At 32.3% G+C, this 68,002-nt stretch overlaps 9 protein-coding genes across 11 annotated transcripts; 8 read left to right on the top strand and 1 right to left on the bottom strand.

The window, feature by feature from the left end:
- The first annotated feature begins 2,597 nt into the window (after positions 1–2,597).
- Positions 2,598–7,208, top strand: LOC123692315. The gene is made up of 7 exons (XM_045637050.1): positions 2,598–2,671; positions 2,734–2,780; positions 2,862–2,943; positions 3,449–3,553; positions 3,644–3,733; positions 6,666–6,778; positions 6,861–7,208. Exons 1-7 carry the CDS (start codon positions 2,636–2,638, stop codon positions 7,084–7,086), a joined length of 699 nt encoding a protein of 232 aa, XP_045493006.1. The 5' UTR covers positions 2,598–2,635; the 3' UTR covers positions 7,087–7,208.
- Positions 7,209–11,347: 4,139 nt separating this feature from the next.
- On the top strand, positions 11,348–15,422 carry LOC123692309 (endocuticle structural glycoprotein ABD-5-like). Of its 3 annotated transcripts, none has more exons than XM_045637042.1 (3): positions 11,348–11,389; positions 11,471–11,586; positions 12,418–12,708. In XM_045637042.1, exons 1-3 carry the CDS (start codon positions 11,381–11,383, stop codon positions 12,647–12,649), a joined length of 357 nt encoding a protein of 118 aa, XP_045492998.1. In that variant the 5' UTR covers positions 11,348–11,380; the 3' UTR covers positions 12,650–12,708. The 3 variants fall into 3 exon arrangements, with proteins under 3 accessions (XP_045492998.1, XP_045493000.1, XP_045492999.1); XM_045637044.1 differs by lacking the exons at positions 11,471–11,586; positions 12,418–12,708 and adding exons at positions 14,710–14,825; positions 15,093–15,422 and having other exon boundaries at positions 11,371–11,389; XM_045637043.1 differs by lacking the exons at positions 11,348–11,389; positions 11,471–11,586; positions 12,418–12,708 and adding exons at positions 14,498–14,630; positions 14,710–14,825; positions 15,093–15,422.
- A 7,171-nt stretch (positions 15,423–22,593) lies between these two features.
- Positions 22,594–23,768, top strand: LOC123692308 (endocuticle structural glycoprotein SgAbd-5-like). Its single transcript, XM_045637041.1, has 3 exons — positions 22,594–22,728; positions 22,812–22,948; positions 23,491–23,768. The coding sequence occupies exons 1-3, from the start codon at positions 22,720–22,722 to the stop codon at positions 23,714–23,716; spliced, it is 372 nt and encodes a 123-aa protein (XP_045492997.1). The 5' UTR covers positions 22,594–22,719; the 3' UTR covers positions 23,717–23,768.
- A 2,893-nt stretch (positions 23,769–26,661) lies between these two features.
- LOC123692298 lies at positions 26,662–28,425 on the top strand. Its single transcript, XM_045637029.1, has 4 exons — positions 26,662–26,804; positions 26,870–27,021; positions 27,274–27,526; positions 27,784–28,425. Exons 1-4 carry the CDS (start codon positions 26,790–26,792, stop codon positions 27,856–27,858), a joined length of 495 nt encoding a protein of 164 aa, XP_045492985.1. The 5' UTR covers positions 26,662–26,789; the 3' UTR covers positions 27,859–28,425.
- A 3,487-nt stretch (positions 28,426–31,912) lies between these two features.
- LOC123692664 lies at positions 31,913–35,494 on the top strand. The gene has a single exon (XM_045637435.1). It carries the CDS (start codon positions 31,913–31,915, stop codon positions 35,492–35,494), a length of 3,582 nt encoding a protein of 1,193 aa, XP_045493391.1.
- Positions 35,495–39,725: 4,231 nt separating this feature from the next.
- Positions 39,726–51,538, top strand: LOC123692313. The gene is made up of 3 exons (XM_045637048.1): positions 39,726–39,906; positions 40,528–40,649; positions 51,205–51,538. Exons 1-3 carry the CDS (start codon positions 39,889–39,891, stop codon positions 51,386–51,388), a joined length of 324 nt encoding a protein of 107 aa, XP_045493004.1. The 5' UTR covers positions 39,726–39,888; the 3' UTR covers positions 51,389–51,538.
- A 376-nt stretch (positions 51,539–51,914) lies between these two features.
- LOC123692662 (endocuticle structural glycoprotein SgAbd-5-like) lies at positions 51,915–53,552 on the top strand. The gene is made up of 3 exons (XM_045637431.1): positions 51,915–51,923; positions 51,998–52,122; positions 53,345–53,552. Exons 1-3 carry the CDS (start codon positions 51,915–51,917, stop codon positions 53,535–53,537), a joined length of 327 nt encoding a protein of 108 aa, XP_045493387.1. The 3' UTR covers positions 53,538–53,552.
- Positions 53,553–57,780: 4,228 nt separating this feature from the next.
- On the bottom strand, positions 57,781–59,322 carry LOC123692312 (endocuticle structural protein SgAbd-6-like). Its single transcript, XM_045637046.1, has 3 exons — positions 59,211–59,322; positions 58,563–58,687; positions 57,781–58,103 (listed from the first exon to the last, which is right to left on the bottom strand). The coding sequence occupies exons 1-3, from the start codon at positions 59,220–59,222 to the stop codon at positions 57,896–57,898; spliced, it is 345 nt and encodes a 114-aa protein (XP_045493002.1). The 5' UTR covers positions 59,223–59,322; the 3' UTR covers positions 57,781–57,895.
- Positions 59,323–63,272: 3,950 nt separating this feature from the next.
- On the top strand, positions 63,273–67,473 carry LOC123692314 (endocuticle structural glycoprotein ABD-5-like). Its single transcript, XM_045637049.1, has 3 exons — positions 63,273–63,394; positions 64,034–64,146; positions 67,138–67,473. Exons 1-3 carry the CDS (start codon positions 63,383–63,385, stop codon positions 67,322–67,324), a joined length of 312 nt encoding a protein of 103 aa, XP_045493005.1. The 5' UTR covers positions 63,273–63,382; the 3' UTR covers positions 67,325–67,473.
- The last annotated feature ends 529 nt before the right edge of the window (positions 67,474–68,002 follow it).

Here is a 68,002-nt window from a genome sequence, read left to right as displayed (position 1 = left end):
CAGCAGTGTCATCTGCAAAGGATACTATCTTAGCGTTAGGTATATAGGCATTACAAAGATCGTTAATGAAGACAAGAAATAAGGTGGGTCCAAGTATACTCCCTTGAGGTACACCAAAGTGAATAGGAAGCTCCTTACTTGTGTAAGCTCCTATTTTAACCATTTGCGTTCGAGTCGCAAGGTAGCTCCTAAAGTAGTCCAGTTGCGAGCCTCGGATACCTATTATTTCGAGTTTATTTAGAAGCGTGGAAGTTCGAATGGTATCGAAGGCTTTGGCGAGGTCGAGGAATATTGTAAGAACCTTGTTTTGTGAGTTCAACTTATTGACAATAAAAGTTGTTAGTTCCTGAACTGCATCGGTGGTGCTTTTATTTCTCCTAAAACCAAATTGTTGACATGAGATAAGTTTGAAATTTTCTAAGTAGTTTATTAGTCTATTATTTACCAAGCGCTCAAAAACCTTCGACAACGCAGTGAGGACTGCTATGGGGCGATAGTTACCAGGAGAAGCTTTTTCTCCTCCTTTATATATCGGGTGTACGATAGCTTTTTGAAAAGAGCTGGGAAAAGTAGAAGTTTGGAAGCTCAGGTTGAAAATATAGGTTAGGACAGGGGCCAAAGTTTTCGAATATCGTTTAAGAACGGAAGGGGGAATACCATCCCATCCGGATGCTGCATCTGTTCTAAGAGAATGTATAATAGTCGTAATTTCGTTGGGATCGGTTTCAAGTAGAACAAAAGAGGCTACCGGACTCTTACACTGCGGCAGAGTTCGCCCCGTTGAAGAGTGGCTGTTGATTAAATTTTTAGCAAGGCTCTCACCTATTCCTACAAAGAAACTATTAAGGTCGTTACAAGACTGAGACGGTGAGTTTGACAGAGACAGTAAATCACTTGTTCGGTGTTCTGGTTTTGTAGTGTAAGTAATTCTTTTTATAGTATCCCAAAGAATTTTTAAATTATTTCCAGCTTTGTTAAGTTCCTTAGTATCGAATTGTCTTTTTACTCTTTTTAATATATTATTACAAAAATTTCTGTATCGTTTGTAGCTGATCATTAGGGTTTCGTTGTTGGGTGATTTTTTAAATTTTTTGTGAAGTGCATCCCTGTGTTTTATACACCTAAGTAGTCCTGGAGTGATCCAGGGTTTTAGGATTTTTTTCTTAGCAGATAATTTTTTGACAATCGTGCTTTCAGTAATAGCGTTTTGGATGAGTGACACGAGAGCATCAGTAGCAATATTAACATTCGAGATAGAGTATATAGGTGCTAGATCTATTTGTTCAATTATTTTGTCTAATTTATTAAAATCAATTTTAGATGTAGTCGAGGTTTCATTGTTTTTTATTTTTTTACGATAGACGCAAAGCAGGATAGAGTAGTGATCAGTGACTGTCGTGTTTAAGAGAAGCGAAAGTGATGGAGATTTAGTTCTTAAAATTATGTGATCTAGGCAGTTGGGGCCTCTTGTAGGTAATGTGTGAGCGGGAAGAAAGCCATGACATGCCAGGGTATTAAGATAGTCGTGACAACGAGGATCCGTTGTTTGTGGTTTAATGTCTAAGTTGATATCGCCAGTTAAAATAACAGATTTAAATCTGGAGAAGGTAGGTAGTATTTCGTTCAGAGTAGAGACGAATAAATCAGTGTTTACAATAGATGGTGATCTATATATACATAATATGGCAATGTCACAACCAATTTCAACCACTAAGCCTGTGGCAGAGTTTTTAAAATCTAATTCTTTATATTTTGTATTTAATTCGCTTCTAATATACACCACAACACCATCGCTCTGATTTAGATGTTTTGTAGTAGAGTACATGTAGTAATTATCTAAACAGGGGATATTACTATTACTTAGACACGAGAGCCAACACTCTGTTAGAACAATAATATCGCAGTTAAAAGCAATTCTGTCCAAAGTTGTTTGGAAAGAAGGAAAATTGGTAGCAATGGATCTTATGTTTTGTGAGAGGATTTTAATATAGTTTTGAGGTTGCTTAATATAATTTTTAGCTTCCTCAGCGCTACAAGAATATGATTCCGATACAGATAATTGATCTAGGTTATCTATATTTATTTCAGCGTTAACGAGCATTTTATTAATATACGTTTTAGGGTGACTTTATTTCTATAATGCTGGAAACATATTTTATGCAAATACTCTTTGGGAATGATGAATGCGAATGGTGTGAAGGTGAGTTGCATTATTACGTCAAAATTTACCTTAATAATAAAAATCAATCGCCAAATGTGCTGCCAATCGTAAAACTCAAAACAACTCGGCTATTTTTTAAAGTTTGCTAAGGCATAGGGAAGGTCCTTATGGAAACACGAAAATAAATCATGAACTGCCCTGCTACTGCCCCTGTTTGACATTAAAACGTCTGTGGGAAGCTAGTTTAGAAGATACGAATTATGAATGCTTACTTTAAAAAGTGTTCTATCAAAACAAAACGAAATATAGTATAATACTTATAATATTTCTATTACCGGGTCACGTCGTAAACAAGCATTTTATGGCATTTATATTAAAGCAACGTGTACAGCTATTACGTATAAGTATTTCGAAATAGGTACAAGTTGAACGCGTGACAACAGGTTGGAGTTAAACTAAAAGCCAATCCATATAATGTTGAGATATAGGTTTTACTTATTAGGTTACATTGTAAGTACAAATGACGTTGCTTTTATCGTTAATAACCACAATAAAGTTCTATTCGTCCCTAGATCCTTCAAGTGCTAATAAAACGAAGTAATGGCGTAATTTATACTTAGTGAGTAATTTTGACAGTAATGAATAGTCTGTTCTAAGCGTTAAGATGATTATCTAAGAGGATTATCTAATATTATTTCAGTGAAGACGTCGAGTTAAGGAGGATATTCCCGAGTGAGTTTCCGCAAGATACAATAAGAAAAAGTGGAGCTTCTCATCCAGAAGTATGTAATTATATATTTTATATTCCCAAAATGAAAAATCTGTAATGTCTTATAAACATTGTTAATGTTCATTATTAATTCTTAGCTTATGCAAAATTATTATAGAAATACATTTTAATAAGAACGAAGCTGTAAAAATGATCATCATTATTCAGAATAAATATAATAGATATATAATAAGATAGAGCTGCATTTTACTCTATCTAAAACCATTTAAAAATAGGCCAATTTAGTATCTACAAATACCTAATTATTGTATTAGTACATTTTGAAATAATAACAACAATAACAATTGGAATATCATTGGCCCTTTTCTTTTCCTAACAATCTTTTTTCCTTCGTTGTTCATCTTATCCTCTCTTTTTTGTATTTAATTACAACTGAATGACAGATAATTGAATTTGTCTGCCTTCTATAGATAGTAACTAATAAATAGGAAATGAACACAATGTAGGTATGACATTTAACATTTACATAACTATTCCGTCTGATTGATTATTTTTAGCATTTGGGACGATATTCAGAGCTAAAAAATTATTTCAAATATCCAAAATCAAACTTGAACGCCCACTTCGAAGAACTCGTATGTTTTGACGAGAATGGTAAAAAGGTAATAGAGTCTATAATATTATAAAATATGTACACTTTGTGCATAATATAATGCATCTATTAATATTTCGAATCGCATAATTTTATACAGGTATGCAAAGTAGACTTGGATAGATATTCTCCTGAAGAAGATCAATATTTGATGTCTACTGGAACGGAAAGTCATTTGGATAGACGCCGGGTTTATTGCATCATGCTACTGTGCTTTACTGAAGATGAATTAGATAGAGTTGTTGCTTCGTTTGATATTATTTAAATATAAGTAAAGACATTTAAACTATTTTTATCAAAGATTTAATTATAAGAATACAAGGTGGTAAATTTTATTATATCGTGACTTTATTTTGTACACACTACAAACTTTCACGAAGTAGCTTTCAACGTATTAGTAGATACGCTAAAGTATTAAACGTTATGGAAGATAAATGAAAAAGATGACTTTTATGAACAATAGTAACATAATATTGTTATTTATACGTAGTATTATAACATATTAGAATATATTAAACAACCATAAATTCTTAACGTAGGTCTTCTCTTGTCGGTCGCGACATGGTTTAGCTGACAATTACCAAGCAAAACTGCTTATGTTAAATTCCATTTTAAAGGAATAATTATAATATTGTAACATTGGTAAAAAAGTGTTAATTAACCTATAAGCGAAAGTCACACGAACTTTGGTCACGCCTATTTAAAAATTATCGGACACAGACATTCCAGTGTATATGAAAGCACATGTATATTATACATGTTGATAATAATTATCAAATCTTCTTTTTGTATAGGATAGGATAGAAGAATTCCTCTCCCCCAGTCGTCATAAGAAGGCTCGTGCTTAACGTTACATGGACCCTCAAATTTTACTATGAAGCAATCACTTCTCAATCTCAAAAGGCATATTCCGTATGCTTGATTAGCCAGTAATGTTTCGTTTTCATAAATTCAAACGATACCGATGATTACGGTCTTTCGTCAGGTTCAAAAATACAAATTACATTAATGTTTAATGTTTATAGTCGAAAATAGAACACTTAGTTAAGAAACTTATGTCACTTTTAAAATGTTTGCAATTCTACATTGCCTCCAGTTGTTTTATTCACAATTAAAGCTGTGATAAAAGTACCTACTTAAAAACAATTAAACGTAATTAATTAGGAATATACAAAGTTTTTTTTTTTAATTTATCAATATATTTTATTATGTATTGCAGAACAAGGCTTGTAAACAAATTTTATTTGGTATATCAAATATATACATTACGCTTCTTATATAACAATATGTCACTGTGATTCTAGGGTTATGTCACGTAACCTTGTGAAGTACCGGATTAGGTTGAAATATCTTTAAAGAATATCGTAATAGTTGAAAGATTGACCCAAAAATAGCAAGGAAGGCAATATGGATGTCGGAGGTCAGGCGCGCGTATCATCGGTTCAACAGACTGTGACGTAACGCGACCGGTCGAAACCTAAGTATACCAAAGACAATTTATACTTCAATTACAATCATACAACTATCGTTGTGAAATGTAGCTGATATTGTTTTACATCTCCGTTAATTTCTTCACAATCATTTCTATGCTATCAGAAGATAAAAATAACAAAACAAAGATGTTGTGTACAGAATCTTTCACGACTAATATTATTACCTAGTCATAAAAAATATGAATCTTAGTAATAAATTATCCTGAATCTTAGTAATAAATTATAATAATTATTTAATTGAAATGAGCAGATACACCATAGGAAAATTTCCATAAACATGATCTTTATAAAACCTATCAAGAATCAATGGTAAATTATAATCTACCAGCGCAGAACACCTTGGCCTTTCTAGTATACCTATTATTACGCGTAAAGATGAGATTTGTCCGTTTATTAACAAACAACACGTTGAAAAGTTGGTCAACTTTATTTATATGTAGATAGGACCTATTTTATATTAAATTTCAAATTGATCATCTTCATTCTCAAAGGCCGTGCATATACTGATTGTTGTTCCCACAACCTTTCAAGAAGTTATTCTATCTGCATAATGAGTGTTCTAATAGCCATGTACTTACTTTAATTTGGTAAAGTTTATATTCGTTTAGTTCTATTATAATTGCCAAAATCTTGACCTCCTTGTATATTGAATTCTTGACTCAAACTTGACTTTGATTTGATTTAATTAGGTACCTACCTAACCAAGGATGAATTACAATTATTTATTATAATATTATATTAATATTATGCTTATATTTATATATTTTATGGTTTACACTTTAATGCATTACCGAATTTTAGTATATGAATTTCCTATTGTATTTAAGCCCTATTTACTATTGAATTACGTTTTTGGTAATAAATTTTATTCATTTTATATTATACTTTTAGACTGTTACAAAGTATCGTAATAATTTTGAAGTTCTTACCTTATTGTGTTTGAATTTACTTTAATTAGGTTCTCATGAAGATAGCAATAAGTACTTGTTAATTAATAAGGTGCTTTGTACCAAAAACATAAAAATATTGCCTTCCGTATTTTGCTGGGTCAAGTTAAAACAGTAGCATTTACTCATCACAAATATAACGAATTTAACTAGATGTGAAAGTATTGGCCTTTTAAAAGTATTAAGCAATTACGTTATGGTGTTTAAAACAAATTGTTGTCCAGTTAATGTTTAATAACACCGTATTGTCTGTGTTGAGGCTAATAAATTATCTTTTGCAATGGTTATTAACATTGACATTTGTAATCCTATTATTCCATAAGAGAAAGACATAGGTCATATTTGTTGTTTACCAACACATACCAAGAAGAGGCGCTTACAAACACTGACAACAATAAGCTCGTCCCGACATGAGATGATAGACTCGACAGTTTTGCTTAGCACATAAGAAGCTCCGCGACGCGATGGCAGATATGCAGTGTTGCAATCTAGTAATAGAAGAAATACATATATAAGAGGTCCGTTTGAAGACGTAACTATCCCACACACAAACTATTCTTTGAAGTAGACGGTCAACGAAACAAAGTAAAACAAAATGAAACTGGTCAGTGTATTGGACGAAATGGATACAGTGATTTGAGTGTTATTAATTGGAACTAACATTACCCCGTTCCCTTTTCAGTTGGTAGTTTTCGCCCTTGTAGCAGCTGTTTCCTGCGCTCCCCAAAACCCACAGGATGTTCAAATCCTGCGATATGACGTGAACAATGCTGGACTTGATTCATACAATTTCGCGTGAGAGTTACTTAAAATAAAAAAGAAATCTATATACCCATATACCTTAATACCTAGGTACTTAATGAAATACTTATTTCAGATGGGAGCTGTCAGATGGCACTAAGCATGAAGAACAAGGACAGTTGAAGAACATCGGCACTGAAAACGAGAGCTCTGTTGTTCAAGGTCAATACGCCTGGATTGGTCCTGATGGTGTCCAGTACACCGTTACTTACATAGCGGATGAGAACGGTTTCCAACCTCAAATTCAACAGGGACCAGGCGGAGCGGTCCCGTCAGCTGTCGTAGCATCACTATTAGGATAAATTAGGCGAAATAATATCGAAAATTGTAAATAGTTAAATTCCTGAAGCTGTATATAATATTTATATGCGGATTCATTTATTCCTTACCAATTGTATTATAATAAAACATAATTTTATTCGTATGGTTGTCTTATATACTATCCTTGACTTATCGCCTGTAAATTAATAACTACAATAACAAGATCCATTAATATAATAATTTTAAGTATTATTTTACGTAGCGGCAACAGGCTTTTATACATATTATTTTTCTATATTCTAAACATGGTAAAATGATTTATGTTCCCCAATAACACCAGTTTATAGTTATGATAATTGAGTTCACATTTTCTAGTTACGAATTCACTCTCTATCTAAACAACCTATTTGCTAAAGCTATTTGAGACTTTCTGGATTAGCTTTCTGGGGACAAATCAACTAACGGCACCTATATGCAGTATGAGTAATAAGTACTAATTCATGAATTTCATAAGTCATAATACTCGTAAGTGCAACGCCAATTCAATGCACGTAAAGAAGTGATTAAATTAGAAATTAACAAATTTTTACAGCCACACTATTTACTTGTAATGTTTAAGTGCGGCTGCTCTACAATTTATAGGAACAGTTTAACACGTTCAAGTGAACGATCTATTTCGTAGGTACTCTTTACAATTAAAAACCTAAGACGTCGTCCTTCATATACTTAATGAAACAACTTATGTGTATGACTATTTGTAAGTAATACCAAACAAATTATCATTACGTCGACGTCTAATGGTTCTATGCAGCAAGCACATATTAGAATATATCTAATTAGTCCATTGAAAAGTTACAAAAGGGTTGCGTTTTTAGAGGATGCAATTTTATTTTTTTGATGTGAAGCTAAAACCAAGTTTGTGGGGTCGCCATGATATTTGCGTGAAAGAGTAACAAACATCCTCACAAACTTTCACAATTGTAATATTAGTGAGTAGGATATCTATAAAATATGTGTTCAAAATCCCCGAGTCATTTTTGTATGAGAATTCTCAATAATAAAAATTCGATGAAAATGTCAAGCGGTAAACCTTCACCGTCTAGCAAATCTATGTGTGTTGTATAGATTTGCTAGATGCCGTGGCCATATCGCAGATTTGCTCATTTCATGAAATGATCGATCATTTCATGCAATGGTCGCATTCCATGAAATGGTTGAATGTCTATTGGCCACATCATGATGTTGGTTTGAGCAGATCAATGATAAGAAATAGTTTTAAATTTATTTGATATATTTTACGATGTGATCAAAATTATTTGATCATATCGTAAAATAGTTACATTTATTATTGGTAGAGGCGCTGCAAGTGCTGTGTTTTTGTAAGATGGCGGCCGCTGCAGCTGGCGAAAATTTTAATATTCGCAGTTAAAAACTCCTTAATTCGTTTAATTACAATACGAAGAAAATCACTGCAAAGAATTTAAGAAGAAGAGGTTCGTGTTCTATGGAAACTGCGGATATCTTATAATGAAGAAAAAATGCGTTTAAAATCCTATAACTCCTATATATTTTATATTATATCCTACTTATTATAAATATTTATTTTCTAAAAATCGATTCACTTGTAGCACTCGCTGGCCGCTGCCGCGGCACTAATTGGAATAACGATAAAAAAATTCTTTAAAATTCTGATTTTTTTTTAATATTTTATTCGATCTGGCCAAATGTGGATGACAAAATCGTAAAACGTTCACGATTTAAGGATATTCAAACTATGTTGGCCACATCATGAAATGCGACCATTTAACGAAATGATCAATCACTTCATGTAATGAGCAAATCTACGATATGGCCACGACATATACATATGTATAGCAGGCAGGTATTTTTGCGCATAATAATTCTAATCTAGTCTAATAATAAGTCGTCTGTTTTGATATAAACATTGCGACTCAGCACGTAGCGACGTTACATTATCTAAAATAGTCAACGTACAGAGATCATAATAATGAAACTGGTTTTTTATAAATTCAATAAAGGTTTTAAATTTTGTATAAGTATAGTGTAAAGTCAGTATGTGTTTGTGTATTACAGCTTATTGTTTTGTGCATTGCGGTTGCAGCCATGTCTGGGTCCGTGCTGCCATCAGGCAACGTGCAAGTTCTGCGATATGACAATCACAACATCGGCCTTGGAATATCGTTAGTAAGTTCATTCCTTGTTCATTCAGTCATTGATTTAATGAAACGTTTTATTTGATTAACAACCAATAACTGTTCGTAGAACAATAATTATGATTTAATATCTTTAAACCTTATTACTATCGGAACTATCGCATTGAGAAATGTATAAAAAAATGTTTTTCTGGGAATAGAATTAAAAAACCCGTTATTGAACTGAGAATCTTGAATTGATCATCGAGATTCAATAAGATTATTTTTAAGGAACGCCATCATCAGCGATATAATATTATGTTCCCAATTCAAAAACACTGACGCTGGCCAAGTGCGAGTTAGCAATTTCATCGAACTCTTGATTCTTGGTAGGTAATTCCAGTTTCCGTTACGAAAAATTGTGACTTATCCATATGCGCTGATTTTGGCAATTACATTCATCTTCTCTACATAAAAATAAGTCGGGTTTTCCTTCCTGACGCTATCTATAGCTATAGAATGCACGAACCGATTTCCACGGTTTTACATTCTTAGGAAAGGTCTCGGGCTCCGTGAGGTTTATAGCAAAGAAAAGGTGTCTCTGGTGGCGAAACGGAATTCGCCCGGTTTGCTAGTTTCTTAGTAATTGTATACAATGACAGATTAAAAATAGGTTAACATATCTATTGGTTTTTTTAAAGAATCTACTGAGTACAATAATTTTCAATGCTCATTGATCTAATGTATTCATATTGCTTATAGATACGAGCTAAGCGACGAAACACAACGAGAACAGCAAGGTGAAACCATCAACGAAGGTCGCGAAGACGAGTCACTAGTTGTCAGGGGTTCTTTCTCTTGAACAGGGCCCGATGGTGTCACATACAAAGTGACCTACGTCGCTGACTCTAACGGTTACCAACCTACAATTTAAAAAGAAGAAGAAGGCCCTGGAAGCGTGTACACCCCAGCGCTTATTCAAAGCGCTCTTATCGAATGAGCTTTCTCCGCCTAATCCACTTATATGAATAAAGTTTTTTTGATGTTTTGCCTGTTTCAATCAGTGTCATATTTAAATACCTACTGTTATTTTTAACAAATTTATTAATATTCCTGTGGTAAATTCATTTTCAAGCTCATAATATAAATAAAGCACAACTATCACAATAATAAAACAAGATGTACCTATTTTAAAATATTGTCAATACTTATGTTATATACAAAAGGGTAATTTTAAAATAATTCTATTGTACGGAACCGTACAGCAGTACAAATAAACACGTAGGTAATAAATTAAATCTAGTATAACGTAAGCATTCATACTAATGCTCTTTCGTCGTTATTCCGGCCTATTCATTAGTTTAAATACCAAATCAAAAGAATGAGGAAACGCATTCAATCAATAAAATAACAAAATTGTTTTGCGATTTTTGAGCCAAGAATATGTAGAAGTTTTTTTTTTTTAATTAGTGATATATATCTTTTGGATAAGAAGGAAATAGCTCCAGAAAGCCGTACAAAAAACTGCGGCTGGGTTTTGCTCTATTTCGCGCCGTACTATGTAAAAAAATATTTTGGCTGACCTGCGTAACAAAACGGCGAAATTGCATGAATTAGGTATGTACTCGCAATTAATAAGTATGCTATTTGTTAATAGGCTATCAATTAATTCCTCTCGCTTTTATCATCGATGTATATCATTACGATAAGACCAATAAGAGCGCGCGGAGCAATGAGAGTAAAACCGCTGGGCACAGCTAGTGATGTATTATATAATGGTGTTACACGCATAAGATAGTGAGAAGAGACCTCTCTACCCCTGGATTAACTGATCAAAGCAATAATATGTAATAATATCACAAAATACAAGCAATTAATTAATTTGATCGTTCTACTCTTTACATCAATATCTATAAAATAATAATACCTATGTTAAAAAGTCCTTTACAATTGTCTTAATATGAGAATACCCAATAATAAAACATCGATTAAAACAACAAGCGGTGAACCTTCTCCGCCTTATAATTATAATATGTATACTGTAGAGTAGACAGGTATTTTGGTCACAATAGGTAAGTCTAATCTAGATTAATAATAAGTCTGTCTGTTTCGGTATAAAAGTTGCGACTCAACCCAATACCTTACATTAGATAAAAAACTTAACGTAGAAAGAACATCTATAATGAAACTGGTTCGTATTAAATTCTATAAATATATTATTTTTGTTAATGGCCTAGTGAATTAGTGATAGAGTGTTTATTTGTGTTTGCAGCTTATTGTTTTGTGCATCGCGGTTGCAGCCGTGTCTGGGTCCGTGCTGCCATCAGACAATGTGCAGGTTCTGCGATATGACAATGACAACGTTGGTCTTGGAAACTATCGTTATGCGTAAGTATTTTCGGGAGCAACATTTTCTGTCAATAATTTAATGAAGCGTAAAGTTTTATTAAATTTACTAATAAATATTCACATAGCAATAGTAATATATTACGTACTCACTTGTATATGTATGTACGAAATGTTATATTTATATAATAGATATTGCACAAAACCTCCTAGGAATTATATACAGGGTGTGGTGTATCTATAATGAATTAATTAACTGATAACTGGAGATAGAGAATGTTGTGGCGGTTCAGAAAAATACAAGTTTATTAAAATTCCCTTGTTCTAAACATTCTTATATAATTTTTAAAATTCTATATAATTATACCCTTAGCCACTCTGTCTGGTGCTGTGACTCCAAATAAAGATATTTTTTCAATTTGTTTTTTGCATAGCTGGATAAATGCCCTGCCTATCGATTTTTATACCATAATTTAAATGGTAATGGTAATTTAAATTGCGCATTCTCTATCTTCAGTTACCAGATTATCCATCGATTACGGCACGTGCTGTATAAGTGCAATATAGTATTAATAGGAAATGCATTGAAAAAATATTTTCTGTGATTATAAATTGAACATGTTATTGGACTGATAATTCAAATCATCATCAATATTCAGAAAGATAAATTTTATGGACCATCATCAACAACATTTTTTTTTCTTTTAATTTTTAATTTCAATTTCATTGAAATGGTCTACAATGACGGATTATTACATACATTTCTGTTGACATATTATAAGTTTAGCCAATTTTTTAAGTCATAGATTCTTCGAAAATGTACCGAATAATTTTTCCAACTGAATCAATAACATAAATTCATATTGCTTATAGATTCGAGCTAAGCGACGGCACACAACAAGAACAGCAAGGCGAGATTATCAACGAAGGTCGTGAAGACGAGTCACTCGTTGTGAAGGGTTCTTTCTCATGGGTCGGACCTGATGGTGTCACATACAAAGTGACCTACGTCGCTGACTCTAATGGTTACCAACCTACAATTGAAAAAGAAGAAGAAGGCCCTGGAGCAGTCCCCCCAGGAGTAGTCGCCTCCCTTCTTGGTTAAATATTTGAATGGACTTCCCCCGCAATGCCACGTATTTTATAAAGTTTATTTTGTACGTTTATGATTGTTTTAATCAGTGCTCCAAAGAAACAAAAATGACGGCTTAGCCAACTTATTATTAATTATATAAATTTGAATTTATAAAGTTAATTAAATACACAAAACATTAACTCAATCAGTATGAGATTAACAAAAGGCTATACTTTAATAACATGAAACCAATGCAATAGCACGCAATATTATCTATTGCTTGCTAATATTGTTTAGTAGATACAGTGAAACTCTGCCGTAACGATAGATTTCGAATTAAACAAAATAATAAATAAATCTTAAACGTTATTTTTCATTAATATTGAGAGGTTATTATAGCAGGCTGTCGTCCTAAATTGCTTTTATAAAATTACTAATCTGTCTAAAAATCATACAATAAAATGAGGGGGCTGCAGTCGTGCATACATATAGCAATCCTGAATAGTGAAACTTAAACAATTTTGATATTCTAGCATAATTTATTTTAAAATAAAAGTAAACTAATTGACTTCACAAAAACATATTTATTTGTTCGTGAATGCTTTTTTTAAATCGATAGAATAGTTAAAGACTTCAAATAGCTGTAATAACTCAGGCACCGGAATCACAGACACAATAGAAAATCTATCGTTAGTCGTGGACCGATCGGGCCGCTTGGGGAACAATGGGTTAAAATAAAATCTAGTATTTTACTAAATGTGCATATTTTTGTAATTTATAAAAAAAAAAAAATGCTGGACTGAGAAAGCGACTTTGTTTTATACTAAGTGTATTATTATGTTTCTCTTATACGTTTACCAATTAGATGGAACTCGGTAGTGCCACGTTGTATCAAAGGAAAATCCCCCTGATTGCGCCTCCAGAGGAGTATCTGCAACAGAGTTTATACACAACGACCTTTGGAAACAAGGTTGCAGACATTATTGCTATAACGTCTAATTTTACCTAATATTATTATATACACGAAATGGAACCAATATTAATTATTTAAGCATTTTAAGTCCTGTGTTTTATCAATGTATAACTTCTGTCAGATAGAACATAAACAGTACCTATGTAATACACGTAATAACTATTTAATAATAAGTATTATATTATAATTATATTATATTATAATTACATTGTTACATTCCTATTGGCTTGGTTACTGTTTTAGCCTAAACATCATTCAAGTTGTATAAAGTTTGTCCAGCGTTAAAATATTGTTGGAAAAACTTTCGTAATAACCTCTTCAGCTTTACTACGATTTGTTTGAGATACTGACATAAAACACGTTTTTTTGAAGTTGTATCTTCATAGACTTCAGTTTTATATAAATAACACAAACAAATCGTAAAAACCTGAGGTGACGGCTGTTAATTAAATTTAGAGAGAAGTTTTAATAATTACTTGTTTAATTGCATATACTTTTGAAAAGTGTGCTTTATTTTTTACAGTCAATGGTTTGTCTTATTCATGCTAAATGCAGATTTCTCTTAAACATATCATACCGAGAAGAAATATACCAACTCGAAGTTCCTCTTTTATTATAATAATTAATGTATTTCCACAGGAACTATTCAAACAAATAAAATATAATCATTGATCATTCAATTACTTGCACGCTCAGAATAAAAACATTGCAAACATCGCCTCTAAATAGATTATCAACATAGAAACATCAATACATATTGACGATGTACGTTAATTACAATTTCTAATAATGTCTTCATATTGCCCGTGCTATAGTCGTATGAGAATATCTAAATCGTCAAAATTTTACGAAAATGCCAAGCGGTTAACCTTCACCGTCAAGCACTACTACATAATATTATGTGTTATACATATAGTGGGCAGGTATTTTTGGTCATAATAAATAAGTCATCTGCTTCGATATAAAGGTTGCGACTCAACCAAATACGTTACATTCTCTAAAATAGTCAAGGTAGAAAGATCATCTATAATGAAACTGGTTCGTAATAAATTCGATATATATATTTTTTTTGTATAATGGCTAAAGTGATAGAGTGAGTGTGTATTTGTGTTTGCAGCTTATTGTTTTGTGCATCGCGGTTGCAGCAGTGTCTGGGGCCGTGCTGCCATCAGACAATGTGCAGATTCTGCGATATGACAATGACAACATCGGCCTTGGAAACTATCGTTATGCGTAAGTATTTTATAGAAACAAACGACCTTTTTTATTTTGAGTGAAGTGTAATTAAATTAAAAAGAATAAAGTTTTATTTAACTTTATTGAATTAATCCATATAACAAATAAACACACACAACTTATTCATACAGCATATTAAGTTTTTTTTAGTTTGTTTGTGTGTGCTACGCAAAGAGTTTATGTCACACATGAGAGTATGTAGAGTGTACAATAATTTTCACAACTTAATCCATTAAGAGAATCATAAATTCAATTTTCTTATAGATACGAGCAAAACGATGGAACAAAACAAGAACAGCAAGGAGAGATCATCAACGAAGGTCGCGAAGACGAGTCACTCGTTGTCAGGGGTTCTTTCTCATGGGTCGGACCTGATGGTGTCACATACAAAGTGACCTACGTCGCTGACTCTAACGGCTACCAACCTGAAATTGAAGAAGGCCCTGGAGGAGCAGTCCCCCCAGGAGTAGTCGCCTCCCTTCTCGGTTAAATATTTGAATTAGCTTCCCCCGCCAAAAACACTTAATTTTTACGTTTTTCAATTGTTGTAATCAGTGTCCCAAAGAAAGCAATTATATAGAATTGTTAAAATAATAATATTATTTTTATTGATTCATTCATTATTATTCTACAATGACAGTTTACCTAGCGTATTATTCAATTTAAAATTCAATCATAATTTATTTGAGTTTTAATAAGTGTTATAGATATCATAGATGACAGTGAACAAAAACCAGTTATGCCAATAATTTTCTTATTGCTTCTTTTTGAAGGTCGCTTATATTTTTTATATGGTTCTTTCATAAACATATTCTATGTATAATATAATAAAACAGTAACCAGATCAGACCATTTCTGTAAATTAAATATTTTTTAATACCTAATTTTTGCAACGTAATAAGAATATTTTGTTAACCCCAAAACAATTAGGTATTTTTTTCTGTACGGGTGTTTGAATGTGCATCAATCATGTTAAAATCCTTGGGCAGACTTTCGAAAATTTTATTTGGCGTAAGACCAACATATTATGAAGTTCAGCTGAATTTTATTTGACAAAAATTGAGGTGGTTACACGTCTCTTTATTTCAGGGCCCCATGGCCCATACATGCAAGCGTGAGATTTCAAATCAATGAGCGAATGTGTTATTCAATGAGATGTCTTTGCATATGTCTTTATTTATTTATGTTTCAATGAAATAGAGGTTTGTCATACTGCTTCTTCTTCAAATTTTGGTTAACCACACACATCAAGCGGAAAGCTAGTAAGTATACAATAATGAATAAGTTATATGATATCCCATCTTAGTACCCCATCGGCTATCATATAAGTTCAGGCGTAGATTTGTATACCTTTTCACTCTGCATATAATAATAACATTTCACAATCTGCACACTATTTTTAGCGTTCTAAACCTCAAAAAAAGCACAGAACCCTTATTAGATCACTTTGTTGTCCGTCAGTCTGACCAACGGGCCCTTGATGCTGTGAAAAAATATCAAATGATACAGCCACTTATGCTACAAATTTCTATATTCGCAAGGTACCTAATCAAAACCTACAGGGAATGAATGGCTTCTAGCGGAGATAAAGGAAAAATTGCATATATCATACATTTAAAGTTACAACCAAATAAAAAATGGCCAATTGGTTTGTTTCGAACCCTCCTTGGGCGGGCTCGCCCACTTACACTTGACCGGTTTTTTTTTATTTTTTATTCCGTACGATTCGGTTTTAATGATTCAAATACATTTAATGTTTACGAAAATTTCTCGTAGTTCCGAATCTGATTTCCTTATCAAGAAGCTCTATCAGGGTACCCGAGAAAGAGAAAGAGAACACAGCCATGTTGTTACAATAGCATTTTTCGAGTATGTGGATATCGGTGACATCTCTAAATACCTAAACGCGTGTCACAGAATTGGACTTACAATTATTAATAATAAATTCAGTCCTCTTCTCATAAAGTTCAAGGTTTGTAAGGACAGGATTTTTTTTTATTTACAAATAATAAAATCATTTTCATAACCAGTCAAGCACGGCGCTCTAAAATTTCTTATGAATTGAAACTCGACTCTATCCCGGGTCCTGCAACTGATACTTCTGTAACATGTACCTGCTCATATTATCAAATATAAGAAGCAATACGCATTATTTATCTGGATAATTTACAATTTTCTTAATATAATAAAATTGATAGTAATTAGTTTTTGGGATGTTAAACTAAAATTTTATTTTTTGGCTTCATAAAAAGAAATGAAAAATGTTTTTGTATTATTTTTATATAATTTTAAAGCCTGCCTTGTAGAAAACTTAACAATAACTTAACAAAATATGATATAGGTACCTACTAAAACCTTTTTCAAGAACAGCTACTCTATCTATTTATAAAAATAGAAATAACTTATAAAACCGACTTCAAATACGGAAAAGTAAAAAAAAAAAAGATTTGATATTATTCTATTATATTGTCATCGGTCCTCAATAAATCTACAAAGTTTGAACGAATTCTGGCCGTTTAAAGTGGGTCAAAAACGCGCCCAAAGAAGTCGGTTACAAACATACAGGTGAAGCTAATAAAAAGCGTGTAATAATAAAAACTGTACATCAAACAACCTACCTAATTATAATATAATATCGCTGTGTAAATACGTTGGACTAAACGTATTGCAATAAAATGTAACTATACTGGTTTTAACGTTACTCAGTAAATACATTTGGAAAACGTACATTCTTTAATTACTAAACACTCAAACTTGAGTAGGTACTATCTACTGATCGTTTTGCGAATGATTATAACGGACCATAGTTTTTGGGCGATAGAGAGATATTATGGCGCCTGGCGTGGTGCTGCGATGCAAAGATTTTCCTTTTAATCGAAATAATAAAAATTACTGCTTTCTCATTCTAATTGGACATAGTTGAACGCCACAAGCACCTCACTCGATAATATTGTTCTATATTGAGTTTTATTGCTTATATTGATTGAGTTATTACGTATACTTAGCCCAGTGAAATTAGGTGAAAAAAGGGGTCAACCTCGGAATGAAAGATAATAAGCTGGAAATTGGTAAAAACCTTTGTTTTGTTACCCTAAATATTATTGTCTCAAAAGTCACAAATGCTATCGTGTCCGCGTCTTAAGATATTGAAGGTCAAAGGTCACAAAAAACTATTTTTCGCGAATATCTCGGTTCCTATTGCTTAAATTATATTTTTACCTATTACGAAAGTTGTAGAGTATAACATTCTCTACAACTTTTGTCTAAACTTTTTTTTATACGATCAACCGTTTTTGAGGTAGAGCGCGAAGAGTGCGCAGCGTACAGTCATATTATATGAGCTAATGCAGGGTCAAGCGTGAGTTACGGTTATCAGTACGTTGTATAAAGTCAATTATTGACAAAAAAATTATAATTATTAAGCAATGCCCATTATTTCTGTACTTATTCTTAATTATTTATATTTAATTATTCAACTATGGTATATTATTAATTCTGGATTATCTATTTTAGTTATATTTTAAAATAAAAAGACAGTAAGGAAATATATTTTAGATAATCCTTTATTTATCATTAAATATGGCATGTTATACATTTATTAAAATGTGAGTTTAAATACTAAAATAATTTGTGAATCGAATGAAATTGCGAATGGAAGCTAGTTATCTTCTTCTTCGTCGTCTTCTTCTTGTTGTCGGTCTAAAATATTCAATTCATTGTCATCATCCTCATTATCGGTCATATTCATTTCCAAACCTTCTAGAATATCAGGATCGTATGTGCTTTCTTCATCGGGATTACTTGTATGTGGAGCGTTAAGGCAAGCTTGTCCATTGCACTGGCCACAAGCTAAAGAACATAGTAGCCCTGATTTTCTGCATCCACAGAGGGAACCACAACCATTTTTGCAATTGCAAAATATTGTGTTTAGTAGTTCGGCTGGTGCTGGAGGTAATAACGTTGTTATGGGCTCCAGAATTTCATTTTCAAGCTTCCAGCCCCATTCTTGAGGTTCTAAGTTCTTCCCTAGCCACGTTTGAATCTGGTAGTAGAGTGTAGACACGATTGATATGTTGACGGATTGATGCGTTGACCCATATTATCTTTCATTCCGAGGTGAAACCCCTAATATGACTGGGCTATACTGTACAGTAATAATTGCGCTGGTTTCAAAATACAATTGACATAATCCTGCAAGGTTTTACATAGCAATTTCGGTGAAGATTAAATTTGCTCATACAAGCCTTTTTCAATCGATTTTTTTCTTTCGCAAATTCGCACATCACAGTCATGAGACACCGTTCCACTTTAATTGTATTCGATGTTTATACTATATAGACAATAGACAATAGACAAACATTTATTCACAAAAATAACACATTATTACAACAGCTGACAATCACAATAATTAAACATAGAAAAAATACAAATAAAAAACACGAAACACATAATTTATGACAATTTTATACATAATAAATAAATAAGTAAATAGGTTGCTAATAAGTGTTATGGCTGTGAAAGGGTCCTGGCTCAGCATATGTCATGAGTCGACTGACTCACGACGCTGTTGATTCTGCCAGAACCCAGAAGGCAGATGGAACCAAAAACGGAAAAAAAAAGAAAAAACTAACCAGAAGTAAATAAAAAAATAATTGAATAGGCAATATAAATAGATATAATATAATATTATAAATTAATATAGTATTATTTACAAAGATAAAATGCAGGGATGAAAGAAAGTTGGTATATACATACACACACATACATACGTGTGAAGAACAGGTCACAAGAAAAACACAAGAAGATCAGGACAGAAGAGTAAATAAAATAATAATGTTTATACAAGTACAATATGGAATGAATAATAAGAGGGATACAAAGAAAGATACAGTGTGGCTTACGGGGGAAGAAGCTGAAGCGACATGAGATACTTTTTGTATGCACGTCGGAAGCTAAATTTAGTCTGCAGACATTTAATAGGAGGTGGTATATTGTTCCAGCATTTGGTAGCAGCGTATCTGAAGCTCCCACGAAATGCTGCAGTTTTGTGTGACGGCACTGACAACTCCTTGGTTACACCCCTGACCTCATTTCTGCTTGTTTGGCTTCGCCACAACAATTTAGCATAAAGGTATTCGGGCGTTTTATTTTTTACAATGTCAAACATCATACAAGCCAAGAAAAGATTTTGACGGTTCTTAATTCTCAGGTGGTTAAGAGAATTGATGAAAGGAGTTACGTGGCTACGATGAGGTATATTTAAGCAGAAACGAGTGCAGGCATTCTGCAACCTTTGAATGAGTCGCTGAGATCGTTCCAAGAGGCAAGGACCATATACGGCGACACAATAATTCAGCTTCGATAAAATGACAGCCTCACAGAGCCGAACACGCAGATCGACACTGAGGAACTCGCGAATTTTGTAAATCGTCTTAAGCCGGTAAAAACAATTACTCACTATTTCTGTGACATGTCTCTCGAAGTTAAGGCCTCCATCGAAAACGACTCCCAAATTACGTGCAACAGCGACCTGCTCAAGTGGACACGAGTCGATTGAGAGGGAAGGACTGTACATAGATACGTAAGAGATCTGTTTTTTAGTACCAGTTATTAGAAATTTTGATTTGCATGGATTAAGGCACAGAGAATTCCGCGTAGACCATTCCGAGATACGTTGAAGGTCATCATTAATATTCTGTAGGCAGTCATGAACACAAGAACGGTTTATAGGGAGATATAATTGCAAGTCATCGGCATATAGGTGGTAATTACACTTCTTTAAACAGTTTGCTATGTCCGCTGAGTACAAGATGAATAGCAAAGGCCCTAAAATAGATCCCTGTGGAACTCCTCTTGTGACAGGATACAACGCTGATGAAACATGAGATCCATCGGACTTAGTGATAACTACTTGTTGGTAGCGGTCATAAATGTAAGAATTGAACCAGGATACACAGTTCTCATCAAATCCATAAAAAACAAGCTTAGATAGAAGAAGAGAAAAGTTGATAGAGTCGAATGCTCTGGAAAAATCGAGCAGGGCAATAATTGAGGCATGGCCAGAATCACGAGCATTTAAAAGATTGTCCACGACATCTAGAAGAGCGGTGCTGGTACTACGGCGCTTTCGAAAGCCAGATTGATAGGTAGGAAAGATGTTATAAGATTCACAGTACTTACTCACTTGAGCGTGGACAACCTTTTCAAGAATTTTGGACATAAATGGGAGGATGCTGATTGGACGAAGATCTTTTACCGTCGATGGATTATTCGTTTTAGGAATAGGACGAATTAGAGCTGTTTTCCACTGAGAGGGGAAAACTGAAGAGGTAAGCGATCTATTTATTATAGCTGTTATGGCACTAAGTGAATGTGGTAGCGTAAGGATTAACATATCTCTAGATATCCCATCTATTCCCTGAGCGTTAGATTAAATATCCAGGATGACTTTACCAACGTAATAATCGCTGACGGGGACAAAACTAAACTTATTTTCGCCAAAGCGATTACTGGTAAAGAACCTAAGGTCTCTCTCCTCTACTTGATTAGATCCCGGAACATTTAGAAAATGCTACATGTACCTATCAATATCCAATTCACGAAGTAACTGTATTAAACACACACTAAATAAATATACTACCTATAGTAAATGCTCTTGAAATTCTAAAAGCAATTGGGCAAGATCGAGGATCTAAAGTTTTCGTTCAAAACCTGCAAAAATTAATCTGGCAAAACTGACCACGTCCACGGGAACGTTGTTAGACGGGGTCACATAATCACTTGGAATTTGAAGTCTTCATTTAAAAAAAATGTTTATGTGTAGGTACGGAACCCTTAGTGTCACGAGTCCGACTCGTAGTTAGTTGATTTTTTTTTTGATGATGATAAAATATGATAGTGATATTTTTTTAATTCTTTTAGTTGGAATTTTGGTGCCAATTCGAGTCAAATAAACAAAATCATTAAAAAAAATATTACGACTTAGGTAGGTATAAAGAAAATATTTTTTTTCTGATATTATGATACTTTGTTGTTTACTCCAGAATTATAGCTCAAAACGTATAATATAGTGCCACTTATCATTCAAACTAACAGTAAAAGAACTAGACGGTTACTGGCAACAGGCATGAGATATGGCAGATAGAAATTAATACAACCCAAATTTTATAATAATTATAATCCTAATTAATAAGTAGGAAGATAAACCTTTAACTTCATATGTTTAAATAATATATATAATGTTTTACTATTTACTTAATGTATCTCTCATTGAAATCAAACATAACCTTTTTGTAGTTACTTAGATTTAATAATTACTAGCGGTCCGCCCCGGCTTCGCCCGTGGTACATATTAACGTTTTCTCTACATAAGAACCATCCTCGTACTTCAAGGAATATAATAAAAAAAGAATTATCGAAATCGGTTCAGCCGTTCTCGAGTTATGGAATTACAACGAAAAGTGGCATTGATTTTTATATATTAGATTTACATTCTTCCGTGTAAATAATATAAACAGACGCAATAAATTATGCTCATACATGTATATTAAAACAATGTATGAAGCTATGTCGTAATTGCAAAGGTTCCCTGTTCAATTACAGCCAATCAAGCAAATCCATACTCATCTTTACTAAAACTTAAACTATGTAAATTAAACGTATTGCAAAATATTCCCATCATACGTGTCCTCAAACTATCCACGGTTTACCTTCGCCGTGTAGGAGCGGTCACCTATACAAAACATTTTAACGAGTCAAATGTACGCCTAATAATAATATGTATGTTGTAATACAATATACAGAAAAGTATATAATAAGCGTTAAGCTTAATCGAGTAAACACATTGCAAGTGAAGACGATACGGTCACAAAGCTGCTAAGCGAATCTAATCATGAAATTTGTCAGTATTACGGCTTTATACATAGTGTGATTGTGAATGTGAAAAGTGTTTGTGAATTAATTGTGGTTTTTGTGGGATTTCAGTTGGTGGTACTTGGTTTCTTGGCATTAGTTTCGGCTGCTCCGGCACCGCAACGTCAGCCAGGAGCCCCGAATCCACAAGAAGTTCAAATTCTTCGCCTTGAAACTGAAAACGACGGTCTTGGCTCGTACAGATATGCGTATGTTTTAGATTATTTACAATTTATATTGATTGAATGTTTATATTAAAAGGAACCCCTATTTCCCTTGGTCACGAAATCGCGCGCGAAAATCTAGACCGATTTCCATAGGTCTTTTGCAGTCGCATTTGTTATTGTCAGGTGAAGTATCTTATGAAAAAATTAAATAAGTACAATACAAAATTGAAGGGTCATTTAAACTTCTGTCGGGTTACCTAGTTTACTTCGAATATTCTACTGCTTGACGATTGATGTACATTATGCCTTTTATATTATCCTTATTGATTTTAAAAGAAAAAGACTGTATGGTGTAGGTATGTAAATTATTTTTACATACCAAACCAAACAGTCAAATTCCTACATCAAAATTTGTTTGAATGACTCAGAAACATTGATATACTTATCAAATCAAAAGGTTTATAAAAACGAGCCACTTACCTATACATAAAAAAATTGCTGCTTGAGTCTTGAAAATTAGAAAGATAGGATTTTGTATTCCATAACGACGTAACCGTTGTATAATCCCCTAATTTTCGTTTTAGTTTGGAACAAAGCGATGGCACGAAGAAGGAAGAGCAAGGAGAACTCAAGAATGTTGGTAAAGATGACGAGGCGATCTCAGTCAGGGGCTCTTACGCGTGGGTGGGACCGGACGGTGTGACGTACGTTGTTACTTATCTCGCTGATGAGAACGGCTTCCAACCTTCAATAGAACAAGGCCCTGGTGGTGCTGTGCCGTCTGCTGTTATCGCGTCCCTCGTCGGCTGATCAACAAAACACCCTAAACCTAGTCGCCAAATAAATTACCATATTTTGTTTATATCCTTGTTTCATTTGATAATTTATCAAAATCAATCGCCAAGTTTAAGTTCTAAGTTTTAATTTCATAACACTTAATAAAAAATATTATTTTCATGAAAGTGTTGAAATATAGATTCGATTAAAGGATATGTTACATTAATTATATCACACTAACTTTCCGCCCGCGACTTTGCCCGCGTTTTCAAAGAAAAACCCGCATAGTTCCTGTTCCCGTGGGATTTCCGGTATGAAACCTAACCTATGTGTTAATCCAAGTTATCCTATATGTGAAAAAATTTCACTATAATCGGTTCAGTAGTATTTTCGTGAAAGAATAACAAACACACACATACACATCCTCACAAACTTTCGCATTTATAATATTAGTGGGAAGAATATATACCTAATAATTAATATTATTAACCATTTTATGATCTGTGATAATTTTGTGGAAAAGTATACAATAGCACAGAATAATAACTAATAGCTAGCAGGAAGGTTCTTTACGAAGGTTCGTCTTTAAAATATATTTAATAAATATCATAAAAATATACGATCTATCCACTATCCAGCCCATCAACTAATCCAGATTAGCAAAGGTTGTTCTGCTAGTCCATACTAAACATCCAGCTGAATTATCCATCCAATAAACATATTTTTTAAATAAATGGTCAAGCTTTTAACATTAATTTTAATTTTGTAGTAGTTTAATAAAAATTACCCTCATAGGAGGCCCGTGTCCCAGCAGTGGGAACGTATATAGGCTGATGATGATGATGATGATGATGATTGGTGGCATAAAGTATAAATAAGTATACAGGCGAAAAGCACTCTTTCGTTGTTCTAAGTGCGTTCGAAAAGATTCTACGCAATGCTCTTTTACTGAACCACACTGAATGCGAGTTTTCGTTTACACTAAAAGATTACGAAGCTTAAAGCGCCTTATATTGATTTTCATATAAAGAACCTATACTTTTTGATTTAACCATTTTATAGTTACTAATAAATACTATTAATATTAGGTACTCATTATTATTAAAGCAACAACACCTTAAGTCTACGATTAAATTGTTAAGGAAAACTGGCCATTATTCAACATTGGTCTTAGATATAACTTACGTAGGTACATATCTATAAACACAATGTACGATACATACCAAAAAATTAAATGGTTGCACGATAATAGGTACAGGCAATTTTTTTAATATTCAATTAGCTACTGAATATCAGCGCTTCACATCAAGTGCATCACATGCTGTGTAGCGACTCTTTTTAGCACCACACTGATCAGGAATAAGTACCTACTATTTTTTGTTTATTTTCTCTTTTTTCAAAATTAAGGCCTTAACTTTTACTAAACTTTATAAGACACCAACGATATAATATATACGTATATATATAGATATACAACAACTTGTTGAATAGTTATACGAATAAATGACAATATGAGCAAGGAAATACATCATTAAACGATTTGTTTATGTAGAATGTAGATAAAAAACCAGTACCTACTATTGTTGATACCACAATTCCGCAATTATGTTATAAATTACTTAAAAAAACACCTCAAATGGTCAAGTACGACTGAAATCTATGTGATCGGTGTATTAAATTAAATATAAGGGTGTTATGTTTTCTGAATTTTGTACGATTTACAGCATTAGAATTGCAACCTTATTTAAACAGTACAAAATCACTAGTAATTCACAATGGTAGACTTTAATCACAGTGAAAAATGTATGGAAGTAAAATTTTAAAGACAATAATTATAATATTAGCTTGTATATTATGATCTTTTCTAATACATACCTAATATTATTAAAAACTAGCTTCCGCCCGCGACTCCGTCCGCGCGGATGTCGGTCTTTGCGTGGATGGTTTATTTCTCCATTTTGAGTAACTCGGACAATGACATCTTATAAATATCTATTGGACCCAAATACGGCTAGGTCTATAAATAATACGCAACGTGTGTTCGCGGTACCTACTACAGAACAACGTCTATGGATAACTGAAAAATTGAGATTAATTTTTTTTCTACATATTTTTCCAGGATAAAAAGTATCCTATTTTACGCCCAGGATAATAAGGTATAATTATACCAAGTTTCATCGAAATCGAACCGGTAGTTTTCACGTGATGTCTTCACATACAGACAGACAGACAGACAGACAGACAGACAGACAAAAATTTTTTTAATCACATATTTGGGTTTGGTATCGATCCAGTAACACCCCCTGCTAGTTATTTTTTCAATATTTTCAATGTACAGAATCGACCCTTCTACAGATTTATTATATGTATAGATGGTACCTAATGAGTGAAAAAGGTTTTTCTATGAATGTTAATTTCTTTCCTTGCTTGTTTCATTACCTCGTTAGTCGTTGGATGGTTGACGAAACGGAAATATAATACACTAAAACAACATCTGTAGACAGCCGCCATAATATTTTTTTAAGATATAAATTATAAATATAATTTAAAGAAAAATAAAGTTTGCACATTTTCTTTTCTTTTTAAACGTCTACAACGACTTTTTTATTCATTTAACGTAGGTACAATACTGGTTATTGAGGTCATAAAACATCTTATTTTACATGTAATTTTCTAATACCTAATAGTAACACATTTCAACAAAATATTTAAACTGATAGCCTAAAGTCGGGTACTTATTATAAAACTAATAAAAATAATAAGAAAACGATATTTCGGATAGGATGTCATAGAATCAAAAAATCAGTCAGAATCGGAACTATTTTAAGATATCATAGTTTTTGTATGTAAGTAATAATAATAAATAATGGTTTATTTTTCTCAATGCGGAATACCAAAACATAAGGCCAACATATAATTAATTCTTAGAATCGTAGAGATCCACAGAGATCTACAGTTAAAGCTCACTCACGATTCACAAAGTATACAGGAAACAACACAATAATAATATTCTCTACCTAAATTAAGAACGGAAAAGTAATCTATTATTAATAATCTAGTAATATTTTGATGGTAATATTAATGTTTTGAATAGGATTAATATAACATGGCAACGATAAAGGTAAGTGCCAAATGAATTTATATGGTTTCTTTGTACTATTAACTAACAATGTATCTTATTTTTAGGTTGTTATTGGATTAATTGCCATCCTTGCTATTGTGACATGCCGTTCACATTTTCTGCCTATGAAATTTAAACTATCTGGAGACGCTCATTTGTCCATTCCAGTCATTAAATACCAAATAGGAAATGTGCCAAACTTTCCCAAACAATTTCTGTAAGTACAATTTTGTATCATACAATGAAGCTTTCTTAAATTAAAGTTTGTTTTGTTGCATTAGACATTGTCTGCACAAATACCCTTGTAAAACATAATTGCATTTAGATTTTGGTGTAGATATCTGGTATCTACTACATAATAATATTAATTGAAAATTAAAAATTAAAAATAACCAATAAAATCTGGAAACTAAAAGAAAAGAAAGAAGAGGTATTTAACTTTAAACAACGTTTAAAATTACTATTACAGTGCTCCATCAATCCTTGGTTTTGGAAGGAAACCATACAAAGAACACTCGGTCGTTCCGGTACAAGAACCATTCCAAACAAAGGGTTCAGAAACAACGAATATAAATAATTATTATCATCACACTACGGCTGATACTCCTCAGCTTACGGAAAATACCCTCAATGATGACACATCTTCATCAACGGATATTAGAATAGAAACTACCACACAAACAGATACTACTACAGATACAGATACCTCTACTGATATTTGGGTATGTATTTTGTTATGAAATCTATATTTATTTTTTTACATTCACGTGGTTAAGAATTTCTCAATATTTTTTATAATAATTATTAACAATTATTCTACATCAACTAAAAAATAATCAAATAAAAAAAATGTAAGTACTATTCGTTCGTTTGTTTATTAAATGCTTTATTGAGTATGTTTAATAAAATTATAACAGTTTTTGGCTTTATATACACATCTTATAAGAAAATTATTATTTAATTAATTTTTGTTTTACAGACAACAACCGAAGACTTTGATGATACTATCTCAAATAGGATTTCACCACAAGTGGTTGCTTCATTGCTGGGTTAAAAAACAAAAATAGTTTATTTAAAAACGAAAGACTTTAAAGCAGATTCTCAACGCGAATTATTATTATTCATCCCGTTTTTTTCAAAGGCTTTACAGCGAACGTGATCATAGACTGACGCGTCTAAATCCATTAAAAGGTCTTCAATTTCGATAATTTATTTTTTTTGTAATATATCAATAACTAATGCTCGTGCAAGATCAAACGCAAAGCAAAAAACAAATAGTTTATTTTTCCATATTTTTACATGTTACATGACAAATTTGTGTATCAAGGAAAACTCTGAAGAATTCCGCAACGTCTTGAAGGTTGTACATGTAATATGAGTTTAATAATTTCCCATCATCATCGTAATCCTGGTACAATAAACTTGAAGTTTTTTTAGGGTACCGAGTTCTTAGTGCAGCGTCACTATTTATAATTAAAACTGTCTTGCGTTTCACCTTCTGTACGGGGTTTGATGTATTTTTGAATTCAATTACCGAGGTTTTGCTATAGTGAAACCGTATCAATGTAAATAGAAAATATTTTATATTAATATTAAAATAAATATTATAATTAACTTTTAATATATAATGGTAATTTATTCTGAAATTATGGTCATTCTGATTAGTTAGATATGAAATCATATAAAATAATATTACAGATAATATTATAGCCTCAAATAACACGGAAGCGGATTAAAAAATTGTGTAGGTGTATTTTGACCATAGAACATATTATAATTTGTAGATTTATGAAATGAATCTGTTTATTTACATATGCCATTAAGTGCTATAACTATAGATCATATACCTACAAGTAGTGATACTGAATATTGTAAGTAAAACATATTTGTTTGTATTAATAATTGTAATCTTATTTTTATTTTATTTGAGTGTACTTCATTAGGCATTAAATTTATTAAAAATTATTTGCCTTCCTCTGATCCCTTCCTCTACGTTGTTTTATTTTAACATTTTGAGCTACATTTCCGCCCAAACATATTATGTTATTGGGAAAACATTTAGTCCCCTACTTAATAATAGTACCTATACTTAATTAGGTTACAGTCATGTTTACACAGTATTTAATAATTGTAAACATGTAACAACATATTGAATTGATTCATATTTCGCCTTTCATTTCTTGGAACTTTTAAATGTGTTTATGTATTTAATTACGAAGAAATAATAATATTTTTATTTACCCTATATCAGCTTTAGTATTAGCTACTATACGTTCAGATGTTGTTGTGAAATTGTCGGTTGCACAACTGAAACCAGCAGATGTTAAAAAGATCTGTAAATTAAATTTTAATTGAGATATAAGTGACAGATTTTCTAAGAAAGGCTACTCACGTACCTGAAGCAGGGGCACTATTGGAATTGGACCCTTATTTGGCTCTTAATTGTGATGACGTGTATAGGCAAGCAGGGGCAATTTAGAGAAGAACTGACATTGCTCCGACCGCTGACAAATCTAGATTGTACCAATATCGCCCCTGCGACGAGTACGTGAGTAGCAGGCATTACATGGCGCTAGTATGCTAGGTACATATTAAATTTGATAGCATATTTCACCGTCAAGTAAGGCTGGTTGCAGAGCTTGACCGACCATCAGTGCGTACGTCAGTTGCGCTTGTCATATGTATGGAAATTCATAAAACCGTTCATAGCTAGACCGACCATACGCACGCGTATTGACATGCGCATTAGTGTCATGGTCATACAATTGTTGATGCGTATCGTCAGGATCGACGGTACGCACTGACGGTCGGTCAAGCTCTGCAACCAGCCTAAGTAATTACCTATGAATTTCATAATTTTAAGCTGTGGTGGACGGATAGAAATACACAATCTACAGAATAATAAAAACTTCCTATATTAGCCACTATAGATTTTATGTAACCCATTTTGATAATTTATCACTGAAAGATGCTCTTAAAATATTCTTCTAATTGAAAACTTCTCTCCTTTTGTAAAACGCGGTGAAAAATCTAAACACTATTTATTAATTAACAATACTGAAGAGCAATATTTGATTTTACATTGTGAGTATTATCATATAATTATATTATGTAACTTACAAAAGCAGCCCAAATTAACATAATAAACTTTTAAATATCTTAGGAGACTTGAATATATTTCTACCAGCTGTAAGTTAATCCAAATATGCGATAACAATAATAATTATTAATTATCGTAACTAACGAAGCAAATTATTACCATGGTATAAAACAATCATTTAGTACTAAGTTAATAGGTACTAATGTTTATTTCTTACCTATTATTCAAGGAACAATACAATTTACTACAAGTAAATTTTTGAAGAGCAATATTTGCTTTTATTTAATATAGCATCATTTATTTTGAAGGCGTTCTCGGACATTCAGATTTTGCCCGAATAAGTTCGGTAAGTACTTAAGTAGTCAATGACATTATTTTTTATTTTTGTTACAATTAGCTTTAATTGAAATATTCTCCTTTTCCATTCCAATTAATATTTAAAATGCGAAACTCTATATGTGCCTGAACCGATTTTAATGAAATTTGGTACAAATATAGTTTCTGACATGAAAGGATATGAAATAAGATGCCGGAAATCGTACGGTTACAGGAAGTTTGCGGGTTTTTCGAGCGAAGCCGCGGACGGAAAGCTAGTTGAAAAGAAAATAAATTATATAAAATATTTATAATTCAATAATTACCCACTCGATTAAACATTACATTAATCATAATTATTGTTTAACTAAAAACTAAACTGCCTTTCAATGCTTTGAATTGGATAAATAAGAAAAGAATCATCATAATCAGTTTACCAAAACGGGAGCTCCGTGGTACAAACTACAAAGCCTAAATAATTAATACAATTGAATTGGGCACTTCCTCCTTTTTTGATATTACAAATAACCTGTTTACTTCATTTCCATCCCGGTATCTACCGGGATTATTTTTTAAGATTTTATTTCATTTCCTCATACAAATCTGAAAAAATATAACGGACACATAAAATATATAATTATTCGATTTGGTGAAGTCGTCTATTTATTTATTTATTATTTATTTTACTCTTTAATACAACTAAACAGACTTACATACTAGAACATACAAAAATAAAAGCAAGGAGCAGTTTAGTGTATTTGGCGGCCTTATCACTTAGTAGTGATCTCTTCCAGGCAACCAGGGCAGAAGGTAATCAGCTCAATTAAGTTGTAAAGGTAGGTCGAGAGAAAAAGAAAAAAATAATAATAATAACCCCCCGACGTATCTCTACGTTGCCGTCGTGGAGGGGCTTGTGTGCCTCAATGAGCACTAGAGCTATGCCAGCAGAGCTACTCATGCTGGACAGGTCTAGGGGGAGAGGTCAGACTAAAAGAGGTACAACCAATGTTTTTAGCCCAGTCACATGCTAAAAATACGGTCTTTTCTCACTTCTTCTTTCCCTTCCTTCTTCCTGTTATTTCACTACTCTTCCCATACTCTTTTCTTTCACTTTATTTCTTTACTCTCTCTCTTTACTTGTTCCTTCTAATGTCATAATTCACTATTCTACTCTTACCCATACCACATTAATTATCTCGTTAGATAATATGCGATGCGCCTTAGAAATAGAGTATTACCCCAGGCGGGTACCAAAGCTAACCGCGATGGAGAATCCCACCCCGAGCCGATGAGCTCGGGCTGCCCCTCGTATTCTGGGGGGGGCACCGTATCGCCAATTGTCTCTTGTCCAACCGCGACAACCCAACCTGTAGAATCAATATCATGTTCTTCACCTTCGTCATTGTTTTCATCAATACCATCATCACCACTCTCATTGCTCCATTATCAAGAATCAAGCTCATCCAATGTATCACCTTCATCTTCATTACAATCCATTGGGGATGTTGTGCAGGAGGCTACCTCAGCTAAAGTTACTGCACCCGCCCCAGATGGAAGGCGCACACGTAAAACGTGGACCAAAGAAATGAACATTTTCATCATGCGCCACTATTTCATCCTCACAAACTTAGAATCAAACACAAGAACGTACCTGACACCATTACATGCACGTTTTACTGCGGAATATCCTGAAATGAACGTAGGAAAACAAAGAATAGGAGATCAACGTCGTGCTATTGTTCAACGCAACTTTCTTACAAAACAAGAAATTAATAATATCAAGGAAGAAATTAGAATTCTATTACAAAACCCTACGTCCGCAGAAGTGAACGCGGCTACAGAGCACACCCAACAGGGCAGGATCAGATGGTCAGATAATCTTAACGAAACCATAATGAGAAGTTACTACCGACTCACAAACCTTGAAACCGATTTAACTACTTACAGACCTTTACTGCATCAGGATATAATTACTAAATGCCCTTCAATAGCACACCTTTCAGTACAAAGAATAGCTGACCAACGCAGGTCTATTGTCAATAATCACCTCTTGTCCAATGATAGATTAAATAGAATTAGAAAAGAAGTAAGAAACGAATTAAATACCTCAGCTTTACAATCACAACATATAGATGAAAATATTTCAGTTTCTACAATTCACCCATCACAAATACACAACGAACACCAAACTTTGCAATCAACACAAACCACCACAAACGATGATATCACAAATCCAATGCAAATAACAGACGACCCGCCATGTTTAACTCTGGAACTCGCACAACAATTAGAGGACATGTATGCAGAAACTTATAATAAATTTAAAGATTCGAACCCAACAACCCGGCCTTATATACCCAAACTGAAATCCTCTAAAAAGCTATCATCTATAATTAACCATCTGAATAACGTAACTCTCCCAAACATATTTACACCTGACACTAGCTTCAATATAATACAAACCTCTATTTATTGTGCGGCATATACTTCAGCTAAATTTTATGGGGCCCGAATTAGAGACACCAGCCTAAATACCATAAAACCACAAGCACCTTGGTGGCAAAGACGATTAGAAGATAGGATAAGCGATCTTAGAGCAAATATTGGGAGGCTTACTGAATATGCTAGGGGTATTAGGTCACCAGCTTTAGAAAAGCATCTGTCTAAGATAAAACAAAAATACAAAATACACACTCAACATGAAACTCAAAACACTGACATAGCACACTTTCTTGACACACTGAAACAAAAATTAAACGCCTTAGCAAACCGATTAAAAAGATATAAACTAACAACTCTCAGAAAAACACAAAATAAACAATTCTGCAATAGTGAAAAACTCTTTTACAGGAAACTCACACAACATCAAAGTCAACAAGAAAATAGCGCAACTTTGCCTACCCCTGAATCCCTAAAAGCATTTTGGTCAAATATCTGGTCTAATCAAATTGAACACCAACACAATCACTGGATAGAAGAAGATAAGGAAAGATTAAAGGATACACCAGAAATGAAATTTGAACAAATTCATTTAGACCTTTTTAAAAATGTAATAGCAAAAACTCATAACTGGAAAGCTACTGGAACCGACAATATACACAATTTTTGGTATAAAAAACTTACATCCACACATGAATTACTACTCAAACACATTAATACATTCATTAGCTCACCCGATACCATGCCACAATATATCACACAAGGTATTACATACATGTTACCAAAAGATCCATCAGACACATCAAACCCTGCAAAATATCGCCCGATCACCTGTTTACAAAATATATATAAGATCATCACATCAGCTTTAAGTGAAACAATACATAGACATATACAAGAACATAACATTTTATCAGAGGAACAAAAAGGATGCCGAAAGAACAGCCAGGGATGCAAAGAACAACTTACTATTGACGCTGTAGTATCAAAGCTAGCACTCAAACAAAAACGTAGCATTTACACTATGTATATAGACTATAAAAAGGCTTTTGATTCAATTCCACACTCCTGGCTACTATACATATTAAAACACTACAAAATTAATCCGATAATCATCCATTTTCTAAAAAACACTATGCTTAACTGGTATACAAAATTAAAAATATGCAATTTTGATAAAACTACTGAAACCGATTTCATCCCCATAAGAAGAGGTATTTTCCAAGGAGATGCCTTAAGCCCCTTGTGGTTTTGCCTTGCCCTTAACCCACTATCCCACATGCTTAATAAAAATAACATAGGATTTAAAATAACACACAATACAGAAAACATAACTCTTTCACATCTCATGTATATGGATGATATAAAACTTTTTGCAGGCACGCTAAACGAAATTCATACCCTTGTCGATATTACGCAGATATTTTCAAAAGATGTATGCATGGAATTCGGAATCGATAAATGCAAAATCCAATCAATCAATAGAGGGGTGATAGAACATAATGTGTACCAATTAGCGAATCATGATACCATAGAAACGGTGGACCCTGCTGAAGGGTACAAATATTTGGGCTACTACCAGTCACAAGAAATTCACCACAAAGACACTAAAAAACTACTTCAAGATAATTTCAGACAACGACTACATAAAATATTACACACCCACCTCAATGCTAAAAATACTATTGAAGCCATCAACACTTTTGCTATCCCCGTTTTAACATACTCGTTTGGGATCATACGCTGGACAAAATCGGAACTTGCTACGCTACAAAGAATAATAAATACTACAATGACAAAACACAGAAAACATCACCCTAGAGCCTGTATTCAAAGATTGACCCTACCTAAAATTGAGGGTGGTAGAGGAATCATAGATATAACAAACCTCCACAATAAACAGATCACACTACTTAGGGCCTTTTTTCATAATCGCTCACACCAATCACGTTTACACCAAGTTATATGTCAGGCAGATACATACACTCCACTTACACTCTCCGACTTTAACAAACAAATAAACATAATCACCAAACAAGAAAAGATAGACTTATGGACCCAAAAATCTCTCCATGGCCGACATCGTCTGGACTTGACCAATCCAATAGTGGACAAGGTAGCGTCAAACGCTTGGTTAAAGAGGGGTGAACTGTTTCCCGAAACAGAAGGCTTTATGTTAGCAATTCAGGATCAGATTATAGACACTAAAAATTACAGGAAGTACATTATTCGCGATAGCAGCTCCAGAAGTGACCACTGTCGACACTGCCACAAGCAACCGGAAACGATTCAACACATAACTGGCGCATGTTCATCCATCACACAAACAGACTATAAACACAGGCACGACCAGGTAGCAGCTATCATTCACCAAACACTCGCCTACAAATATCAACTAATAACGGAAAAAGTACCCTACTACAAATATACACCACAAATAATTTTAGACACCGCAGACTTCAAAATTTACTGGGACAGAACAATACTTACTGACAAAACCATACACCACAATCGACCAGATATCACACTTCATGACAAGAAAAATAAAACCGTATATTTAATAGATGTAGCAATCCCCAACACGCACAATCTTAACACCACTCATACTAGCAAACTGACAAAATATACAGACCTGACTATTGAACTTAAATCTCAATGGCAGGTAAACACAGTGAAGACAATCCCAATTATAATTTCTAGCACAGGCGTCATACCGAAAACACTCCACGCTAGTCTTAAAATCTTAAATTTACACCCACTCACTTTTATACTTCTACAAAAAGCTGTGATATTAAACACCTGTAGGATTGTTAGGAAGTTTTTGTCAATAGACTAATTATAAGGTAACCATAGTTGTTTGGCCAAAAGCCCGCAACCTTGGTTTAATTCCCCAGTAATGGGCGAGGTATTTTTAACCTAAAAAATAATAATAATAATAATGTTGTATAAACAAAAGAAAAATATATGAAAATTAAAACACATAACAATTTATAAATTATATACTGTACATAAACATATACAACACTACAGTACACACAAAAATATACTTATATAATATATATAATACATAAGTCTACTTATATTATACAAATATACCATAAATATATATACAATAAACATATAATATATAATTATATACAATATTAATATAACAATTTAAAACAATAAAAGTTACTAGGCCGAGTTGAAAGCGGATGACAGAAAGTGACGACGAAGGAGGTTTTTAAAAGATGATAAATTCTTAGCTTGTCTGATTGGTAGAGGCAATGTATTCCAAAGATTAACAGCAGTTACCGTAAAAGATTTCCCAAAAAAGTTGGTACGTCGCACAGGGACACATAAGGTAAGTCTGTCAACCGAACGAAGGGTATAGTTTTCATTGCGCATGAAGGAAAATTGGTTTCTAAGGTACATAGGAGCGGAAGGGTCAAAAAGGATACGGAACGGTCTATGTGTCTGTTTGTCCATGAAGGACCTACAAGGGAGTGAATCCTGCGAAAATTGTAATGGCAATTTTATATTCATGCCGTGAAGGGGGTGCAAACAGTATATCGCGGGACAAAATACCGACTCTGGTCGGGGAATATGTACGAACGAGCGCATGTTCACGTAGCTTCACGGCACTAATGTGGAGCCGCCATTATGGACAAATAAAATAATTGTTAACTCACACACAAACTCATACATTTATTTAAACAATTAGACTTCTTTTAGAAGCACTTTTGAATCGTCATTACATATTTTTAACATTTACCTTATTATAGCATATTAATATGTTGCATGCATTCCTGCAAGTTTTATCAAATTTCCAGGGATGTGAAATCGCTTTTACTGGAGAGTATTTTATAACATCATACAAGCTGTACCATGTATTATAACTATTTATTTGAATAAATAAAAACTTCTTCAAACATTTGAATACCTAATTTTCTAAATCCAATGCCCAGACTCTATGATACAAGATTTTATTATCATAAAAATAATTTTTCATTATTAGTTTTTATAAACGGTACTAATACCGTTGCAAATTTTGAACACTGACAATAATAGACGATTCTCAAAAATATTGCGTGATTGAAGACTTGTAGTTAACTTTATCAACAAATTAACAAATTGAGGGGAAAACTGATTGGCCCTGTCTATATAACGGACTGTCAATTTATACTCGCATTTTGGTATGTCGACTTTCACTATTAATTGGGCTATCATATAATTAAAGGCCAAAGGCAAATTCTAACATATTTTGCTGTATTAATTGAAGACAGTATACAGTTTCTCATTTTTAATCAATTAATCTACCCGCTTTATAATCTCAAACAAGTTTGAACATAAAAAAAATATATGGAATATGATAACAGGACTAACTACGAAGGACATTATTTTAAAACATTATTTATTTATACACTTATTTCATTTAAGTACCAACGACGCCTACTTTTGGTAAAATGGTCTATGCAATATACTAGAATAGCTGTCTAGAATAGCTGTGTAGAATACCTAAAGAACATAATATCTGAATCTGAGTGGCGAGTTTTATAAATAGGTAGGTAATTGTTTTATTAAGAAACCCAGGTACCTAATAAGTTTGTGACATTTATTTATTATTTATTTATTTATGCTTTAATGCTCAAGATAAATTACAAATTGAGACTTAACCTAGGATACATTATAACAAACGGCGGCCTTATCGCTAAAATAGCGATTTCTTCCAGACAACCGGTACACATTATTACTTACCTGTTAACTACTTCTTACTTTCTTCTTATAACTTTTAAGATATATTATGTAGATGTTATAATATTAATGAATCAAGCAATATTTCGTAATAAGTGTTCATTCTTATTCCCGGTATTATCGTAATCTACATGTTCCTGTGTTTTGTTTAAATTTTTTATTTTAACATTCTAATAAAAGTCTTAAACATAAAGATGCATATTATATTGTTATAAATGCAGTGCAGTGCCTTCATGACAATGTTTACCAGGAACACGACGATTTGTTGGATTGATAAGAACTTCATTTTAGTAAATAAACAATAACTTTAAAAAAGGAAAGATAACTGTTATGAAGACAACATAATAGTTATGTACATTTTTTTTTCTCTTATTACCAATTTTTTATACAGGGGCTTTAACAGTGAAAAGATTTTATGTTTTGGAATAGTTATAAAAGAAGAATTAGTTTTATTTTTTGAATATGGGGTGTTGGCAGAAAAAAATAGTTTATTTTTTAATATTAAACTTTTATAATAAGCAGACATTGAAATTACAAAAAATCTTAAACCAGCCGAGTGCGCAAGAAGTATAATCACACTCGGTTGGTTTGAGATTTGATGTGTAGATCAATTTAATCAATCATAAAGAGAAATCAATTTAAACATAGGATTATGGTCGCTATAATATCGTGTTTCATTTGACTAAAAAAATGTTGTCAAAACAGCTTAACTATACATTATACAACTAGTGCTGTCATCCATGTGTCCACACAAAAAATAATAATCTTAAATATGTGGTCCTATTTGAATTCCATTTTGGTGCATCGTAAAAATATTATGATTTCATTTCTTATTAAAATGCGTTTCAAATAATAGAGGATTTTCTCTTTAAATAAGAACCTTTTTTATATCATGCATTCAAATGTTTCATTGAAGTTACCTCTCCAAACTAAAACACATAATATCTACATCCGGAAATGACAAAATTCATCATTATTAATTTTCGTGAAAACCCACGAAATATTTTTAGGTGAATAATAATTAACACTTCCCAAAAATGGACTACTTCACTCATTCTAGGAAGGAATTACATTAAGTGTAAATAATATTACTTATAAGTCGTTTATTTGTACAAAAGCTTTACGAATTGTAGTAGGTATATCAAATAATTATCAATTAGGTACTGAATTTTAGTATGGAAGTAAATAATATTAAGGAAGGCTATTCAAATTTGATTATGAGCGAATAAATTATCAATACCTTACCAAAAATATTGCACAGCAACAAAAGATATATATCATAATAAAGTGTATTTTAAACTTGTATTAATATTTTATAAACACATTCAGATGAATAATTTAGACGTCCCGCGCTGCATCTAACGGTTAAATATACTGGAAACCTTTCTTTTTGGAAAAACCGAATATCGCTTTGAGTCCTTACAGGACAAAAATCATATTATAATTTAGGTTCTCTGTTATGCTAAAATCAAGCTCAATCATTCCATTCGCTGGGAGCTTATAATTGATGCAGTGAACTTTTCTGTGAAATGTAATTAACTAAATGTTTTAATAATTTACTTTGATTGTCGTCGGTTACTTCAATAAAAATAACTGTTCCTCGCATTTTTTGCCGTTTCTTTTACCTTATTATAAATATGTACACACTGCGGAGAAAGTGCCAATAAGATATTAACCATTCAAATCACGTTAAATTACAAAATTAAATCAATGAACGAAAAGATTAGGAACGCTATAAACTTTAATGTAGCCTTACCTACCTATTTATCATTTGAATATGTAAGTACCTCATACCTACTTATTTCGGACAATATACATTCACATTTTCCTAAACTTCCGAAATTTTTTTAAAACAGATTTTATTTATTATTTTTAAATTCCTGCCTGCATGCAGTAGCAACTATAATCTGGTCAAAATTAATCTTTTTTTTTGACGTGTAATATAATTATTATAATAGCATACACCCGAGTTTGCTTGTGATTTTCAGAACGGACGGACCTTATGTGTTTCACGTATCTACCTATGTAAACATCCGCACTCATTAAAGCTCTGTTTGTGGAGTCATAAAACATCTACAATTAACTTACAAAACACGAGTGCAAAGCTGTATGCAATAAAACAACAGCATTGTAAAATATTTTATAAAACAATAGTAGTATAAACGGTGACTATTCGGGAAAGTCATTATTGTGGTCCGCGTGGATTACGCCTAGTGGTTGCAAATTGTTTCTAAATCCTAGGTATTACGTGTTGTTGCTTGCGTGACGTAATTCGGTAAATCCTCTGCCCATTCATGTGTCGATCTTAAGTTAATGGACAGCTAGAATTGGCTCAGTTTTAGTGCAAACGGAGCAGAGCGCGCGTTTCGTATACAGCCAGCCAGCGCGCGCGTTCGGGGACTCCTTATATATAAGGAGATCTTACGAAACCGTTAGCACATTCGGACTATAGTCTGTCCAGGAAATCATCTGTTGTTGTCTCCCTAGTCGGCCAACATGTCACCTCTATTTCTGGTAATTATAGTGTTGTCTTTTTTCCATGACGATGGTACTATGTCACCCATAAGAGTGCGCCTATGTGAATATAAAATAATAATTTGAGTGAATATGGCAGTAGTGATTTGAACTTTAAATTCTATTTTGTAATATCTTACCGAATATTGCAATGCCTTCAAACGCTGCGATGTCGCAAACGTTATTACTGTGGTGCATAATATTTAATCACAGTCACTGAATGTGTGAATGTCATTAGTATTTCATGAAGTCACAACGGCCTTAACTTATATGACGCCTAGGCTTAGTATTTTTTATCACATAACGTATGAAGTACTTATTAAATACAAATTTTGTACTGTATACATTTAAAGTTCGTAACAACTCGCGTCTTTTAATTTAAATTATTTTCCTATCTATGCGAATTTTCGTAATCTTAAAAATACTAAAGAATAATATGGCTGATTAACGATAAAAATATTTTTTGTTGTCTCTGTTAACACTAACTGGTTTTCCAAATAAAAAAAAACACCATTAAAAGATCATATTATAGCCGCACCTTCATGGACATTCATATTTCTAATCGTTTATTGTCAATATGAATTTATGTGATGTTAAAAATGCAATGTTAATTCATTTTAGATTATTGGGCTATGTTTGCTCGCTACAGCCAGATGCACTCCCTACATCGACAACCAAACGCGACCACAGGTGTTAAACTATGAAATGGAAACCGCCAATATGCCAAATTCCTACAAATTTCAGTAAGTAAAATATTCATTAAATTCTTTACTTATATTATAAATATATTATAAAAATCAAGAGCAAAGTCGTTTAATCTATATTCTATACATTATACAAGTTGGTTATTATTAACAGTTAACTATTAACAGTTTAACATTACAACAGAATAAACAAAATATCTGAGATATTATTTTGCACTAGCTATGTAGAGATAATCCAAAACTAATCAAAGTTTGAATTAACTAGCCTATCCTATTAAAATATACACCTAATACTAACAAATTAAAATATGTACCAGTATACTGTCATCGTAGTAACAAACATTTATAAGAAACTAGCGGTCCGCCCCGGCTACGCCCGTGGTACATATTTCGCAATAAAAAGTAGCCTATGTCCTTTCTCGGGTATCAAAATATCTCCATACCAAATTTCATGCAAATTGCTTCAGTAGTTTAGGCGTGATTGAGTAACAGACAGACAGACAGACATAGTTACTTTCGCATTTATAATATTAGTATGGATTCAGTATAGCATAAAATGAAGTCGCACTAAATTGAATACAAACAACTAGCGCCAGCCTTGAACTTGACCGAGATGAAAACATTAAGGAAAACATATTCACATTATTATAATTTTAACGCATTTTTGTTTTCAATAGATTTGATTTGATGTAAAAAATACATAAAAATTGATTACAAATATTTTTATATTTTATTAAATATTTCTAATAGGTAATTAGATAAAGGTTTAATTGATAATAAAAAGCTTTGTAACTTACTTTAAATATAATCTAGTCTATAGTCTAGGCCTATAGTCTTCAATTAAATCTGCATTAAATAGCTTTAAAAAAATTAAATGTTAAACTTGACAAAAGAGGCAGCGATTGGAATGCTAACAATTTTGTATAGGTAGTGGCATTTACATACTAATAAGTAATAGCTAAACCAGTAATAACTATAGATTAGTTTTTACTTATTAGTGTATGTTCGACACTGGTAAAACGCCTCCCCTATTGACTGATATTGAATTACAATTATTAAAACACATTTATAATGTGCAAAAAAATCTATTTATACCTTATATGCAAAAAAAAAATATTCACAAAAAGTAGTTATCAACTCTTTCTTTATTCAAATTCACGCAAATAACATTCTTTTATGACTTTTGTATTATGTCACAATTATTTTTAATGTTAACGAATTTGGTGTCTATATTTATTTACATAACTAGTTTTAAAAATATGTAAAGTTAGTCGTTTTAAAGAAAATATTTTTCATAAACCAGTTCCACAATAAAAGAATTTAAACAAAAACATAAGACTGGAAAGAAATCTACTCAAAAAACAAATTTAATGCAAAACATAGGTAATTCAAAAGTAGGTAAAAGTTTTCTCTCATACAGCTTTTGGTAAAAAGCATTATATTTATTACAATACTAGCGGTCCGCCCTGGCTTCGCCCGTGGTACATATTATTATTTCGCAATAAAAGGTAACTATTATGTTCTTTCTCAGGGTCTAAAGATTGTCTGAGTAAAATTTCATCAAAATCGGTTAAAAGGTTTATGCGTGAAAACTAAAGTGAAAAGTGAAAACCATACATAATTACAAACCTTTCCTCTTTATAATATTAAGTAGTATAGATAATATGCACAATAATTTGTTTGATTTACTATCTTAACAATTGACTTGACTGACCGATTGGCTTGGTTGGTAGTGACCCTGCCTGCCAAGCCAGAGGTCGTGGGTTCGATTCCCACCCGGGGAAAATATTTGTGTGATGAACATAGATGTTTGCTCTGTGTCTGGGTGTTGATTATCTATATAAGTATTTATTTAAAATTATATAATATGTATGTTTATCAGCCATCTGGTTTCCATAACACAAGCGAAAGCACACAAGCGAAAGCTTAGTATGGGATCTGATCGTGCCGTGTGTGAAAATTGTCCTGAAATATTTATTATTATTATATTATTAATTATAAATAGTTGTCAATATGTTTTTGATAAATTATTATCTTTCACTGCCATAAATATCATATAACATACATAATAAATACACTCCACCTCATTCAAACTTTCACCTTCAATTTCATCCGCTGCCAGTTTTGAGATAAAAATAAACATTCTTCTTTGGCTAAATTCTGAAATATTTCTGTGCTAAGAATATCGCCAACGTGCTGTAAATTTAACAAGCAATAAGAGAAACTTTGGAAAAGGAAGTTTCGATACATTTTTTGCTGTTAACCATAAATTTAGTGTTTCAAAAGGACGATAATATGCTTATTGCTTTTATAGCACTATGGATTATAGCATTATGGATATCTGAACTTGCAATAACATCCGGCTTTAAAACTTATTTATTATGTAATTGAAAAATAATTAACGAGCTCTAATTGAATACCCTTGTTTCTGACATCATTAAGTTATTCACATGTGATCTTTTGTTTTATAATTAAAGTTGTTGAAGTTGTGTTTTGTTGTCATGGATTCTAGCACTTTTGCCATATAGTTGTAATTTTAAAATTATTATACGTGTTTGTTTGATTCTCTGTTAAGAGCGCTTATTCAATTTAACGCAAGTCAAAATCTCCGCGATCTATTACGATAGATCGCGGCTTGCGCTATCCTTTTACTATGAACAGCATAGGTCCACAGGAGAGCGCCGAGCAACATGTCCTCTCTCTGGGAAGGCTCGCTGCCGACTGATTTTAATCGGGTCGCGCGCAGTGTTTTATAGTACTTTAAAAAAAATTTTAGAAAAATAATAGAGGTACCTTAGTTGATTTTTTAAATTTTATCTTATAAGTAATACGTTCTTTTATTGCAATATGTATAAATTATATTCAACTAAGTCAAATATCTTGGTGAAAATAATCATTTTGTCGAGTATAATTTCTAAAAAAATTCACATTGTTCGGATTTTAATTTCGTAAGTTAGGAGTCCAAATTAAAAAAATCTTTTAACTAACTATTTTAATAAGGATTTTTGCAGTTAGTTAAAAAAAATGTGTGTTAGATCTGTCAGCAATTTCAGATATTTTTAGCTTCGAAATTGACACTAAAAGTGAAATCAAGTAATCATCGGCTCAGTTATCTTGATGGTATTCACAAATACTGTATTAATTGAAAAAAACTCTTAACTAACTATATAGACAATAAAATTTCCTAAAATTATTAGTAATTCATATGTTTGTAAGATAAGTGGTTGATGGACAATCTGGTTTGAAAAATCACATATTTGAGCCAAACAGCGCACGGACCGCGTACACGGCCTTAATATCTGGTGGTAAAGGATATGTACGATTTTTTTGTTTTTTTTTTTTTTACAAAATATTGTCAATTTATTTTACTGTACTTATTTATTTATCATTATATATTTTTAATTAGAATATATTTATTTTATTATTATATTTATTTTATATTGTATATTAATATGTCTCTGAATTTTAGTGCAGCCGATAGTGATTCTTTTATCTCCGTGTGTTCTGATAGGTCCTCAGGAGATGACAGTTTCCATAGCATCTCCTCTTCTTCTTCCTTGGATATTCCTTCCCTTTTCTCTAACGAACAAAAAAACTTTAATGTTATTCACCTTAATGCTCAGAGTATTCCGGCACACTATCCTGAATTTCTCGCATCGTTTGATGTTAACTCACTACATGCTATATTAATCTCTGAAACCTGGTTAAAGCCCTGTTTACCTTCTGTAGCCTACAATCTCCCAGGTTTTGAGTTAATACGTAACGACCGCGTTGGACGGCCGGGTGGAGGGGTAGCAATTTATTTACGAAATCATATTCCTTTTTCTATTGTTAGTTGTTCTCCCCAACCCCCGCCTTCTGATGCGGCCGAGCATCTTCTTGTTGAAGTCACCTTATCCAACGCCAAAATTCTTTTAGGAGTTTTTTATTCGCCTAACCTTCGTGTTGATTTCTTTTCTTCTTTTGACTGTACTCTTGACTCTTTTTCTCCTCTCTATAAGCATGTAATTCTTATGGGTGACTTCAACACTTGCCTTCTCAAAAATGACCATCGAAGTAGAAAGTTGATATCCGTTGTTGATTCATATAACCTTAACATCCTTCCTCTTCGAGCTACCCACTCCCTTCCTAACTGTTCTCCTTCTCTCCTTGATCTAATCATAGTCTCCTCTCCTGAGCATGTTGCAAAACATGGTCAATGCCCTGGTTCCTTGTTTTCTTATCATGACCTTATTTTCCTCTCTTACACAGTGAAACCACCCAAAACTAAACCTAAAATTGTCATGCAACGCAATTTTGGTAAAATCAATCATGATCGACTGCGTGAAGATGCTCTCAAGATCGATTGGTCGGCTGTTTACTCTGAAAATTCCATTAACGATAAGGTGGCTCTCTTCAACTCTTTACTACTGAACTTATTTGATAATCATGCTCCAATACGTCCAGTCAAGTTGAAGCAGCTTCCCGCTCCTTGGATGACGGCTGAACTTAAATCGTTGTTAAAAAAAAAGGCTCGTGCTAAGGCAAAATTAAACTCCACAGACTCTGATACTAATCGTGAAAAATTTCAGAAAATTAGAAATCGCTGCAATACATTATGTAGGGATGCACAACGACGTCACATATCCCAATCTGTCGAAAACGGCGACCCCTCTAAAGTTTGGAAATTCCTACAAACTCTTGGTATTGGCAAAAAAACGCACAAATCTTTTCCGTCATCAGTTAATATTGATGATCTAAATTCCCACTTTTCTAGTCCATTTTTGGGCTTTGACGCTTACTCGAAATCCCGTACATTAAATTATCTCAACTCCTTACCTTCTCCTGATTTTCCTCCGTTTGTTTTGCGTCAGTTTACCGATTGTGGTGTTGAGAAGAGTATAATGTCAATCACCTCTAAGGCGGTTGGAAGTGACTGTATTGGTCGGAACATGATCATTCCCATCCTTCCTATCATTATCCCGATTATCACTCATATTTTAAATTTTTCCATCTCCTCTGGCCAATTTCCTGATAATTGGAAAAATGCACACATTTTTCCTCTCCCCAAGAATCCTAAACCATCTGCCCTTTCAGACTTCCGTCCTATTGCTATTTTACCCTTCCTGTCTAAAGTTTTAGAACGCTTAGTACAAGAGCAACTAAGTCGCTTCCTCAATACTCACGATCTCCTCAATCCTTTTCAATCTGGCTTCCGACCAGGTCACAGCACAACTACTGCTCTTATCAAAATCACAGACGACATTCGCCGGGGGTTTGACAACAAGCAGCTAACATTACTTTCTCTCCTTGACTTTAGCAACGCATTTAACACCGTCGATCATGATGTTTTGTTAGCAATGCTTCGCTCGCTCAACATATCTCCAACGGTTATTGACTGGTTTCAAAGTTACTTGTTTGGACGTCGGCAGCGTGTCATGGTTGAAGACTTGTCTTCTTCTTGGTGCAACGTAAATGCTGGTGTTCCGCAAGGTGGCGTGTTGTCTCCTCTCTTATTTTCAATTTTCATTAACTCTATTTCCAAGAATATTAATTCTCCCTATCATATGTATGCAGACGATTTTCAATTATATTCGCACGCCTCTTTATCTGAACTACCGAACGAGATTTTTCGCATAAATACTGAGCTTGCTACCATCGTTAAATGGAGTAAAGACCATGGTTTAAAAATAAATCCTGAAAAAACCAAGGTTATTGTTTTGGGAAGTAGACAGCTCACAAGTAGAATTAACTGGGAAGACCTACCTAGTGTTATGGTTGACGGCACAATGATCCCCTTCAGTAAAACGGTGAAAAGTCTTGGTTTGCACTTAGACGAAAACTTATCCTGGTGTGACCAAGTAAAGGAAGTGCGGAAAAAAGTGTATGCCTCTGCTTCTTCTCTTCGTCGGTTGCGCAACTTTCTTCCGATTTCTACCAAAATTGCGTTGACTCAATCCCTTCTACTCCCCTTCCTGGATTATGCCGACTCCTGTTATCCCGATCTTCACGAATATCAACTGGACGCTCTCGAGAGGCTGCAAAACTTTTGCATCAGATTCATCTTCGGCTTACGCAAGTTCGATCATGTTTCTGATTTTCGCAAAAGACTTCACTGGCTCCCTATTCGTCTTCGCCGGAATACTCACATCCTTCAACTCTTGTACTCTATCCTGTTTGACCCGAAAACTCCTATCTATCTTAAGAATCAGTTCCAATATTTACATTCCAATAGTTCCCTTTCCCTTCGTTCTTCTGATCTCCTTCTCCTATCCACCCCTATTCACCATTCCAATTTTTTTAACTCATCCTATACCGTCCTAGCAATTCGACTGTGGAATGCTCTCCCTGAAACCATCAGACGTGCCAAATCACTGCATATGTTCAAGGCACTTGTCAAAGAGCACTATTTTTCCACTATTTAGTTTCCTTTTTTTATCTTATGTACATATATTTATATATTTATATGAATATGTATTTGTATATATATCATGTTTAATAATAATATTATGTATAGTATGTTATATTTTATGTATTAGCATATTTATGTCTTATATTTATTTAATTGTATTTATTACTATTTTTTAAGTATTGATGTAGTATGTATGTAATATTGTTATTTTTGAGTTTTGTGTGCATAATTATCTATTTTATAATTATTGTATCCTTGTATATTAAGGTTTATTTCCCATAGTTTTTGATTTTGTTTTTATAACCTTGATTTTATTTATTTTCTTTTTGATTGCGCCTTCGCGTTTAACCAGCATCGTACATGTCTTTTATTAATAATATGGTTGCCTGGAAGAGATTGCTTTAAGCAATAAGGCCGCCTTTTGTGCACTTACCGTATTCATGTTTTCTTGTTAAATTATGTTTTTATTACTGGTACTTGTACAATAAAGTGTCATAAATAAAAAAAATAAATAAATAAATAAATAAAGTAAATCCGGGATTAGATAATTATTAGTTCTTTGACCTGTTTTCAACAAAAAAGTGTGTTTTTGTGTTTGATTCAGGACCGGATTTCATCATAGTACATTAAGACATTCTTTTGGAGCTTAATTAACTAGAACTTAATTCTCAGGTAAAAAAAATATACAAATTAAAAATGTACATAAACTTACCGAGATCACAATAACCTTACCGTTCAAACTACCTAACGAAATATTATTTTGTCGCAATCTACGAGTACAAAATTAATTCTCACTAGTCACGAGGCCATACAGATCTTATTCCGGCCCTGGCCTAAGCTCATTTAAATAAACGTTTATTATTATAATATATATTCCTGCCCGTGGATTCGGTTGCGTGTCCTAACTCCTACAAAATTGTGTACTTCGTGGATTCTGTAAGTCTGCGTATATCTCGTTAACTATTTAGAAACCTTTAATTTCTCTGCCATTTTACAGCCCTAACCAATGTCCAATGACAAGAATCACACCCATATAATTACACATTCACAAATGTATTTTGTTTTACCATGGTAACATGTATCTATCTGCTAGGTGCTCCTATATTTTTTTTTCAAATAATACGTTGACCCTATTAGATGTTCGTTGTACCTATTGGTCTATCACCATATACAATTTTGTCAAATGCTGCCCAGTGGTTTTTGTGTAATTGGCGCACATACAAACATACAAATAGAAACTAGAGATTTAGTATTATGATAATATGACCTACAAGCTTACATGGTCAATTCGTAAGAAAATGTGTGTATAAACAAAATCTTGTTTTATTTATCAATGCTAAAAATTTAGTTTTTTTTTTTAATAATACCTAATGCCTATGTAATAAAAATAGAAATACACTCATCAATTCATTATGATCTCATAGCAATAACTAAATGCACATAATATAAATACAAATACGTGTATGAATGGCATATAAAGATGAGAAATCACACCATTAGCTGAATTTAACGACATTACAAGTGGCATAACATTTTATGTGATTGTCATAAATCTGTTTTTTTCGAACAGCCGTGCTGAGATTCATGTATGCATTCACTTTGTTATTATTTATTGAATTTAACCGATGAAATGGAAAGCACAGCGCAATGGTGTGACTCAACTTTGCCGAAAACGGGACAAACAATGTGGAACGTCGCGCCTTATGCTAATTTATCTACCTACTTTGTATTTACTTTTGCAGTTATTTATTACGCAAAATACGTGATTGGATTATTTACGAGAAAGTAATTCGTTTGTTTTCAAACAAACATTAAATAATTTGGTGACATTCACAAACGCAGGTTCTTCTCGACAAATACCTAAGTTTGGTTTTTATAATCTTAAATTATCTCCTCCGCCAAGACGCCAGTTCGCAAATCTGTATGTCCTAGACTATAAAATCTAAATTATTTAACAAATCCAATTGTTTTTCAATAAAATATATTTAATCTCAATAAATCTGGATTTTATTGCGACAAATCTCATTGTGTGGGTGTAACGGCAATCGTCTTCAAATCTAAATGATCGGACCCAAAAGAAAAGATTAAACGTGAGTCATGCAAATGGCTACATACCTAACTACTACTAATGCCAAATAACGACGATAAATTATTAAAACATAGTAATTACTATCAAATTGAACATGTTGTACGCCTAAACGTAATAATCGAAATATGCCAACATCTTTTAATTTTCTTCTAATAAATAGTAGTAATTTTTATATATATTTATCCAAAAAAGTAAAATAAAGGTCACCTTAAGTCTTGTAAGAATTAGTTAAAAGTTAATTAGGACATAATAAAGCACACGAAGGATTCTTATAAACACCTGGAGAATGAAGATAAGGGCATAAATTTTGTTAAAATATGTAGAAAGTATTCGCCCAAGACATCCAAGACAAATTCGTCAGGTTCTGCCACGAGCCACTGTTTCATGTCACGTCAAAGTTTTGAAATGCCGTTCCTATAAAAGGTTTAATGAATCCGCATCGTGCGACAATGATACTATAAAAAGTAGAACGGAGACAACATTGCGTAGAGAACAAAAACTGATACTTGAATAATGTGTTACACCTTCTTCAAGTTGAACGTTCGTTTGTGGCTCCAATGTCTTTACAGAGCCGTTATTTTATACTTGCCCTCATTTCAATGAAAATTGTGAAGTGAAACGTATATTGTCCTTATATCGTCGTCCTATGTCGCCATTTGTATTCAAGCCAATGCACTGAATACTTAGGTATTTTAAGTCGATATCCCATAATGTAAATAACGAGAAAGAAAACATAAATGCATTACTGGTAAAATGTTAAGTTTACTCCCGACCCCATAATGTAGTGCCATGTTAGATGTGTGTCCCTATAGATAGGTCATTAATGTGACGATCGTTTTATATATTTAGGCCATTGCCATTTATTATCCAATTTAACGAAGCTTTATTTTAATATTATAATTTATATTATATGGTGATGAATTAAAAATAATAAAATTTAAATGCAACAAGAATCATTAAAAATAATTAAAGAATAAAAGAGTTGATGTTAAATAAGAATTAAATTTAACGAGAAAAAATTATTTAGTTGCAGACTTATAAAAATCATAATAACTAAATAAAATATATATGCCTACTTGCATATGTTTACATTAAATCTAGCAAAAGTATTAAAATAATATCCAGTATTTAATAGATGGCAAAATTTTCAACCTTCATGCAACTGGCAATGTTTGAATAAACGCCAAGTATTGAGCATTATAATATCTGATCGTGCAGCATACTTTAAATAGTTTTTATAGTACCCATAAACACATTATGTACATTTTTATTTTTTATTCAGATGTTTATTCCATGATAAGTAATGCATACCTAGTTGAGTGTGGTTCACTCTTAATATAACTACCTATTCCATTGAATTTATCCGCAAATAATAATATGTTCTAAACCTACAAAATGTCATCGGACAAAATAATTTAAAAAAAATACGTAGGTAGATAATATTGAGATTATGCAAGTGCATTTGGTAGTTTTAGGTTTATTAAACTGTTTAAGTACTAAAATTTTCTAGACTTATATTATTGTCCATGTGGTTAAGATTTAGGTACGAATCAATTGTACATTCTTTATACTTTGTTTGAGCAAGTAAGTTAAAAGTCTGACCGTTAAACGTGTTCTTATCTAAGATTGCGTCACCCACAAAATACATACTTCTAAATTATTTCGTCCATTTCTCATATTTCAAAATTTACATAAATAGTTTTAATGTACCTGACGCCTGACGTCATACCTCCTTACTCGTAATAATTAGGTGTGACTATAATATAATATAATCTAAAATAAGTAGGTATCCTTCTATCTCTTTTATTTATAAATATGACTGTTAGGTTCTGTATGCACAAATTCACATGCTATGTTTATGCTGCAACATCATTTATATTTTAATATTTCCACTTTGCCTTAAACCATGGCATAAATATCCATCAGGTTTTATCAACATAATACCTACCACAATATACAGACGTAGTACATATCTGTCAACTGTGATAATACCGATCTTTGATTACACAGTGATAATTGAATTAGGTTTGAGTCACCTATTCGTGCATTCGACTATGATAAGTACATAAATATAGAGCAATGCAATCAATTATATTTTGAATTTCTATTTTCAGCTATGACGCCAATGATGGATCTTCACGGACAGAGCACGGCGAAATCTTAAATCCTGGTACCAAGGACGCGGCGTTAGATGTTTTAGGTGCAGTGCGATGGTATGATGACAAAGGGCACCTCTACGAAATGACATATAAAGCAGGAAGAAGAGGCTATCGAACGATTATTAAGAAATTATCATAGGAAAGCCTACGACATTGTCCAAAAATTAAAATGGAAAAGATTAACAAGACTGGATGTAATATTTCTATTTATTTGAACGTCTCACAAGACATTATTTATTTATTAAATTATTGTTGTTCGATTTGTATTAAACTTTAGTCAATTATGGTATGTGGTTTTGATTATTTTTAAAAACATGGATTTCCAAGGTGACAGCGCAAATCTAAATGAAAACCTAAAAAATATTTACACAATGTTATAAGAATGTTTATATTATTTGTTATAAAATTTAGGACATATTTATTAGAGTCTTCATACATATATATTTGTGTCTGCTACTTGAACAGTTTCATAATTTGTTCAAGTTATCACATGTTACAAACACTGAAGGTTTACAATAATTTGTTCATAATATTGCACTATAGTAAATACAAATTGTATTTAAGATGAAAATTTTCATTGTCACTATCATTCAAACCTGAAAATCTGAAACGCATCTACGCGTTTAAATAAAAAAAGAAAAAAATAAAAACAACAAAAATAGACCATGTCATCGGTAAGTTTAAATTAAATGTTTTTGTAGTTTCTCCTTTTTTAAATTTCTTTGAAATGTTTTTAATTTGAATTTTCTTATTTCAGAAATTATTTGTGTTCGGACTCCTATGTATTGCTTTGGCTGCGGCGCAAGAAACAAAAGAAACAGCGGAAATCCTAGATGAGAAATCATTTGTAAGGGCGGATGGATATGATTTTGAGTAAGTGTTTGTTTATTCAACTTAATTAATACTATTATTATACTAGTATATTATTATAATATTATATTATTATAATGTTATACTATTATAATGAGTTCAAACGTTAACTTTGTTACTGATGTTACGCTAAATCACAAGTCAATTTTCTCAGAAATACAAGCTTAAGAGCGCTTATTCAATTTAACGCAAGTCAAAATCTCCGCGATCTATTACGATAGATCGCGGCTTGCGCTATCCTTTTACTATGAACAGCATAGGTCCACAGGAGAGCGCCGAGCAACATGTCCTCTCTCTGGGAAGGCTCGCTGCCGACTGATTTTAATCGGGTCGCGCGCAGTGTTTTATAGTACTTTAAAAAAAATTGTAGAAAAATAATAGAGGTACCTTAGTTGATTTTTTAAATTTTATCTTATAAGTAATACGTTCTTTTATTGCAATATGTATAAATTATATTCAACTAAGTCAAATATCTTGGTGAAAATAATCATTTTGTCGAGTATAATTTCTAAAAAAATTCACATTGTTCGGATTTTAATTTCGTAAGTTAGGAGTCCAAATTAAAAAAATCTTTTAACTAACTATTTTAATAAGGATTTTTGCAGTTAGTTAAAAAAAATGTGTGTTAGATCTGTCAGCAATTTCAGATATTTTTAGCTTCGAAATTGACACTAAAAGTGAAATCAAGTAATCATCGGCTCAGTTATCTTGATGGTATTCACAAATACTGTATTAATTGAAAAAAACTCTTAACTAACTATATAGACAATAAAATTTCCTAAAATTATTAGTAATTCATATGTTTGTAAGATAAGTGGTTGATGGACAATCTGGTTTGAAAAATCACATATTTGAGCCAAACAGCGCACGGACCGCGTACACGGCCTTAAGATCTAAGAATGAAACTCGGTTAATTTGCAATGCTATAACGGTGCATTTATATAAAACGAGCGAATGCTCATTCTAACCACACTATGTGAAATTATTTTAGTGTATACAGGCGTAGAGCATTATTTCGTTATTCTTAGTGCATTCTAAAATATTATATGCAATGAAAACGAGTTTTCGTTAACACTAAAATATCACGAAAGAATGCTCTTGCTCTAGCTCTAGCTCGTTGGATGTAAATGCACAATTATAATTATTAAAAATTGTTGATCATTAAAATGCCTTATAACCTACGTGTAACGTTTGCAATGTACTAATTTAGTTTTTAACATTCCAGGTTCAGAACAAGTGACGGCGTGTCTCGCAAGGAGCAAGCGAACCTCATCACCGTTGGTGACCATCAAGGTATAGGAGTGAGTGGAACGTACTCCTACACAGCTCCTGATGGGCTGCAGTACGAAGTCAACTACACCGCCGACGACAAGGGCTTTAGACCCGAAATACGAGTAGTACCACAGATCCCTCAATAAAAATTTTGAATTAAATCTTTTGTATTGGATGACCCGCAACGGCTAGCTCCGCCCAGATCCGCAAAAAACGAAAAAAAAGTCTCAGGAATGTAGCTTTTGACTCATGAAGAATTTATTTTTTATCGACCAAGCTTCTAAGTTTACCTAATATACAAAGGTACAAAAAGTAATAAAATATAATGTTTAAAGAATAACATAAAATCCTTTTTTTTTTTTTTTGGGAAACTTAGGCGTAAGTGCTAATGTAGACATAATAAAGAGCATTATAAAACTTATCTTGAATACTTTAAAAACATTTAATATAAATATTGATGATGTTAAAATTTTTTACTATTATTAATGTATGAATTCATTTGGTATTTACGTACCAGTTGCTTTTATTAGGTTGTTATAATAGTATCTACAGATACATTGACCTCATTTACATTAAATAAGCAATATTAACACTTTAATAGTCACGAGTTTTATATTATGAATAATTTATTTGTTTTTATGAAAATGATATCATACTCTTAGATTTGTTTCAATTATTCATTGAAAAATATTAAAAATCGAACTTTAAATACAGACAACGTTATACAAATTAATGACTACGAATGATTCTATCACTAAGAAATAAGAATATAATATTATGATCACAAAGTTACTTTCCGTTGTCAGTCTGTTTGTCCCTATTATATCTTTAGATTCCATATTGTTTTCAATGCGGTTTTTTAAGTGCATTGAGTGGAGAGGAAGGTAGAGTGGTTGATTTGAACACAGCACGGGCGCAGACTGCGGGCGTGAGCTGCAAACTAGTTTGACTCTGAAATCGTAAGGTATTTTTTATTTCCTATTACAAAAAAGGGAAATTTTATCATTGTTTAATAACAAATTGAAATTGAAGATATCTAATGATTTTTAATAAATAAATACAATGGCAATTGATGGCAATCGAAGCATGGTGGCGCCATCTATGTCTATTTAAAATGTTTTTCTCCTAAATACCAATTGGTTTTAGGTTTATTGAAAAGCAAATAACGATAATTTATTAATATTCAGAATGTCTTCAACTGTTCAAACTTATTGAAATAGTGTTGCCCAAATTCAGTCTTGGTCTTGCAGTCTTGGTCTTGCGTCTTGCGTTTTTGCAAGACCAAGACCAAGAACAAGACCGCGTATTTTTAGCAAGACCAAGACCAAGACTGACCGTGCAAGAATTGAGCAAGAACAAGACTTAGCCTGCAAGACTCTTGCGTCTTGCAGCTAGGACTTAGCGCTATTTCACTGAGTAGTTAGGTGTAACAGTTCGGTGTATAACTAGGTAGGTACGCTTAGGAATTCTATGAGACGCAAAAAACTGTATCAAAGAATATGAAAAACTGGACCTATGCGCATTACTACCATAAACATAGCGAATAAAAAAAAATCTATTAAAATCAAACCGAGTGCATGCATAGTTATGTTCTAACCATCGCATCGGCACTTTGTTAATGCGACATCAAAGGTTTTGTACTTACTTCTCAAAGAAATTTGCCGCTTCCCAAAAACTTGGCGGCTTTTTGCGGCATTAAACGTCTGCTTTAAATCTAGAATTCTTGTAATACGTATTACTTATTTCTAATAAAAACTTATTTTTTACCCCAACTATCAGACTTTTTTATATATTATATGTATGTTGTACATATAGCTATATGACAAATTAGTGAGAAACAACTTTAGCACATATCAAAGAATGCTCACGACATATAACTATGTTAGACTTTTTGCAGGACGCATTTGCCTTTCGTCATATTTCAGAAGGATAAAAAGTATAGTAAATACGTTTTTTTACTGAAGGCCTCCTCAGTAGTTTCTTACCATGTACCAGATACTTCATTTGGCAACAAATTGGTGATATTATCACGCAAATATCTTCTCAAAGCTGGTGATTCTAAACGCCCACACATAAACAAAGAAGACAGTTCCATGTTTCTATATTATTTTATGTTTTTTTTGACTCAGATGTTTTTGTGCTTTGTTGTTAACATCGTGGCTATAAATTTAATATGAAATATGCAGGCAATTTTAATGATTCCATAAAATAAAGCCATTGGCCATCTCATTGTCTTCCTACTATAGGACATCAGGGAACACATTCGGTCTAATGCATCTACTGCGCCTTTTGCTTGAATGTAATATATCATCTTTGCTTTGTACCTCATCAGGAAAAGCTTCTTCTGTGTCACTTTGCTCGTCAACTTCAATTTCGTGGTCCTCCTACTTCACTATCGGTATCTTCACAGGGACCCTCGTCGCTTTGCATAAGAGCGGCCAGTATACAATTTTCTTCCAATTTTCTATCCCCAATTATTTTCTATATTTGCTTCAATATGTATAAAAATATTTTTTTAACATAAGTCACAATATACAGTAATAATAAGCTAAAAAATATTCAAACTACCATAGAAGTCAAAATCTTAAAAGTCACGGTAAAGATAATCATGCGTAATTTTGACTCACGTAGTCGTTATGTTTCAAAATCGGTTACATTTACTTTATTGACACGTATACCATAGGGTAGCTCTCAGTGACTTATGAAATGTCCTAAACGCACAGTTATGGATTCGCGACATTTAAAAAGATACAGCTATATTTCGAAAACGCAGGAGTCAATTTGACGCAGACTATCTTTCTAGGGTTAAGAAACAGTTACTTCCATGGAAAACGACATATATAGGTCAGTTGATTTTTCGAATTTCTTATCAAATCTTCAGTTATTTATTAATCTGCTTGATCTTTACTATGGCTATGTTAATTCAAGCTCACAATGTTCCAATTCTAATACGTTTTTCTAAGATTTAAAGTAAACTTTAATAAATAGTAATAGACTAATAGGTAATTGCAAGACTTGCAAGACTCTTGCTGCAAGACCAAGACCAAGACCAAGACTGGGAGCGCAAGACCAAGACCAAGACCAAGACCAGATGTATTGGCGCAAGACCAAGACCAAGACTGGCTAAGTCTCGTCTTGTTCTTGCATTTGGGCAACACTATATTGAAATCATGTACCTAATGATAGAATTATTGCAATCGTATTGTCATGTTTAGAAAACCAATATTATATTCACGATATATAATTTTTAAGTATTCACTTTGCCTAGCTAATTGATGTATTAATAGAAATAAAAAAATATAGATTAATAAAATAGGACTGTTGATAGTTACAATGTATGAAGATCTTGTCATGAAAATGAAGATTGTGATCAATAAAATTTATCTTTTCAATGATTATTAACGATTTGTATATTCATAAAGGTACTACCTACTCGATATTTACTGAAAATCTGCGTCGCGACAACGTGACTCTATCAGCTGTAGAGCCGCGACCCGCTGCGCTGTTGGTGTACTATCATGTACTATCCTCAATGTAAAAATCTAGTTTTTCAGACGTAAAAAATACTCATAAAATCCCTTAAGTATATTTTATATTTCATGAATTCTTAAAACTCTATAATATGCTTAGAATATTTCCCTAACAGGCAACCCGCCCCCGCCTTTGCTACCCGCACGCTTACGTTTTATTTAGCACTAGCGGTCCGCCCCGGCTTCGCTCGTGGTACATATTTCGCAATAAAAAGTAGCCTATGTTCTTTCTTAGGGTCTAAAGATTGTCTGCGCCAAATTTTTTCAAAATCGGTCCAGTAGTTTATGAGCCTATTCATTACAATCAAACAAACAAACAAAGAAAGTTTTATTTATAATATTAGTGTAGATAATGTCGGGTGCGCGAAACCAAAGATGTATTTTTATGAAGTTCATTAAAAAAATTTAATAAAAATGACTTCGTTTCGTTTTTTTTATGTTATCATCGTATCATAAACTATAAGTTCCATTATCAAAATACCACGGATTAAAAAATATTTAATAGTAGTAGGAATTTATTGAACCCTTTTAGTACATAATACATTCTTCAACAATTAAAATCTACTACGTTCTTTGATGATGTTAATACTTTTTGAGTATCTACATTTTTTTTTCGCTGGTATTTTCTATCTAATTCTTTATTCTTCTAATAGAGATGCTAGCGTGTGTTCAAGCATGTCAAGTTTTTTATGATAATGTTGAGTACAATATAAAATGTTAGATAATCATATTTTTTAGGTTATTTATTATTATTTATTTTTTAATAATAATATTTAATAGTAAACTTACAAATGAAATACATTTATTTGGACTTAACAAAAGTTTTATTAATAAGGTAATATATAATGAACACAAAAAGTATCGAATAACATTGTACTATTAGGCGCTGTAAAACAGTTACATAAACATTTTGAAATGGCAGCTTAACCTTACATTATTTGGTTTTAGCGTATATATGTTAGGGTCATGATGTTTTAAGACTGCGCATCAGCTGGTTTGGCATCATCGCCGTTGTGTTCGGTGGGCTGGTAGCCATTTTTGTCAGCAACGAAGGACACAGAGATATGCTGGCCATCGGGAGCCACGTATCTGTAACTTCCCTTAATCAAAAGACCTTGTTGCTCTGTGTCATTCTTGTATTCACCTTGCTCTTGTCTCGATGTTCCGTCACTCGTTTCAAACCTGAAACCAGATTTAGTTTAATGGGTTCAATAAACTTGACTAGTTTGTCGTCAATATGAATCTAGTTTGAATGGCTTATTTCGGTTACAACTTTTTGCATGAGTATTATTTGTGACTATTATAATATTTACGTGAGACAATATATCGTAATGTATGCCATGTATTTACATATTTGAAACATATATTTATTCAAATATTAGAATTAACCGATTATAATATTATAAAATTAACATAAACAGAGGTAACGAAGAAACGTATTTTACTTTCACTGAATTTTTAAAAGCGTCTAATGACATGTCTATATGTACAAGCTTTATACCTATGATACCTATATGTTATTATTGAAAATTATAAACAGTATATATTATTGAACAAAGACAATTCTGAAAAAAATATCAGAATAAGTAATGTAAGTAATACCTACGTAATTAAAAAAATATTTCTTAAAACGTTACTCACTCGAAATTGTATCCGTTAATATCAACTTCCGAGTCTTGCTTAACAATTTCTACAGGCGCCTGTTGCGGTTGTTGGTCCTGGGGCAATGCGCACACGATTGCGAAAGCGGCTAAAGCGAAGATTGTCTGAAAATAAATAAAAAATATGTATTTTCCCGAATGTACCAGAAGGGTTATAGTAATCACTCTATATTGTCCTTGTTAAATGGATACCTAAGGTATGTAACTGATGTTCAATCTGACATGTTGTATTTTTTACTATAAAGATCTAAAGAACAATAAGTTAAGTATGTCCTAAAATATGGTAAAGGTTATTCAAGGGTTCAAATTTAATAAATGAATGCACAATCAATTAAGACAAGATGGGCATGCTGTATCATTAATTTCAATATATTTGAGTTGATTAAGTAATTTTATAGTTAGTTATACGGTTAATAATTTATCAAGTCAGTGAATAATGATCTAGTACGAATCCATGTAAAATAATTTCAAATAAAGCTTATCAACTATACCATTTTCATAATTTTCATTGTTTTTATTCATGCTGTCTTTAGTTTTCATTTAAATCTTCAAATAAGCGTGGGGATCATTTGTTTGTTAGGTACGTAAATTACGTGACCAATTTTAAAAATAATAAAAATAAACTTACAATTTTCATCATTTTGAGGTTTTTTTTTCTTGACTTGAAGGTATGGATTGATGGAGTAGTCCTGTGCGTCTATATTCACTTGCCGAATGTACCGCTATAAATATTGCATTGTATTGACAATGTGACATCGAGGTTTCATCGACGTAGCAAGGTGTTAATCACAATCGTGCAAGCAGTTTATTTGAGGAGACACATGAAAATGTTACAGGGATTTCTTAAATTGTGTAAATTGTTTGTTATGTCTGGAGTATAATCTTTTAACCTACATTCAAAACTTGCCGCTTTGTTTCATTCAAATTAAACTTATAAAACAAATATTTCCTTTTACTGTTGAAAAATATTATGGGAAAATGTTGTACATATATACATATGTATAGTAGGCTATTACGTTTAATTTGCAGATAACACAATACTACAATTGCGATTTAAGTTCCGTAGTATCACAAATAATATTATATTATATAGGCTTAGGCCAATGCATACATTGGCCTAAGCCTATCTCTGATCTAAAGTACAAATAAATGAAAATTTGACTATTCTTGAAATCTTTGTTAATGAAGTTGAAATGTCATATTAACAAATTATTACATAGTATAGTTCAAATATAGCAATGTGCAGTAAGCGACATACATAATTAATTTCACTAACTAAAAATGGTTACTAATATCTTCTCCATGATTTGGTAGCATACAAACACAAGACAGACGTCGCATATTCTATGGTATTGCTGTTATAATTATGTACGATAATAATTCAAACGCTGTCTACGATAACGTGTAGTCCACGTTAACGTTCAATCAATGTTACGTGAGTACTTAGTGGGGATATCAACTAGGTACTTAAGAGCACCCGTGACTACAAGAATGCCATTCAATTTCGTTTCAATGCCTGCAAGCTTTCATTCAAACATACCTTTTATACGCTCACTATTTCACATTACACTCACATTTTACATTACACTATAAAACTATATTTTATCGTAAATAATGTTTTTTTTTTACAAAAATCCGCCTCCAAATTCCGACGAAGAACAACTTAAGACAGAGAATGCAAATGCAGCAGTGTAGTCGATTTCGCATAAAAAATAATTCAACCTCGGAATGATAAATAATTAGTTTATTTTTGTATATAATACATTATACATATTTACTTTAAAAGTTCTCTAAAGTCTCTGCTCTCTCGTGTCTGCGTTAAAGTTATACAGGCTTAAATAATTACTATTTTTTTTATTAATAAAAACTCATTTTTTAAACGGCCAGTGAATACCAGATTATGAGGATATTTTTACATAAACATAATTATAAAATATTACACACTTGGGTGCGCAAATGCAGCAGAAACAGTCAATTGTAGAGTTGTGGGCCATTGTATGAAATTACAATACACGCGAATGCTTCATAACTGTAAATAATTATTTCATACTATTCATTTTAAACTATAGAACGTCATAAATGTTAATATAAAATTTGTTTTTCCGCATGCGCAATGCATTATTGTTATTATGTGTTGAATTAAGTTTTTCTTATGCTATAAGATGCTTTAAGTAAATACACTCTTAGTAATCAACGCTTTTAAATTAGTTATGAAGATAGTTAGTGCTACATTTATCATATTATTGCCTGAGACTGAAATTATTTCAAAAGAAATATAATAAATTAGTATTTTTTTTAAGACTGATCTTCTGTTTTAGATAGAATGACAATTTAGGCTGGATTTAAATTTGAGGACTGTCGATACTAATATTATTCATATCATACATTTAATATTCATCATATTTTTAGAAATGTACAGGCGGCCGGGTTGAATATTATTTTCTACATAATATTATACAGTATATAAGACGAAGTATAAGCAAAAATATCGTTAACTCATCAAACCAAAAATAACTTTAATAAACAAATGAAACTCAAGAGTTTATAAGTTTTTTGTTCATTTAGTATTAAGTCTCTTTGTAAATGTTATGAATGGTTAGTAGAAAGGTCAAGGCTGCTTGTCTATTCCGTTAAATATGAAACCGATGCTTGATGATTCTTTGGGAGCCTATAATTGTACTTGATTATCTAATTGTTAAGAAAAAACTTTGTCTGACATTCTTAATAAATCTCCATTTGGATCTTTGCCAAATATCATCAGCATTTGATGTTGATTCATGTAAATAGAGTTCAAAATTAGGCTAGCAGATATTTATTGCAGTATAATAACTTGATGTGTTTATTTAAAAACTATGTATTATCAAAAACAGATATAATCCCTGAACTTGTATTTAAACTATATCTAGCGTTAGCTACCATTAAGTATTCTGTGCTATATCAATCGATAGGGAACCTATTCCTGGTTATATGTATGTATTATAATAATACTAGATTTCCGCCCGCGGCTTCGCCCGCGTTTGCAAAGGAAAACCCGCATAGTTCCCGTTCCCGTGGGATTTCCGGGATAAAAACTATCCTATGTGTTAATCCAAGTTACCCTCTATATGTGTGCTAAATTTCATTGTAATCGGTTCAGTAGTTTTTACGTGAAAGAGTAACAAACATCCATACATCCATACAAACTTTCGCATTAATTATAATATTAGTAGGATTATCACAGCAAATTAACGAAGCAATAATAATTGGGTAAAAGTATCAAGAGCCATTTCATAAAGCTAAATGTGTGTCTGTATTATACTCAAATATTATATACGTGTGTTCTTAAGACACATCCAAGGATCCTGAACTACTTTAGCATACATTTCAGAGTTGCTAATTGCGACGCAAATACTAATTACTTACGATTTTGGTTTATTGTTAAATTAATTTCAATAAAAATCGGATGAGTTATGTTTTTATAAATTTAAATTTATAAATATAGACTTATACCTTTTTTCTTGTGTAAATTTATATGAAATTGACTTTTGTGTCCAAATCCTCCAAGTTGTCTGAATACTTATAGCTCAAATACTTAAAGTATAGGTACTACCTATATAATATATTGATTTTATTACATTTCGTAATATTTAAATTCTAAAAATAGTTTATCCGTAAAAAAACATAGCATATCTACTACTAACTCTTCATAGAACTGGATAAGATTGTCTTTTTAATGTAATATGTTGTAACTATATTGCATACTAGATAAAGCATATTTTTAATTTATAACAACATATAACTTTTTACATTCACCCATACAATAGATGTCTCTGAGCGTGTCATCGTTACGATGATATGAGACCCACAAACGAGCCCATTGTGTTTTCACTCACGTAATATTTCCTAACTGACTAATTTCGTATTATTTAATTTTGTCGTCGCAGTGGATAATCATAATTCTTACAATATTATAAATGCGAAAGTAAGTTTGTCTATATGTCAGTCCATCTATTTATATGTTCTAGACGCCTAAACCGCTGAACGGATTTTGATGAAATTTGGTTATAAGATAGTTTGTGACGTGAGAAAGGACATAGGAGAGGTTTATTACGGAAATCCCACGGGTACAGGAACTATGTGGATTTTCGAGCGTGAAGCCGCGGGCGGAAAGCTGGTTAGCTTACTCTTATTATACTGTTACAAAGTTAAAAATTTAAACTGTTGAAAAACATTTGTTTTTCTAGTATTGTACGCCATTACCTTCTGTCTGTGAGAACAAAGTTGATGTTAACATAGCATTTTATGATGACGCTTACATAAGCTTTAAATGAATTTCAATAAAATGCGTTGTAATATTAATACGAAGTTCGTTAATTGCTACTTAAAAGCCCTTAAACTAAACATGAGCACATATGCAATTTCAACTACCTACTTCTAAAGCTTTTTGACCGATAGCAGTAATGTTTTGATTTGTCTTGTTTGGATGGATTTGCTGAGCAATAATTATGGTTACATAATATGTAATATGATAATGAGAAAAGACTTTGTGTAATGACATTTGTTAACTACGCAATACGTACTCGAGGTTTATTTACAATGTCGTACTTCAATTTCGATAACAATGACCATGCCTCAAAACTAACAAAAAAGCTTCTCCGTTTTTGATGAACTATCATTGATAGAATTAGTACGTAACCGATGTACCATCTTCGTATGATGTCAGCCTCCTGCAAGAGCTGCATCTGAGAATACATATAAAATGAACGATCTTACAATAGTTACTCATTCGTTAGTTTGTGCTCAAGACGAAAACTAAACATCATGCTCAAATACGTGAGTCTTAAGAGTTATAACAATTAGCTTTTAATATTTAAATGTTGCGAATAAACTAAGAAATCTTTTGAATATCGGTTTCATTTAATATTTTCGTTTCCGTCACTTTTTTCGCTTTTCTATGGAAATCATAACAAAATATTGTTTAACCTGAATTCATAATTATGGAACGTGTGACATCGTTAACTTTAGCAATACAACTTTAGATTTCATTAACTGTATTACTTGTATCATCATGTAGTGTAATATTATATTCTGTATATAGTATTTTTTATTAATACCTACGATTGACTTCAAATTATTCACCTACACTTTTGCCGCTTATACTAATAATGTATGTTACAAGTACCTTATAGTCCGTTCGCGTTAAGAAAATAGATATCAATCATTATTGGTATTCTTTCGGGGGCTATAAAACAGATGCATATTTAGATGTCATGTGAAAGCCAGCATAGTTTCCGTTCCCGTGGGATGTCCGGGATAAAACCTATGTGTCCAAGTTACCCTTTATATGTGTGCTAAATTTCATTGTAATCGGTTCAGTAGTATTTGCGTGAAAGAGTAACAAACACAGAAAATCGTCACAAACTTTCGCATTTATAATATTAGTAAGATTTTTTAACATATATTTCATTTCAGGCAACAATCTTCTGCGTGGTCGCCGCTCTGTGCGCTGGCGCACCCCAGAATCCCCAAGATGTCCAAATTTTACGATTTGACAGCGATGTTCAGCCTGATGGATACAGTTTTGCGTATGTATACTACATCTTTCATTTACTAAACTTATTAAAATTGAAGATTTTCATTATAAAGTTATCCTTTCATAATATTCATTTCGTCAATTGAAATGAGCTCATTAGGTTTTTAAATTAGATATTAAAAATGTTTATTATAGATAGAGTATTGTTAAATTTTCAAAATGTTAGAAAAGGTAAAGAAACGGGTAGGACATAATGAATAACACATGTAAATATTTATTGATTGAATAGAAGGATGTGATTAATTGTTTTGATCCTATGTGGTCATAGATATTTCCCTAGGTTCAGCTCCGGCAATTGTTTTTCTATGCTACAATTAACTTGTGCTCATGGGCGTCATCAACTCTATTCCCATTAATTAAAGTTTTGATTATCTTGACAAACTTCCTAAATGACCTATAATTATATATTAACTGGTCTGTATGTATATTGTATATAATATGTGTGATCAAAATAACTTCCCAAATAATCAAAGATAAAATCGCATTTTAAATTTAAATACGCTGATTAGATAAAAATTTGGACTTTTTAGCATTAAGCTCTTCTAGTAAAAAAAAAATGATGATAAATCTCTCATAACGATAAGTATATCGTAAAAAAGTTATTGAGTGACTTGTTTTATCTAGTCTAGTCGTAACGGCTTTTAAAAATACAATCCATAAGGAAACACTAAAGTTGTATAGGTCTACCAGAATCTGATGGCATATTTATATTTAAGAAATAAAAGATTTTCATGTGGCAATTTATTTGACAAGTATCAAATTGGTTGTCAAATTATTTGTCTTTTTTGCAGTTGATGAATAATTTTTAGGATTTTGTCTAAAAAATCTTCGAAAATGTCGAAAAAGCCGCTGCGATCACAAGCAATAGGTGTTGTTTATAATATGTATAGAAAAACATTCGATGAAGAAGGGTCAAACACATCACAATTTTCAATTTAGAAGATTTTATTGGTACATTGGACTTACCCGTTTTGATACTTTAAATTAAAATAATATTATATGTAGGTAACTATAATATTGCTTGTTGATTAGAATATAATTTTATGAAAACTTATTACAGGAGTTTCCAATACGGCTAATAGTCAAGTCCAAGCTGTCCAAGTCAATTTTATAATGTGTGTATCTGTTAATACTTACGAAAATAAACATAGTTTTATATTATTTTTTATTTTATTTTATAAAAAATTATGAGCAGTTTTGATCTACATTATGATTATATCGATATTTTCACATGGCATACTGGTAATGAATAATATACAAATATAGGTATGTGTTAATAATAATATGTATTACCTGTATAAAAGTAATATGTATAATTGTATATTATACATGTAAGTATGTACCTACATAATATTAAGTGGATATCTCATTATTAAGTACAGTATTATCCATTTATGTAATGTGACTAATGATGTTGAGGACAAAATAAAAAATAAGCAGTATCAAGATCGTTCAGTCCATTTTCCCTAGGGTTGCACACTCCAAATTTTGATTTCCCTAATTGCCATCAGATTCTGGTTTACCTATACCTATCCCCTTTCCACTGAATATTACGGTTATTACACACGTATATATCTGTCAACTGTGGTCATTAGAACCTTTTTCTTGTGTCGAGAAATATAGTTAAACATTGTTAGGCAACCGACACGTCGAACAATCAAAAAGTTCGACCCGGACTTGGCCAGCGTGGGGGATTATGGCCTGATTCCCTTACAGGAGGCCCGTGTCCAAGCAGTGGGAACGTATAATGGCTGATGATGATGATACTTTTTTATATAATATAATACTATTTATAATCAGTTGCTGAGTAAAATGTTCCTCTAAGAAAGCAAAAAATAACAGAAGACCAGTAAATAAAAAGACAATGTTAAATTAATGTAAAAAATGTAGTTTTCGCTCTTAGTCTTTTTATCTAATAATACAAGCTCCAAAATAAAAATGGATAAAATATCTAATAGATTGTATGATAATACAAACGTACTAGGTATATTGGACATTAAAATACATGATGCCTTTATTTGTGAATATTTTAGCAAAGGCCAAACACATTTGAATTTTGTATTTAGGTATGTTCTGCATAAAAACATATAAATAAAGTTTTAGATAAATGGTTACATGTTTTTATGAAGCTCTTTTAAATATCCTGCATTGTAACTGTTTCTTAGCTTTTATTGTAAATTTTAATAGGTCACTTTGAGACTCGTCTCCTTTTTGTTTTATTGCGTTTTCCAAAGTATCTATTTTAATGACAATTATGATATTTGTTTATCAAATATTTAAAAAGGAAGATGTTTGAAATCTATACTTCTATATAAATACAAAAATAAAATAATATTTCCTAATATACCTATAAGATTGAAAAAATTGTGAAAAAATCTCACTATGTCTCTTTACTTAATTGTAGGTATATTTATTCTCTTACGTGTCATAGTGTATATCTAATAAATCGTTTTAAAGACATCGTTTTGGGCTCGTAGTTTAATGCGACTCCGTCCTGCGTCCGCATAATTGCATATGAATAAATGATATAAAATAGGCATAATAACTTCCACAGCATCGAAAGCCTAAAAACCTAGATAATTGACATTAAAGTTTATTGCATAATCTTAGATGGCCTCTTTGAACTTCAACCCAGTCACGATTTCAACTCGAAGATGCACGAAAACGGAATTCAAAGGACATCTGTAATTTCAGATCTTGGAAGATACATGATTTGTTTTGTGTTTTTTTCTTTTTCTTTTAAAAATAGCTTTGATTTTTTAAAAGTATTGTATAAAAAATATTTAAAGGTGGCTTGTAACTTGTTATCATATACTTATATTAGCTTTTAAGGGCAAATATAATTTTATCAAGCTAGTTTATAAGACTCATACTAGTTACATACCGAGCGAACGCAAACCTAAGTAAATACCAAGAATTATACATTTCCTTACCAACTAAACAGCGCACACATACTAATTTGTAATCATTTATTTTTCTCCAGGTATGAGACCAGTGACGGCACTTCCAGGCAAGAGGAAGGCAAACTGGACAACCCACAGTCCGAGAACGCTGCTCTCACCGTCACAGGCCAATACGCCTACGTAGCCCCTGATGGCAAGCACTACACGGTCACTTTCACCGCTGGCCCCAACGGATTCCAACCGAAAACATCTCTCGGACAAAAGTAGACAATACCCCTGGGACCATAGAATAACGTCACCTGAATGATACATCGTTTTGAGAAAAATTATCGATCTCAGTTATTTCATAACGCCTGCACAGAGAACTCGGAACTATCATTGTATCTAAATTCTTGTGCCATAAGATACATTTCATACTTTTATAATTTTATACTCAATGTTCTGTGAATAAACTTTTTTATTAAAAAATAATTTGTTTTATTTTTATATAAGATCACAGATATTAAAATAATGATTACGCAATCAAAAGTACATACGTAGATTTAAACACGATTCTGTGTTTAATAGCACATTATAAATTGTCAACAAAAAGCAATAACTCATATACGAGTAACGTATTACGTACACATAAATAAATCTATGCACATGCATACATATTAATACATAACACTTATTAATACCCAATAAGTATTATATTATTTTAAAACATTAAACAAAGAAACTTCTTCTTAAAAAACTTAAAGTTTAAAAACTGTAGTCACGTTTTTATTATAAAAGGACGATATGTTCTAAAGATCAATATCAAGGACAACGAAACCGCTGTATTAAATTAATAATATTTATCAAAACATGGATAAGAATATTTGTATCTATATTCGTACATGTATTTATATTCTATATACGCTTTATAATGTGTTACTTTTATGACTGTGGCCATTACCTCCT

The sequence above is a fragment of the Colias croceus genome, chromosome 6 (genome assembly GCF_905220415.1).
Source record: "Colias croceus chromosome 6, ilColCroc2.1".
NCBI lineage: Eukaryota > Metazoa > Arthropoda > Insecta > Lepidoptera > Pieridae > Colias > Colias croceus.
This window is presented reverse-complemented; position numbering and strand designations above follow the sequence as displayed.

Excerpts from the sequence above, each read along its gene's own strand:
- LOC123692315 (XM_045637050.1), top strand. The coding sequence starts at position 2,636 with ATGTTGAGATATAGGTTTTACTTATTAGGTTACATT. Across the intron at positions 2,781-2,861 it reads AATGGCGTAATTTATACTTA|TGAAGACGTCGAGTTAAGGA; the intron begins GTGAGTAATTTT and ends ATATTATTTCAG. Across the intron at positions 3,554-3,643 it reads TTGACGAGAATGGTAAAAAG|GTATGCAAAGTAGACTTGGA; the intron begins GTAATAGAGTCT and ends AATTTTATACAG.
- LOC123692309 (XM_045637042.1), top strand. Across the intron at positions 11,587-12,417 it reads CTTGGAAACTATCGTTATGC|ATTCGAGCTAAGCGACGGCA; the intron begins GTAAGTATTTTC and ends TATTGCTTATAG.
- LOC123692308 (XM_045637041.1), top strand. Across the intron at positions 22,949-23,490 it reads CTTGGCTCGTACAGATATGC|TTTGGAACAAAGCGATGGCA; the intron begins GTATGTTTTAGA and ends TTTTCGTTTTAG.
- LOC123692298 (XM_045637029.1), top strand. Across the intron at positions 27,022-27,273 it reads AACTTTCCCAAACAATTTCT|TGCTCCATCAATCCTTGGTT; the intron begins GTAAGTACAATT and ends TTACTATTACAG. Across the intron at positions 27,527-27,783 it reads ATACCTCTACTGATATTTGG|ACAACAACCGAAGACTTTGA; the intron begins GTATGTATTTTG and ends TTTGTTTTACAG.
- LOC123692664 (XM_045637435.1), top strand. The coding sequence starts at position 31,913 with ATGAACGTAGGAAAACAAAGAATAGGAGATCAACGTCGTGCTATTGTT.
- LOC123692313 (XM_045637048.1), top strand. Across the intron at positions 40,650-51,204 it reads CCAAATTCCTACAAATTTCA|CTATGACGCCAATGATGGAT; the intron begins GTAAGTAAAATA and ends TTCTATTTTCAG.
- LOC123692662 (XM_045637431.1), top strand. Across the intron at positions 52,123-53,344 it reads GCGGATGGATATGATTTTGA|GTTCAGAACAAGTGACGGCG; the intron begins GTAAGTGTTTGT and ends TTAACATTCCAG.
- LOC123692312 (XM_045637046.1), bottom strand. Across the intron at positions 58,104-58,562 it reads ATTAACGGATACAATTTCGA|GTTTGAAACGAGTGACGGAA; the intron begins GTGAGTAACGTT and ends ATCTGGTTTCAG.
- LOC123692314 (XM_045637049.1), top strand. Across the intron at positions 64,147-67,137 it reads CCTGATGGATACAGTTTTGC|GTATGAGACCAGTGACGGCA; the intron begins GTATGTATACTA and ends ATTTTTCTCCAG.